General features: G+C 31.6%; 4 protein-coding genes across 5 annotated transcripts in view; 2 read left to right on the forward strand and 2 right to left on the reverse strand.

The window, feature by feature from the left end:
* Positions 1-5942, forward strand: part of LOC139485809 (uncharacterized) — a 12280-nt gene extending 6338 nt beyond the window's left edge. For both annotated transcript variants that reach the window (XM_071270455.1, XM_071270456.1), the window contains 4 exons: positions 1391-1441; positions 2277-2321; positions 2863-2907; positions 3789-5942. In XM_071270455.1, the coding sequence (XP_071126556.1) occupies positions 1391-1441; positions 2277-2321; positions 2863-2907; positions 3789-5689 (2042 nt within the window). In that variant the 3' untranslated portion in view covers positions 5690-5942. The remainder of the gene's footprint in view (positions 1-1390; positions 1442-2276; positions 2322-2862; positions 2908-3788) is intronic.
* Positions 5943-15659: 9717 nt separating this feature from the next.
* On the reverse strand, positions 15660-37950 carry LOC139484169 (uncharacterized). The gene is made up of 5 exons (XM_071267900.1): positions 37829-37950; positions 18260-18342; positions 17770-17875; positions 17071-17105; positions 15660-15703 (listed from the first exon to the last, which is right to left on the reverse strand). The coding sequence occupies exons 1-5, from the start codon at positions 37936-37938 to the stop codon at positions 15660-15662; spliced, it is 378 nt and encodes a 125-aa protein (XP_071124001.1). The 5' UTR covers positions 37939-37950.
* Positions 37951-40752: 2802 nt separating this feature from the next.
* Positions 40753-51815, reverse strand: LOC139487037 (uncharacterized). The gene is made up of 6 exons (XM_071272054.1): positions 51665-51815; positions 49733-49809; positions 46827-46932; positions 45800-45855; positions 43251-43292; positions 40753-42223 (listed from the first exon to the last, which is right to left on the reverse strand). The coding sequence occupies exons 1-6, from the start codon at positions 51754-51756 to the stop codon at positions 41967-41969; spliced, it is 630 nt and encodes a 209-aa protein (XP_071128155.1). The 5' UTR covers positions 51757-51815; the 3' UTR covers positions 40753-41966.
* Positions 51816-61305: 9490 nt separating this feature from the next.
* The window catches only part of LOC139485811 (uncharacterized), an 11220-nt gene continuing 436 nt past the window's right edge, over positions 61306-72089 (forward strand). The window contains exons 1-9 of the mRNA XM_071270458.1: positions 61306-61358; positions 62425-62605; positions 62892-63206; positions 64330-64396; positions 65834-65898; positions 66951-67013; positions 67964-68026; positions 69224-69352; positions 69933-72089. The exon at positions 69933-72089 is cut by the window's right edge and continues 436 nt beyond it. Coding sequence (XP_071126559.1) covers positions 61335-61358; positions 62425-62605; positions 62892-63206; positions 64330-64396; positions 65834-65898; positions 66951-67013; positions 67964-68026; positions 69224-69352; positions 69933-72089 — 3064 coding nt within the window. The 5' untranslated portion in view covers positions 61306-61334. The remainder of the gene's footprint in view (positions 61359-62424; positions 62606-62891; positions 63207-64329; positions 64397-65833; positions 65899-66950; positions 67014-67963; positions 68027-69223; positions 69353-69932) is intronic.

Below are 72089 nucleotides of genomic sequence, written 5' to 3' on the forward strand. Positions count from 1 at the left end.
CAAAACGCAAAAACCTTGGATTTTAAATGAGTTGTTTTCCCCACCTGTTTTGACATTTTTAAATACCATTCGATAAAAATGATTATGTTATTTGAATTCGTGAGGGTCTACACATTGTCTTTATCATAAAAAAAAAAGTCCTTATATTTATCAGTTTACAAAATTAAGGACAAAACATCAATATTTAGTTCTAAACTTCATCGTCAACTAAAGTACACGGCGTTATTCATTCATTTAACAGTGGCGGATCCAAGGGGGTCTGGGGGTTAGAACACCTTTTTTAAGGCCGATCAATGCATTTAAATGGGGACATATGGTTGAAACCCCCTTTTTCCTGGGTTGGGCCACCCCTCCCCAAATTTTAAAATGGCTGGAACCGCCCCTGTTAAATGATGCTATAGAATTACAATATTTTCTGAGGTCCAGAGCTTGAATTTCCTAACATGATTTTATAATTTTATTGAAAAGGATTGCTGCTTATAATAAAGTTATTGAATAAAAAATTCCATGTAATGGAGTAATAAAACTGTTGTTAGTTCGAAAAGTTTATGAATGTCATCACAAAAGAGGGACGAAAGATACCAAAGGGACAGTCAAACTCATAAATCTAAAACAAACTGACAACGCCATGGCTAAAAATGAAAAAGACAAACAGACAAACTATAGTACATATGACACAACATAGAAAACTAAAGAATAAACAACACGAACCACAAGCTGGCTGACAGATACGGACAATCTGTTTCTCAGAGGACGACTGTAATGATCCAAATAACATTACCATAATCCCTTTCGATCTTTTTCGAAAGTTGTTTACCATACTTTAGTTATCATAAGATTTGTTTTACATGATTACCACAATGGGTGTATCCTGTGGAGCAGGATATGCCTATCGTCCCTGACCACATTGCTAAGGTTTGTATTACTAGGTCGTTAGTTATCTTTTTTTTTTGTTATGTGTATTGTTTTTGACCATGTTGACCTTTGACGCTTATCGTATTTTGCCATGGCATTGGCTGTTTGTTTTCGAAATATTTCCTTCCAATTTGTTGTCCTTAACCAGTAACGTGGTTGACGTTTTTTTGTTTTTGTTTATTGTGTTTGTTGTTTAGCACGACTGTTGTTTTACAATTGTCGCTTTCCAAATTTACCATATAACTTTAAGCTTGTGCATAAATCGACTGTAACTAGTGACTATGCTCAGTGATACCAAATCAAAGTTAAATTTTATTCAGTTCAATGTATACTTTTGAACTGGGAACTTGGGTCTTCTAAGCTGATATGTTTATGCACTATTGTTCTTATGATTTTATAATTGTTTTCTTTTTGTCTTAAAGATGTTGTGGTAATTTGCTTTGTAATTATTACACATAATTTTGTCTATTTTTAGGTCGAATCTACGTTTTATTCGCCATTATATTTTGTTTGGCTTTTCTTATTGGTATGTATATCACTTGTATTTTGACCAAAAACATATACATTGAGATTCAAATATTTTCAAAAATGTTATAACAAAAACTCTTAGCTTAAAATAAGCATAAACAAGAATTATTATTTCAACTGCCAAATATGTTTTATGAAAGATATAAAGATATGCATCACGAGTGTTAAAAGTCCAAATATATTAAACACATAGAGGCAATAGTTTTAACTACATGAGTCATGTTGCTAATTCATGGTATACAGGTAGTGTGTGACAGAACTGAAACAAAATTGTGTATAACGAAATCGTAAAAAAAATGTAAAACTCTAGTGCATTTAATTGACAGTTCTTTTATTGTAGTGCCTTATCTCAAATATTTGTAAGATCTCCAACACGCCACAAAACCTGAAATCAAACTGCAAGTTCATTACATTGTGCTTGAACCTGTTCGACTGTTTTCAGTGTAACTGTTGTGAGTTCAATAGGTATTGAAAATAGAGATCTCATAAATGCATGTATTTGATGAAATAAACCTACAAAACTTCGAATAAATAAAGGCCCGATAACGATTAGAGACCCATTGTTACATGATAAAATGAACGGCATTGCACAACATTAATAGTGTGCCAAAACCGATAAAAAAAATATGTATAGAAGATTTTAAAGTTAAGATTAAGGATCACAGTTCCGCAATTATACTAAAAAAACTCATCATAGATACCAGGATTGAAATTTCGTATCTACGCCAGACGTCCAAAAACACCGTGAATCCGTCTTTTACACTCAGTCTTAATTTCTACAATTATATTTCATTTGTATTTTGCTTTTTAGACGAATTTGTTTATATTCGCAGGTATGCTCATCTTTGTGCTGGTTGCATATTGCCCTCAACACCAGAGTAAGTTACTTACCTGAAATTGAAATTATTTGCATGAACACACAATATTATAAAATGCTTGTTATGCGTGACCTCAAGTTGTTAATTTCTGTATTATTTGGTCCCTTGTGAGGAGTTATTTTATTTGCAAATATATCACATTTTCTTTTTATATCATAGGTTGACAATGTTCTAACGAGACTGAAGAAATAGTCTAAACATTACTGAATTTGCGGCAGTTGATAAGTCCTAAAATCAATTGAATGGCTGCAATTGAACGTTACATGTTAAAAGTAATCGTTCACTATTATTTAGAAGCTATTTAGAACATGTTGACCATTTCAAATAAAAGAAAAGATAAGTAATGACATTTAAAACATACTTGTTTTTCTCAGGAAATAAAACATACGTATATCAAAAGTTTGATATATTAAGAAACCATATCACCTTGGGTTTGTTAGTTTCTGTCTTCGTACACATTAAACTTTTCTTTAAATGTTGATATTTTTTCATCCGAAATTGAACGCATATTTTAATCTTGAAATTGATTGATATTTTACAGGCACTGATGACGAAGATTCATGGTTCAACAAAGAAATTATGAACAGTTAGTATATTAACAATTTTATCTGATTTGATTCAATTGTAGTTCATCTACAAAAGACACGCGAATTCACACAATAGAATTAAACGATTTATTTTTCAAATGTGGCGTCTCTTTGTACGTTAAGGCTTTGGCCAACTCGGCTGTGTATTTTTATGTTCTGGATTAAGTTGTTTTATGTGATGTATCCGTTTATTCTGTAGTATTTCACCACATTAGTTTTGTCATGTATATCTATCATATAGTCATTTTATAAAATTTACTGTTTGCAAAACTATAAATTATTCTAAATAATAAGGATGTTCTTAGAAAACACTAGCTGTATTGGGCACAACGTTTTGGAACTTTTGGTCCTCTGTGCTCTTCAATTTTAAACTTGTTTTTGCTTTGGAACTTTTTTCATCTGAGCGTCACTTGTAAGTCTTGTGTGTGTCCTATACCAAGTCAGCAAAATGGCCAATGTATTATTTAAGTTTGTTTCTGTCTGTGTTACAATTGTTTAATGCTGTTTTTCTGTTGTGTCGTTGTTCTCCTCTTATATTTGACGCGTTTCCCTCAGTTTTAGTTTGTTGCCTTGATTTTTTTGATTTTTTTTTTCTCAATCGATTTATGAGTATACTACTGTTGACAATTCTAAAAGGAATTTCTCTAATTAAAAGCTCCAACACATCAAACGAATGATAACAACCGTCATATAACTGACTTTGTAGAGACATTTTCTTATGTAGAAAATGGTGGATTGCTCTTATGTGTATGACAGTCGCATCAAATTCTATTATATTGGCAACGATGGGTGAACACAACGAACAGACGCAATAGGTAAAAATGTAAAAAAAAAAAGCAGGTGTATGTTGTTTTTTGTACCATTTTTTTTTTATTTCCAGATATCCTAAATAAGGAAAAACTAAATTGGAAAGAGAAAACGGAAAAGTTTGTCAATACAAGAGCCACAAAAGTAATTTTGGAGAGAATTCAGAACAACAACTGTGTATTAATAAGTGGGCCTCCAGGCGTTGGTAAAACTGCAAATGCATATTTTGTGGCCTTTATTTTAGAGAAAACCCATAAATGCATGGTAATTGAAGTAAATGCTTGTGATCTACATAAGTATGTCTTGTCAAGTATGAACCAAGTATTTATTATTGATGACGTTTTTGGGAGATATTGCTGTGACACAGATTTCAGGCTTATTTGTTCCTCTTTAAAAACAGTTTTAGATTACCATGCTAACACAAAAATAATAATGACCTGTAGATCGCAGATATATCATTCGGTGCAGAATCAACTAGCTTTGGAGAATATCTCCTTTGAACATTGTGATTTTCTCTTAGGTGACCTTCAGTTATCAGTCGACGAAAGAAAGGAGATTGGTGAATCTTACCTAAAGAGTGGAATAATAAGTGAACTTAAAGATGATATTTGCATGTTATACAGCTTTTTCCCATGTATTTGCATAATTTTAGCAGCTAGTAAAGGAAATGAAAACTTTTTCACATATCCTTCTAGCTATATAGCGTACGAAGTCAACAACATTAAACTGAAATCAAATGCGACCTACTTAGTGTTAGCCCTGCTCGTTGTTTTAGACAATGTTGTCGAAGAAAATGTACTAGATAAACATAACGTTACGACTGACGTCATGCTTAGAGATATAATTACTGAGTCAGGAATTTTGCAAAGTCCTTCTAAAGGCTTACTGTTATCTACTCTGAAATCGTTAGATGGTACATTCGTTAAGAAGTGTGATCACGGTTTTACATGTATGCATAAATACATGTTTAATATGATGGTTGGTTGTATTGGTCACCATTTTATAAGAAGTATACTAAAATACGGATCTATTGATTTTGTTAAGAAAAAAATACGATTACCTTGTTTATTAGAAAATGTTGAAAGTTTTATGATAAATATTACTCAAAATTTGTTCAATGAATATTTCACTCGATTAATACTCGACATAAGTCGTGGAAATATATCTACTGTATTTGCAAATAAGCAAATGTGCTCAGCTAAATTTCGAAAGGAAATGATTCCGCACTTTGAAAAACATTTAAAGGCAAAAAATATTGTTGATGTAAAAGACAAGTCGACTGTTATACATCAACTTTCAACATCTGGTTACACTGATTTAATAGCATATTTTGTGAAAAATGACATGCCAAGTATTGATAAACAAGATTCAGACGGAAAAACAGCTCTTCATTTGGCTGTATTGCATAGACATCAGCATATTGCTGAAATGCTTTTACAGCAAAAAGCGGACGTGCATCTCCGAGACAGTGACAGTCGTAGTGCAATTCATATAGCTTGTAACAATGGTGATCTACATATGGTAGAACTGTTAATAAAGCACAAAGCACACATAAACAAGAAAGAAAAACTTGGATTCACCCCACTACATCTTGCGTGCATACGAGGTCTTACTGAAGTTGTAGAACTACTTGTACAGGAGAAGGCCAAACTGAATAAAGTTGATGATATTGGTAGGACACCATTTTACGTGGCATGCGAAATGAATCGTTTGGATATAGTAAGAGTCCTCTTACAGCAACAGACAATGAACCATATCCATATTGAGGAAAGCAAAAATGGATTTACACCACTTCATATTGCATGTGAGAAAGAACATACAGATATAGTAGAAACATTGCTGAAATACGGTGCAAACGTAAATAGACCTTCAAAGAGTAATGACACACCAATGAAAATTGCAAAACGACATGGACATAAAGATATAATTAAACTGTTGCGGAAATATGAAGAGATAAACACGATACAAAAGTGAAAGAAGTGCACGTATTTGACTATTAAGTTATGCACTTTTATATCAAAGCAAAACGACGTTCGATTGCACTTGCTTTGCCTTAATATTAGATGTCTTTACATTTATATTTCTTAGGAAAAGTTTGCGAACAATTTTTAAATCACCGAAGGCGAAATATATTGTTTACTCTACATAGTAGGCATAAGATACAAAAGGGAAAACCACATATGAATGATGTAATCAATATATTTGTAAAAATAAATAATAAATTGTACACAACACTTCCTTATGATTTAATAAAACTTTAACAAACAAACAAAAACTTGACAAAAGGGAATAGCTATAAGAAGATGTGGTATGAATGCCATAGAGACAACTTTCCATCCAAGTCACAATTTATAAAAGTAAATCATTATAGGTCAAAGAACGGTGGTTAACACGGAACATTGGCTCACACCGAACATTCCGAACAGCAAGTTATAAAGGGCCCTATAAATTAGTAGTGTAAAACGATTCAAACAGGAGTCTAATCTCTATAAAAAGAAAGAAATATAAAGCACTTGTAAACCAGATCAACAAATAACAACCGCTAAACACCAGGTTCCTGACTAAGGAAATGTGCAAGCAAATGCAGCGGGTTTAAACTTTTTCTTTTCTTATAGAAATTAATATTGACCCTTTACCTGAAACTATAGTGTTACATCACAGCATAAAAAGACGCAATATAAAATATCAATTGAAATGTTTAATTCAATCAAAAGACATATTAACACAAACAAGTGAACATACACTGGACAAATATAGTTAATCTATGCCCTAATGTAAATACAAAATCAATAGAATAAGGGGTGGGATGTTAAACAATATCATTAAGACAGCAATGACCTTAAAAAAAAGCCGCTAAATAAAATAATGTATACAGGTAAATTAAAATAATTTTGTTGTAAGGTATACAATAGTTTTTTACAAAACAAATTAGTGTGTTGTTCATAGTACGTGAACAGAAGTGAAAAGTAATAGTCTTACCAAACATTTTCAAAATTATCTACTGTAAATGTATGAAATAACGAGAGACGAGATGTAACACTCAATTAGTAAGCAATAGATAACAAAAAAGCACTACAAAGTGTATGAACAGGTCACATTAAGGGAGTTCGCTTCTCAGTTTCAAAATAGTTAACATTTCAAAACACTAGTTTATATAGATAGGGGATTAATAAAGGAATCCAAAGATCAAAAAAAAATTATAAAGGTCACTGTGCTTGTTTTCGAGATAATAGCCATTAAAATTTTGGCGGAAAAATATTCTCTCTTCACTTTTCATATCTTTATCATTGACAAGTTGAAGTTCTCAAAAACTGTTAAAAAGTAATTAAATTTGTATAAGACTTTTACAGATGGCATATCATTAAACATGTAAAAGATTTACAAAAAGAAAAATGGAGGTCACTGGGCAAAATTTTTCAAGGCATTCAAACGGATAAAACCAGAGGATTCCGAAAATCTGACAAAAAATCTAAAACATGACAAGCCAGCTTCCTTAAAACGAACGTATGATTTTGGATTACGTGCAGTTACTAAAGGCTACTTAAAAGCTAATCGTCTTTACTTTATCAGTTGTGAAATACAAATTCTGTCAATAACGTTATGAATATTTAGCTTCAGTTTGAAATAAATATATCGGGGCCTATTATAGCTAACTACACGGAAGGGGCTTTGCTCATTGTTGAAGGCCGTATGGTGACCTATAGTTGTTAATTTCTGTGTCATTTTGGTCTCTTGTGGAGAGTTGTTTCATTGGCAATCATACCACATCTTCTTTTTTATATATTCATATAAAAGCAGACACATATCATAAAGGTTCGATCCCTTGAACCACATATATCTCCTGATTTCAGTTTTATTATGTAAGAATGGCTGTAAACAGCGAGTTCTTTTATTCGTAAAATATAAAATAAAGAACAAATTGTATTACATACAAAATGTACTATAATTGAACATAAAGATGAATTTCTGTCTTAGTGTCATAGTATTCCATGAAATTAAAAAAAAAAAGATCAGGTCATAAATAAAAAACCCATTCCTAAAATAATAATTTCTTAACACAGAAAAAGAAACACGAGTGGATGCTCCCTATGAAAGATGAAATGTCTTGAGTGGACAAATCTACACCCTTCTATCTCTTAGTAGAAGGAAAACAAGTGAATATTATTTAATTATCATTTTACTTTACTAGTCATCAAAGGACACATAATCATAATAGAAATTCATTAGTATGATAATAGATGTCTGTTATCGGGTGTTGCATTCCATTTAACCCTTTTTCTCAGGAGGGACGAAAGATAACAGATATAGATAGAGTCATACTCATACTGACAACGTCATGGCTAAAACGGTAAAAAGACAAACAAACAAATAATATTACAGACATAACATAGAAAACTGAAGACTAAACAACACGAACCCCACTAAATACTTGGGTGATATCAGGTGCATCGGAAGAGTAAGCAGATCCTGCTCTACATGTGGCACCCGTCGTGTTGCTTGTGTTATTACAAATCCGGTAAATAGTCTAATTCGGTAGGAATACAAGTGTATGTTTTACTCGCCGTTTATGTTAGTACTGTGAGGTCGTCATTTAAGAACGTAGTTATCTCTACAATTGAAGTCACACAATGCATTTATCAAACTAGTATGTGTGACGTCAGTAACAGACTAGTGCATGTAGTAGTTTACCTATACAACAAAGACATTTACATCATTTAAGTCACATTTTTTTGTATCTAATTTTGAAGTTCAATAGTTTAGAAAAGATTGTTAATTGTCTTTATTTATAGGGTTTGACATATTTTAACAACCTGATGTTTCAATTGATTCTAATGATAGATATTTGTGTGTTTCGATGTTGTCAGAACTTATTGCTTCATAATTATTTAAACACCCACAACCTCTATCACTGTTCTCGCTTTTTGAATCTATCCCATGATCGTGATCAGTTTCGTTTCGTACACTTTCAGTCTCTGGTTCGTTCTCTTCACTAGATGAACCACATGTATCATTATAGTGGATAGAAACACTAATAGTTTCGGTTTCCTGATTGATAATTTCTCCAACTTCCATACATGTATCTCTTCCGTGTACTTCATCAGAAATATCGTCATACAAGTGGGGCTCTTCCTGTACATCATATGTATGCGTAGCAACAGTTTGTTTCACGATGTCCGTGTTTACATTTGACGTCAAATAATTACTTGGAATATTATCATGTTTCTTCTTTTGATAATATTTATAAGTTAAAATAATGATAGTCAGGATAATGATTGGGATGACCAAGACTATAAATATCTTGTTATCCTTTAGAGGCTTTTTTTTTTTTTTTTTAACAACATAAATAAATATTTATTTCAAATATTGGCTTGTTACAATATCATTCAAGAGTCCAAGCTGCTCCCGATGTTCCCTGTTACAATCCACTAATCACTCAGGGTAGTGATTAGTTGCAAAATACATATTACATTTTTTACATCATATATATATATATATTAGATAATATCGATTAATCACGCAATATGTTTTCTAATAGTTGCTAAAACATTACTTTTAACCTTCAAACATACTCTTCTATTGAACTCATTGCGAAAAATTGAGTAAACATTGACATTTTTTGTCTTTTGATCAGATATGTAGTAGGCTTTATAAATTGAAAAGCCCACAATTGTTAAAAAATAGTTTAAGTCAAAATATTCTTCTTCAGAAGTTTTATATCCAAATACTAAGTGTCTTAGTTTTACTTTAAAAGTTATTTTACTGTTATTTAAAACTTCATTTATTTTATTCCAAAAAAGTTTTAAATACGGACACAGTATAAAGAAGTGATCATAATCTTCTTCTTGTGTACAAAAATTACAAGAACTATTGTTTACAATTTTCCACCTGCATAAAAGTTTCTTTGTAGGTAGAATATGTTGTAGTAATTTCCATCTAAAAATTCTAAGTTTATTTTCTTTTAAATATTTGAATAAAAATTTATATAGATAGTTTTGATATAACACATCATCTATATCAAATATACGCAGCCATTTTTTGGGTCCAATAGCTGGTTCAATTTTTTTATTTATCAGAGACTTATATACAAGTTTATTTGTTAATGCTTCTAATTTTATAGGTAAACCATCCAATATAAATTGGTTTCTTTTTATATTAACAATACTTTTTATAGAATTTTCCGATTTTAAAATTGCTGCCCAGTCTTTTGGTATAGATTTCTTAACTAAATTAATTTCAGCCATCCAGTTTGATTTATTTTTTAGTTTATTTAAAATTATGTCTTGAGAAATACCACCTTTTTCATCTATGATATCATTTACATAAATAAGATCGCTTTTAATCCAATATTTTAAAAATATAGCTTTATTTTCAAATTTAATAAATTTATTGTTCCATAATATTTGTTTTCTTATATCTGTAAATGTTTCTGGTTTTTTTGTTAGACCTCCACCAGTTAATTTCCAACATTTAATAATATCTTTATAAAATTCTGGGATGTTTTCAATGCTTTCGTCTGTCTTATCCCCACTGTTTGTTTGAAACACTAACCAGTTTGACCCAAAATTATAAAAATAGTGTTGAGGTATAATTGTCCAACTTCCTTCACAATCATTTACTAATCTTTTTACCCACATAGCTTTTAGAGCGGTGAAATAACTTCTGATATCTATCATATTCAAACCCCCCTTTTCATATGGACTAATAATTGAATTTCTTTTTACTTTATCTGGTTTATTATCCCAAATAAATTTAAAACAACTTTTTTCTATTTCTTTTAAAAATTTCTCTGGAACTCTGCAAGCAGATCCCACAAAAGTAAAAATGGGCACAATTAATGTTTTAATTATCAAAATTTTTCCAAAAATAGTAAGATTTCTTTTTTGCCAAGAATAAAATAATTTATTCATCTTTTCAATCTTATTTTCCCAATTTAGTTTATCACATTCCTCCGTACAATGCCCAAAGTAAATGCCAAGAGTCTTAACTGGTCCATTGCTCCAGTTGATTCCCTCAATTTTGTCTTTACAAGATTTAAGTTTTCCTACCCATAACCCCTCTGTTTTGTTTCTATTTAATTTCAGCCCTGAATAAGAACCAAAAATTTCAATTTCATTCATAGCTACTTGAACATCATATTTAGAACAACAAAATAAAGTAGTATCATCTGCCAGTTGCGAAATTTTTATAGTATGATTTTTGCAATCTAATTTGACTCTGATACCTTTAAAATCAGTATTGCTTCTTAATCTGGAAGCCATAATTTCCACAGATAAAACAAATAATAATGCAGATAAAGGACACCCTTGACGTATACCTCTTGTGTTTTTAAAGACCTCAGATATCCAACCATTATTCATTACACATGTTTGAATATCACTATATAAAGTCTTAACCCATCTTATAAAAGATTCATTAAATCCAAAATGTTTTAAAACTGAAAACATAAAATTCCATTCTAGAGAGTCAAATGCTTTAGAAAAATCAACAAAGACTATAGCCCCCTCAATTTTGTATAAATCAGTAAAATCTATAATATCTTGTATCTGTCTAAGATTAAAACCAATAAATCTATTTTTAACATATCCAGTCTGATCTTCTTTAATCAGTTTTGGTAAGATTTTTTTCAATCGTTGTGCTAGAGCGTACGATAGAAGTTTCATGTCAATATTTAAAAGAGAAATAGGACGGTAATTATCTAGTGACAATGGATCACCTTTTTTAAATAATAGCGTTAATACACTGGTACGCTGTGAATATGTAAGTGTTTGATCTTTGTATCCAATATTAAGAATGTTTACTACTATGAACTTTAAGTTATCCCAAAATTTTCTATAAAATTCCACGGTTAAACCGTCTAATCCAGGGGATTTATTAAGTTTCATTTTATAAATAGCATCTGAGCATTCTTCTACTGTAATATCCCCATCGCAAATTGATTTATCATTTTTATCCATTTCTTTATCGAGTTTTGTCTCAAATATATATTTGTCGCTTGATGTTTTATCAGGGTTTTGCGTCGAATATAACTTTTTATAGTATTCTCTAATATTACTAAGTATATCACTTTGATCCGTTAAAATTTCACCATTTTCCCCTTTTAATTTATTGATTGACTTTTTTACCTGTCTCTGTTTTTCTAAACCTAAAAAGTACGAGTTATTTTTTTCCCCAAATTCAACCCATTTCTCTCGTGATCTTATTTGAGCACCTTTAGCCTTTTGTTCATAAATTTTGGCAATATTATTTTCAAGTTCTTCAATATCTTTATCTAAAACGTTATTCTCAGATTTTTGTTCATCTCTTATTTTCAATTTTCTTTCTAATTTTTTTTCAAGAGTTCGTAAGTTTTCTCTTTTAAATTTTGCTTTAGATTTACAATAAGCTATAGTTGCCTCCCTTATCTTTATTTTAAATATATCCCATGCTAAACCAAGGTTTTTTAAATTACGATTACCCATAAAGCAGCTTTCCATTTCTTGATTAACTAATTGTATGTAGTCATTATCTTCTAATATAGAATTATTTATTTTCCAGTACCCCCTACCCTTTTCTGATGCACCTGTTCTAAACTTCATAAAAACACTTTGATGATCCGTAGAATCAATAACTGCAGGTTTAATTTTACAACATTCTACTAGTGGTATGAAATCTGAACCTATCAGAATCATATCAATCCTACTTGCCTGTGATTTATCTTTTCTTCGCCAAGTATATTGTTGTTTATTTTTATTTGAATATCTCCAAAGGTCTGTTAAATTATTTGTTTTTATTAAAGATTTTAAACTATTTACTGATTGGATATTTTTTACCTCTGAACGAGCATTTTTCCTGTCTATCGCTTTCATCGTATCATTGAAATCTCCCCCCATTATCGTAATTCCTATCCCTTGTTCTTTTAATGTATTATTTACTTTTTTGAAAAATATATTTCTATTACTTTTACAATTAGGTGCATATATACACATTAGTGTAAAAACGCTTTCATCAATTTCTACATTTAAAAGAATTAATCGTCCATCTACATCGTTATGTTTATTTATCAACTTATAATTCAGTGACTTTTTAATGAGAATAGCCACACCCCTACTAGAGGTCGTTCCGTGACTGCAAAATATATCAAAATTTGAATTATTTCTTATTTCTGTTTCTATGTTTTCATTAAAATGAGTTTCTTGTAGAAAACAGATAGAAGTATTTTGACATTTAATCCATTCAATTACTCTGTCTCTTTTAACTTTATTTTTAGTACCATTTACATTTAAACTACTTAAGTTTATTAGAAATTTAGATGCCATTTCAAAGTATATTTTCATATAATTTTATTACTTCCTCACAAAACTGTCCTTGCCTGCAAACAATACAATTAAAACACATGTTTATAACAATCATATAGAAATCAACAATGCATATCACTCTACTTCTATAAACATAAAAAGTACAATTCATCAAGCTACCTAAAATTACAGGTAGCAAATAAAACACGCTACCTGTGAATACGGTATTTAATTTACCGGTCTGCTTTGACCTTGTTTTGTAAAAATCAATAGACACTAAAATTGACACTGAAATAATCAACATCCACGTGTGATTTGTTACAGCCTTACAATGACTATTTGAATGGATATATCTGGTTGATATGCGTGTCTTATTCACATTATGTGTGTGCATACTTTTATTTGAAAAAGTGAAATGGAGAATGTAAACAAATTTAGGATAATAACGTATGTCAACTACATCGTTTGCTTTTAAAATTGTGTTGGCTATGCTTACTAAAAAAGTAAACTGTTCGCAAGATATTTTACTTGTATCTATTAGGAAGTTTAAAAGAATATTCAATAGTGCATATCGTGGATTTATTACATGTACCGCAACATTCAAATATACTTCAAAAATATATTTTATTGAACTACAAATACAGTATAATCTGTATGGATGAATACGCTGACATTGAGGTAAGTATTTATACATTCTAAACAGTGAAAAATTGAATATTAATATTGTATTCAGTGTTCTACTTAATGTCAACAATCGTTCATTTACTATTAATAGCACACAGCATGTGTATACTTGCGCTAAAAATAGCGCAGATAAAAACCCACTTACTAGTAGTATGATAATTATATAAATAAATATTCGCTGTTCGATTTTTTTCAGCGATTGAACAATAGTAAACACAATAGTTGTAAATAATATTAAAGCAATAATGCACATCGTGCATACATGCATTTCATGAGATACTTCATTGAAATCAAAAATAGTTGGTAATATATTTCTTTTTGACATATACATCTCACACTTTATATATCTTTTGTTATAGTTTAGCAAAGCCTTAAATAGAATAAAGGTTTTGAGTTTGCATTTATAAAAACATGCACATGAGTTGCATTCATGACCAATAGTCAACTTCACAATCAACAACATCAACACATTGAAGTTAACTCTTATAAAGAGCTGAAAACTTTTTTTAGTATTCATTTTGATTTTTTTTTTTGGTTTATATTATACATGTATATAGATAAAAGATCATTGTACTATAATATTTACATTAAAATATTTTACATTGTCTATATGACTACAATTATTAAGCTTTGGCCTTCTTGGGGCCATTATTACCAGTAGTTCTGTCATGTAAGTTCTCTGGGGGTGTAGGTGGGGTATGATGTTGAGACAGATTCCTGCGTTGACTTTGCGGTGTGTTCATAAATTTGTCTATATATGATTGTGCTTTGTCAGAATTGCTTGAACTTGTCTCATTCATACTAGCCTTTACCTTTCCTGGTTTTGCTGAATTTGTCTTATTTGCATTGTTTGAACTAGTGTCTGTTGTTTTTGTATTTCTACCTTTTGGTTTGTTTGCCACATTTGTTTTTGGGTTTAGTTTCTCAGTCTGTTCAGTTGACTGAGAATCATCTACTGTAACAGATTCATCTGTGGTCACTATTTGTTCTTCTTTGTTGCTTACTACTTGGAATGCATTAGGACAATCCATCATTTTGTGGCCTGGTAATTTGCATTTTCTACACACCCAATCATTTGGGCAGTCATACACAAAATGACCCACTTGCAAGCATTTATAGCATGGTTTTGTATTGCCATCACTGTAAGAGCCTCTGTTTTCAAATTCAGGTTGCCCACTATGCATTACTATGGCCATGTATTTGCCTATTTGTAAACTTCTAGCTATAGGTTTGTCTAACAACTTACTAATAATAATTCTGTCTCCAGTTTGACAGTTGGTGATTTTGCCTTTTACCCTTAACCGTTTTCTATTAAGACTCTGTATGTCACAACCTTGTAATGTAAGGGCTCTATGTATTTGACCATCATCAGCTGAAATCGGCACATTTTTCACTATAATTCTGATGGTATCTGGTTGTAAATTGCCTGGATTTCGGGGATTTTGAGAGTGCAGGGGAACTTGTCTGCCACGCAAGTTCATTCCTGTCACTAACAGAGACAGTTTGTCCTCCTCGTTATCCATGTAAATGCGCCACATATCACGGATTCTCTGAATACCTTTTATCCGTTCAGCTGGAATTTTTGTATCAATGGCGTTGTATATTTCTATGTTCGTAAGCCATAGGGGTCTCGGTGGTTTAACAGAACCAAATACATCGGTATCTGTCAGAAATATGGGTTTTATATAGTCACTTGGATCATGTGATTCATCTGTAGTATAATCAGCCCCAACTGTTTTGTTTTGGTTTGTGTTGGTGTTTGTATTTGACAGTACATCAGAATAGGACGCCATATTTGTTTTGTTTTGATTTGAAATGTCTACCTCGGGGTCTAACAACTCTTCTTGCATACCTTGCATGTCTTCCATAAGACGTTTAAAACGATCTTTTGACATCTTTTTAACTAATGCCTCAATTTCTGGTTCCATCATGTAGTTTAACTTTAAGAAAATTATATTTTTTCTGGAGCGGTATCTCACTTAGCCTTAGCCATAAAGGGACATCACTCTCATCTTTAGAGGCTTTACTACTATAAAAAAAAAAGACATATGTTTTAATGTTTTCGGAATAGAAAGATTTTTAATTAACATTAAGGTGGTACCTAACACTACAGGGAGATAACTCAGTAAAATCAGCAGACGTTTTAATGACGTAGTGTTCATAAGGGAATATTAAGCTTCTCAATGATCAAAATAAGTGTTTTTCAAACTGCTATATAACCAGTGTAATTTTTCTGATAAAACGGTTGGTTCATATTTTTTGAAATTTTTATATTTTTGTCAAAGGGTCATAGCAAATACTTTGTCAAAATTTTTAGAAAATTAAACGAGCCAAATTAATTTTAGTTAAAGTGTTAGGTACCATCTTAAATAACTGTTTTTAAGTTTTTTTAATTGTGTACATTTTTTTCCATATGGTTCCTGTTATAGGTTACTATGCGGTGTGGGTTTTGCTCCTTGTTTGGTGTTTTACGATTACCTATAGTTGTTAACTTTTACGTCATTTGGTATTTGGTGGAAAGTTTGCCTCTGTGGCAATCATACCATACTTTCTTTGTATATATGTCATAATATACCGAATAAACTAATGAATTGAGAAAAATAAATTTTAGTTTAGTTTTTAGTTCACTGACAATGTTGATATACATACCAATTCAATACGTAAAGTCCGCATCTTTTTGCTTTTGTTTCAATTATAGTAATAATAGACATAAAAGCAACAGACTGTGAGTTTTTTGTATGGTTGTCAACTGACTATATTTTTTTGGCGTAAAATGAACCTTATGGTACCAAGAATAGATCATCAAAACTGTAGGTCTGGTATGGGTGATAATTCGTCTCTTATAATAGAAATAATTGCATTGCGTATTCAATGCTCGTTTGACATTTTTTAAAAGTATTAATTATTCCTTTTAAATAAATAGTTATCAGGTACCAGGAGTATAATTTAGTACGCAAGACGCGCGTTTCTTCTACATAAGACTCATCAGTGACGCTCATATCAAAATATTCATAAAGCCAAACAAGTACAAAGTTGAAGTGCATTGCGGATCCAAAATCCCAAAATATTGTGCCAAATACGGCTAAGGTAATCTATATTAACTACAGCTCTTATATGTGTAACTTTATTTGTTGCTGCATGAAACAATTACAATATCAACATAATTCAATGCGGGAATATACTAGGATCTAGTTAATACTTTTATTTCCTTTTCTGTGTGTATATAATCTGTTATTAGGAAAACAATGCTTTTGCTGGAGCGCAAATGGAGTATTCTGATTTGAAAATACAATTCGTCTATAATACGAGAATATATAGATATGAATGAAAATACGAGATATCATAGATGCATGTATGACTTGTATGAAAAATTATCCCTTATGTAACATGACTTACCATCGGTAGTAATGCACCCAACTCTATGATCGCATCTATATACAAAACAAATATAATTTCAAAGAAAAATTGAAATGGGTTATTTCTACATGTCCTAATACATATTTCATTAATTTTTATAAAGAAGGCAATGTATTTATAAACTATTCATGCTTCTAACACTTTACCAAACACTACGTTGTGAAATAAACATATAAAAGATTCATCGTTAGCCTATAGATACATAGCTCACATATTATACTATACATTAAACGTAGACATAATACGCTAGCACTTGTGCCATTCAAACCATGCGATGAGGAGAAAATATATGTATACAAATATTAAAAAGAAAATGTGGTATGATTGCTAATGAGACAACTGTCCACAAGAGATCATAATGACACCGTACGGCCTTCAACAATGAACAAAGCCTATACAATGTATACCGCATAGTCATCTATTAGATGTCCGAAAACGCCACCTTTTGTCCCTTACTGTAGTCATTCTATAATCAATCTGTCAGATGTCATAGTAATAATGTTGAACATAAAAGCTTGATGAACTTTTTATTTCGTATTTTTCATGGTAAAGTTCAAACTCATTAGAAAGTCTCCTTTTAGCATCCTGTCGTTCGTAAATTTTCGAATTACGATTGTAAAAATCCTGAATAGCCCAACTAAAGGAGTACTTTTTTGGTTTACTAATTAAAAGATATACCTTTCCGACCTGCTACAACTACAGGTTTCTGCGCATTTTTTTCCGAATTTTCCATTGCGGCATTTTGCACACTTTATGCCTTTAGAGAAGTGACCGACTGGACATTCTGAAATCATACAGCTTTTCATCGTTAGAAATATATTATTAACTATCAATGTTAGATGTGCTTGCATATAAAAATACATCTAGCGTGAATTAATTGAAGCTGGTATTTTTTTTTCCTTTTCAACTATTTGCATGCTTTTAATACGTATTGAATTGCTTTAAAAACTGGAAAAGGGCGGAACCTGGCCTTGCGTCAGTTTTGCGCCGAGTACAAAAAAGTTTATATTTTTATGACATTGACCTAATGTGTTTTTTATACTGCAACTTAAATTAATACATTGATAGCTATTTAGAACCTCGCCCTTCCACATTTACTCAACCTCATACAAAAAAAGTTTATATTTTTCTGACATTGACCTAATATTGTATATTTATTGTAACTTACCTACACAGGTTCCATTCGACATAAAGAAGTGATGACAACAATTTCTTACTAATACATTTCTGTAAACGTTGCCATGTTTTATCCTGTAAAATAATTATGCTTTGACAAATACAAAAAACAACACATTGTTATTGAATATCGGTAAATAAAGAAATGTTTACGATGTGTTTTATGGTTGCGAACATTGTGACGGGACAATTCTTGACAGAGTGAGAACTCACCTTTAATATCATTATAGCATTTTACCCGAAATGGCAATCTTTTATCAAACATGTTAAAGTCAAAACACTTCTCTGTGGAATGAGTTTTGCTTTTGTTCTGATTATTATTACAAATGAATGTTTTTTCCTCCTATTATTTTTTTAATTGTGCCGTATTGTTGTTTCACAAGATGTCGTTTAGATTTTTGGTATATGGTATAGAACAGCTAATACGATTTTAAAATGACCATGTTTAATCGAAAACTTTTTCTTGTGAGAGTATCTCCGAACACTGATTTTCTTGTCTCCGCATTTCCTTCGCAACCATAAAAGATAACGACAAAATTATTTTTTTCAAATTACTCATTATATCTTCGGCATAATCATATGGACCGAAGCTATGCATATAGAGATGTGGTATGAGTGTGAATGAGGCAACTCTCAATCCAAGTCACGATGTATATAAAGTTAAAATTTATTTAATTTAAAGAATGGTCTTATACATGTTATACGCATACTACGATATGGACTTTGCTTATTGATGAAGGTCCTACGGTGAACTGAATTTGTTGATAATCTCATTTTTTATATACTAAAAGATATATTTCCAATCATATCACCATTTATATCTTTTCTAATAGAATCAACCCAATAACTTTTACTTTTTAGTAAAGGAAAATAGTAAAACCACAAAAATACTGAAATTCGAGGAAAATTCAAAACGGAAAGTCCCTAATCAATTGACAAATAAGAAGCTCAAACACATCAAACGACTGTCATATTCCTGACTTGTTCAGGTATTTTCTTATGCAAATTAAACTACTAAAACACAAGTACACTACAGCCCACGTGGACTTTGTCATTTCCACGCGCCCACGGTGGGCGTGTACATTGGGTGGACATTTCGGTCCACGCCCGCCCACGTGTCCACTTGTCCACGGTATGTCGTGTGCATTGGGTGGACATCTGTGGTCCACGCCCACCGACCGGTCCACGGTATAGCGTGGAATCCACGCCCACTGCTGTCCACGGGAGATCGGGTGGGCGGGGTCGATTCATGAACGTTATATATCGGTAAAGTGGTTGCCATATGTTTATTGATTTGTAAATGTATTGATATGCACTTTTAACACTTTGTACATGGAGTAATTTATCCTATAATAAAACATTGTGAAATTTTTGCATTGTTTTGTACGTGAATTAGGAAGCCTTAGCTTAATGTTTTGTTTAGAGTTCAGTTTGTATTGATTTGACACCAATGAATAAACTTAAATTGAAATTATGTGAATTTGCCATTTTAAAATTGTTGTCGTAAATACTGATTGCCGTGTAGATACAATAAACCAAGATGCCACCTGAATTATTTCAATAGAATAACATGTGCTCTTGAAAGAAAAAAAATTGTTTTCGACTTGTCGGCAAAAAAATAGATTGTATTTCGCCGAAGGTGAAAAAAAAAGTTTGTACGGAAAAAAAATCCATAGCCCCCCCCCCCCCCCCCCCCCCCTCGAAAATCAAATGGTTGCTGCCTTAGTAGGCAGTTATTGCCACGTGCTTACAAGTCATCAGCTGTTCACTATATTCGTTTAATCTTAAATATATGTCCCATTTGTCACTTACAACTGATTCAACCCGAACATATTTGAATAAAAAAAGTCATGGAAAAACCTTGTTAATAAACCGAAAAAAAATATTGCTTATTATATAAACATTATGCCGTGAAATTTCTTTTTTTCGACCTCATTTCGTTATTTCAAGAAGGACAAATAAAAATACTATGAACTTTAAATGAAAGAAAAGATCACTGACGGACGCTTATATATGTACCAGTGTTAAAATCAAATTCTTGTTAAAACATCGGTTGTTAATTATCTTCATTATCTTTACTCATGAAATTGACAGGTAATAAACCACACAAGATATTAGCGTTGTTTGTACGTATTCATTGAGCTGTGATTCGATCATCAGATATAGTAATAAAAGATTTTGTGATTTGAATTGCGATGTTAGAATTCGGTTAGATTGTCTATTGCATAAGTTAACCGCTCTTTAATTTAGTTGAAGCAACACTTAATATTGGTATCATTGATTGACTGAAGCTTTTTAACGTCCAGTAGCAAATATTTCATACAGGTACAAGTTTAATTTACAACTTTATATCAAAATAACCCTGACAGGTTAAAATGCAAACTTTATAGATTTGTACACAAGAAATATACAACATGTGTACAATACGTTGGGAAAAGTTCTAAACAAGTAGTTAATATCAATAATATATTAGTACATAGATAATTGACCAAAATGGACCTTACTTTCGCAACATCCTGGATTGCTTTATGCAGTCAGCCACACCACTAGACAAAATGTCTTCTTTGTGAACTACATTTTGTAAAACAGTTTTCAAATTAGATTCAGAGTCAAGTTTATTAAAATTATGATGCTTAGTTTCAACTTCATTTAACATATATTTCTAGTTTTACTGCTGGTTTGCTGATGAAGGTTTAAGTATTCCTCATCATCTAATTGGCGAGCTTTACCCGCTCTATTTTCTCTTTGATTTTTCTTAAATAAGCCTATTTTATTTTTCAAAGTTACATGTATGGTCATTTATACGAAATTTTATTAAAAGCCGAAGACTGTTATTTTTTGGGTTTGAATTGCGCAACTAGTTTTCTATTATTTTTTTTTGTTCCTGATAGACTGTTTTCCAATGCGTAATTTATTATACATATTCAAGACGAATACTCAACAATAATAGATACATGTAGTTAACCTTGGCACTTGTAATGTTTACAGAAAGTTAAATATACCTATTTAAATAAAGATGATTTAGATGATTTTGATTTTTTGGTTTTATTCTTTTGTGAGAAGACATGACACTAGCATGATTCGTTTAACTATAGTATGTACAGCATGCCTTGTGCTTTTCTTCATACATGTAATATAATGCATCTTGTCAGCATCATTTTGTTAATTTCGTGTATGTGACCAATCTCGAGGAGGTAAAAATGTATGCATATAAAGAAACTAATCTGCGCAAAGCAAGGCACAAATATTAAAAAGATAAGATGTGATTTATTTTTTTACTCAAAGTCACAGGATATTTTAAAATGCAGTTTGACACAATTATATTTTCATTGTTGAAGGCCGTATAATATGACTCTGTTAAACTGTTGTTTATTTAAAATAATGCCACATCTCCTTATTTCGGATCTGATGGATTGATGTCTGATTTGTCTCTTTTTTATATTTAAATTTCGTATACTTATTTATATACATATTAAATGTAGTTTCGTAACCATTTAAAGTCATGTCAAAAGAAATCTGCATAGCAAGATCGTGGTTTATTTGAACACGTGAATGACAGAGTATGCATAGGCTTAAAAACCAAACAGATTTATCGTGTAAAATCTTGGACGTCAGCATAGTTTGATTAGATTACAATAAGAATATTATGACACAGGCCGTTTCAGGTCTAGAGCTTAATTTCAGATATATAATTTATTTCAAGTCCGGTTTGTAAAAACACGAGAACCGACAAGCTTCAAAATCCTATACAATATGATACGTGTATTGGAATTCTTTACATTTTAGAAAAGAAGACCGTGTGTTTCTACCTTCTGTTTAATGTTCTATATCAATAGTTTCATCTTTATTAAAATTATCTATTGCTAATTACATGTACATGTATGTGCCTGTTCAAGTGAATTCTGTAATCCATTTCAACTAGAATCCCTCAATTCAGACAAAAAATTCTCAAAATAAATTTTAAATGTTTCAATTATATATGTACATTTGTAATCATAAAATCCGTAATCAAATGTATGGTTTGAATCTTATAGTTTATTCTTTAAGCAAAACAGATTTAAACTAACTAGTGTAACAGTTACACATGTGTAATCATGTCTGACCTTGAATGAACGTTCGTATATACATGTAATACATTTGATACGCTCAACTTGTCAGTTAGCGCTTTTACGACATTCCTTGTCTTTCTAGCGGGTTGAAATTTCTATGCATACATGTATACAAATAGAAAGATTTATATTAAATTTGTCTTTGAATATGCCATACGAAAATAAAGGAGATGTGGTTTATTCGTCAATGAGACAGCAACCAAACGACACAATGAATTAAACAAAAGTATTCATACAGTGCAAATCGCAATAATTCTACATGTATTTCAAAAAGAAACTCTTAACCTTGTAAATGATGATTTAGAAAATACTTTTTGGAGAAAAATGGCTAACCTCTTTAATAAATGAAAGGAAAATAGTACAGAAATATAGATATCTTTTTCTTTTTGTGTATTTAGGTTTGTGAATTAAAAAAAAAAATCCGTTCCTTTCTCCAAGGTCCTTATCATACAAAAAGGCGATTCCCTGTAAAGGGAATTTCTATTTCAATTCATTTGTCTTTAAACAGACACTACATGTACTTCGATTAAATTCCAAATCTGATTGGTCAAACCTAATCTGTGGGCGGTCTTCCCGTTATCAGGTATATTATCATTGGTTTACATAGAAAGTCGAACGCCAATAGTAAACTAATGAACATGCAGAATACTAGTAACGATTTTTTAGATATATTTTCCTATATCAATGACCAGAGCTCTGATCAATGACTTAACTTAATCTATAACTCCGAATTTCTATTACAAAAACGACAATAGTTTCTTCTTTTTTCACGCAAATATACACGGTCCACTGCTTGCACTCAAATTCTCGTATTTGATTTGTTATATAATTTAAACAGGAACTTTCATAGATGTTTTAGTGAGCGTTTGTATGCATTCGATGGATAATTTATTGTTTTATCTTAAACACTTTGTTTTTATTAAAATATATTCAATATTTTTGAGAAGTTATTTAAGGTTTTATCAAATGAACATTTTATCTAAGTGTTAATTGTTAATATTTTTTTCATGTCCGTAGATATGGGTATTTTAACATTTTAACACCCTGAAGTACCCCAGTACACCCTGAGGCGAATTTATCCCCGGTTTTAGTCTGAATCAAGCGAGTTTTAGGGAAATACGCGTACAAAGTGTAACGTGAAAACAACGTTATAGTAGTCTCAGGTTAGATCGAAAGTGTACTCTCTGTACTTTGAATATTACTGAAGATGAAGTCCATTTTGTTTTACAATGTGAATGGTGCAGAGACTTAAGGAGGCATTTTATGAAACCTTATTATTATAGACGTCCATTGTCGTTCAAAGTAGTGCAACTCCTCAGCACTAAAAATAAAACATTTGCGTAATTTGTGTAAACTCTTGATTAATGCACTTAATCATAGGACCAAAATGTTATTGATCAATACTTGATATTTATTCGCTTCTCTGATGTAGTATGCCATGTTGTCATATTAAAAATGTATTTGTATTTATTGCACTGATAAGCTTAATGTCTGTGCTTAGAGTAATAAAGAGTTGGATAGAATTATCAGGACGCGCCGTTACATGGGATTATTTATCCACGACCGACGATTTTATTCTTTACCAATTAGCGTGTTGATTAGTCGTTTGATCTTTAATAATTATTAAAGAGTCGTGTCACGGTGATTAGCGATGGTGATAGATTTAATAGTTTATTAAAGTCAAATAAACACATACATGTACAAGTTTACTCGGTAAACAAATACAGACGGTTTCATTTGAAAAATATTAAACATATAAGGTTGCCAAAAAAAATTAAAAAAATACTTAAAGTTTTGTTTCAATTATGTTATATATTTACAACCAATTGAAAAATCTCCACAAAGTCGTAAAATTTTCCATTCAATTTATTTCTTTTGAAAACGGTAAATGAAATTACAGATCAAATTTGAAACAAAATGTGGCTTTCTTATGGATCAAAACCCCCTTTTGATAGCGTTGTCCACTTTTGTCTACTGCTAAACATTCTTATACTGAAGCAAGGTTCCGTTTGTAACGTAATTCATCGTTGAAAGTGTAGAAAAATCCGTCCGTTCGGAACAAATCTTAACTTGAGTACACAAGCCATTTTGCATACGGGCCCAGTTAGAAAGCCTTGAGGGAATATAAATAAAGTCTGAATAATGACTATACATGTATTTCCATTTTAATCTCAGTTTCTATATTTCATCATAATTGAGTATTTTTTTAATAGACAACTTTAATTTGTTGGTTGCTTAACGTGTTGTGGCAAAAATCTCATGCGCAATCAGGACGGCAAGTCGTATTAGAAAAAAAGAAAAAGATTATGAAGTACTACGTTAGAAACGGTAAACGTCTAAACACCACCTAGGCCGCCTTGGTGCACTAAGCTCCTGAAACTGCACTAAGCCCATGTTGGAACAGTCATATAAGCACCAAGGTCATTCAGTATGATAAAGTTTTGAATAAAGAGCATATATTTAAATTTTGGTGTAAATATATTCAGACTTATTAACATTATACCTTTGTAATTTGGCTTGTGAGAATAAAGATATATATAGAAATGTAACTATATACCAGAGTTGAAATGACAAAGATTTAAGCAATGACAGGTCGCAGGACAGCCTTAAACGACGAGAAAATCCATATCGTCTAGTCATCTTTATGTATATTCATTGTTTTTTTTGTTCCAAAAGTTTAAAAAATGAGAGAAAATATTGTCATAACATGTAATGTAAATTTGACTGATAACAGTTTTTAAACAATTATATGTGTTTCAAATATGTTGTCAGCTGTTTACAAAGAACCTGCAAAATAACAAATTCCCTGTACTTTACCGAACTAAATATATTTAATCAGAGTCGGCAAAATAGCCACTGCCTTAATCATGATGATATGGAATTAAAAAATCTCTTATTTCCGAGCTTTTTTATACAAATAAGATGATGTGGTATGAAAACCAATGGGACAAATCTCCATCGAAGTCACAAGTCACAATTATAAAAGTAAACCATTTAATATCGGTCAAAGTACGGTTTTCAACACGGAGCCTTGGCTCACACCAAACACGGTACGAAACACAGTGGCGAACTGTTATAAATCAATGGAATCGTTTAAGGTATATGAACACTGATCGACTAAATAAAAGAATTCATAACTGGGCGGAACATAGTTTTAGGCGTTATAAAGCATGAAAAAATTCAAATTATAGACTTTATCAGCAGTTTGAATCGTGTAATATTAGTGACTGGTATAATGACACGAACATTCACAAAACTACGGTGTTAGCGAAAATAGAAGATAAACTTTTAACCGATTTTAGAAATAAGTGGACGGAAGATCTACATAGAGTTTCTGCAAGACGCATGGATGGTGGTAGTAACAAATTAAGGACATATAGAACATTTAAAACCGAAATTAGTTGTGAACTTTATTTAAAAACACTATTATCTCCTGCTCAACGTAGAGCATATTCGCAATTCAGATGTGGGGTTGCACCCATACGAATCGAAACCGGGCGCTTCGAACGTTTACCAATGCATGAACGGACTTGCTTTATGTGTGAAACTAAAACTGAAACTGAGGAACATGTACTAATTGAATGTCCACTTTATGACGATTTAAGGAATGAACTTTATGAATACATAAACAGTGTAGATGAGAACTTTAACATGCTGACGAACCGTGAGAAACTGTCTTTTGTGTTGGGATGCCAAAACGTTAATATTATTTACAAATGTGCCAAAACCTGCAAATCTATTTTAGACAGAAGGAGACGTTTTTTATATCGATAAATTGTTTTAGACTGTTAAATTTTTGTAATTTGTTTTAGAAATTTTAATAAGTGCATGTACATAGTTTTATAAAGTCCTTTTATTGTTTGATGAAATTTTACTTTTTGTCTCTCATAATTCTTTTAAGAATGGCATTAATATATATTTATGTTTTATGATATATGTAAATATTGTATTGTGTATATTAATGGTGAGACGTTAATAAACTATCTATCTATCTATCTACGTTTAAAAACTGCTAATTAAGGACGCCTTAGTCGGTGCATTACCTTAGTGCACCAAGGACAGTCATATATAATGCCACTAAGGACTAGAAGGAGTGATGTTATATGTCTTTTTTTTTTATAATTTTTCCATATTAAGATACAGATTGATATTAAATGCATAAATTTCATAATCAAATTTTATAGAAAAATAATCATAAATAAAAGAAATATTCAACATTATTTAGGCACGTGCCAGTGTTTCTTTGATATTCCGAAAATCAGTGAACCGATTGACACGTTCCAAATAACAAAACAACTGATTAAACAATCATAATATTTTTATTTTAAATGATTAACAATTGTGTCAAAAAAATGCTTAATATTTATAAGTAGATGTGTTGTTCTTATTTAAAATGATTAAAAGAACAAATAATGTTGCTTTTGTTTTATTTCATTCCCGACAAAGTTATTTGCAATAGGTGCATGAATTTGGTCAGTTTAGAGACAAGACAAGACAAGACAAGACAATATTTTATTTGAGTCTCACCTCTTCTAAAACATTTACATAATATTACAGTTTACATATTACAATATAAAACAAGAGCCACTCTAAAAAGAGTTATGAGAGACTATATAAAAAAAAAAATGGTATATACATTTACATATATATATATATATATACATACATAAAACATAAAACAAATTAAAAGTATACAAATGTTAAGATTAACATAAAACAGTTTAAAAGTAAACAACTGTTAAGAATATAATAAACATTTTCTTTTCAGTAAAATATCATAGCAGATTTTGGCAGTGTAAAAATAAACATTTTCATCACTAAATAAAAATACAAATTTATCATCATCTGACATACTATTAAAATCATGACAAAAAGAATTAGCATGACTAAACAACACAGCACGAAAATCTGCATATAGTGGACATTTCAAAATTACATGTTTCTCATCTTCTATGGTTTCATTACAACTAAAACATATTCGTTCATTAATAGGTAAGTTCTGATACCGGCCCGTTTCAATTTTTAGGGGCGCAACACCACAACGAAATTTTGCAAAAGCACTTCTATATTTCCCTGCAATAGTTTTACAAATGTAATTTTCTACCTTAAATTCTGTTTTAAATAATTTATAAGTACGAAGTTTGGCATATTCATTCGAAACCAACTTATTATGCCATTCAGTTTTATATAAATCAATAGCTAAGCATTCTATATCCTTAATTACATTTTTAGTTAACAATATATCACAGTTACAATATGGTTCAAGATTATACTCTTTAAACTTAGTCATCACTCTGAAGCACCAGTTTTTAATTGGCTTATTTCCATACTTATATGACCATATAAATACTCTTTTGTTCAATCTATTATTGTCCATTTTACAAAATCTGGACCATAATCTAAAAACAGCTGTCCATTGCTTTACATTGCATGGAATCCAGCCCATATCACCATAGAGAGATAAGTTTGGTGTATACTTTCCTACACCCATAAAAAATCTCATCGCTCTGTTTTTAACAGCATTTATGCACGAGAATTCTCTTGTTCCCCATATTGAAGCACCATAATCGATGACTGACCATACAAGTGTGTCAAAAAGCTTTGTATAAGTAGAGTAACAAAAACCACCATTTGATTTACATTTTGCGATCAATAACCCAAGAGCTCTACTTGCCGACTTGGCAATAGCTTTTGCCATTAAATCATAATTTAAAAATTCTGTAAGATGTAAACCAAGGTAAGTATATTGTATTACAGTTTCAATATTATCATTACCCAGCATAAATGTATAAATAGACCTTGGAAAAGAAGGTGGTCTAAAATGAATAATCTTAGATTTACTCAAATTAACACTAATATCATTTGTATGACACCACATATGTAAAACATTTAAGAGCATCTGTAAGTCTGATTCATTTTCAGCAAGTAAAACAATATCATCAGCATAGAGCAAAATACATATTTTCTCTTCCTCTATCGGAATACCAACATTTAAACTTTTAACCTCATTTACTAAATTATTAGAGTGTGGTCAGCTTGTTAAAATGTTTATGTAAGAGATATCAAGACAAAAGGTCTGTTTACAAAGACTTCATACGGTACTCATGTGTTCGTAATTGTTCAACATTTGGTTTTTTTTCTAAGAGTAAAGTTTAAAAAATCATTTATCGAGTTTTTGTTTCATTTTTAACTATATAAAAGAGACAAATGTTTTTGAAAATGTTCCACAGTTTTAAGCATTATTTACGCAAATTTTCCGTTATGTGTTAATTCAGAGCTAAATATATAATTTTGACAGAAGAGAATGCGTCGTACGAATGCCTTACAAATATGCCTTTACCATAGATATAGGAAGATGTGGTGTGAGTGCTAATTGCACATAATGTGAAAATATTAGTTTTTGTAATACAATAAAATCTGAATATTTATATCCAAATCTATCACGTGAAAAAATGAAAATAGCCGACAGAAATAATTTCATATACAATTTCTTTATATCTATTTTTCTTAAAGAAGAACAAGTATGTTATAAGGAAATCCGATTTTTTTTTTTACCAAATTGTCTCTTTAAGATATTGTTTGAAATGATTTATGAAATAATGACTATGTGCTTTACTCATTGTTGAAGACCGTACGGGGTCTTATGGTTATTAATTTCTGTGTCATTGTGTCTCTAGGGAAGAGTTGTCCAATCGAAACCGTCCAATCATACCACATCGTCTTGTCTATGTTGCATGTAGTAAAAAATTATTATCATAGCGAACTCGTTTTTGTCCAGAAATATATTGCTCGAACGTGTTTTTCATATGATAATAAATTTTAAATGAACCATAGCAAAGGCAAAAGATATAAACTCCGTCCAAATACGTCCGTTTACATGTAAGTTCAGTTTGGTTACATGTACATGTAGTAAATATTTTTTTAGCAAATGAGTTCGTTTGTGCCCTAAAATAAATTGCTCAAACGTTTTCTTCATATTTAAAAAAAATTAAAAATGGTCGCATAAGATAATCTCTGTCAAACCAGTTCATATATGAACTCAGTGTGGTTGCATGTAGTAAAGATTTATTATCTAATTGATTTCTTTTTGTCCAATAATACATTGCTTAAAGTCTTCATATATGAAAATGAATTTTGAAAAGTGCACCACAAGAAACAAAATAAAGTGTTTCAGCTCCATACCTTTCTATTGTTCGAACACTTTATTTTGTTATCAAATTTTTTATATATTTTAGTCTTTTATTAATTTGAACATCAAATTAAAAACCCCGCATTAGATATATTGCTCTGGTGACAAATTTATAATTCATATGAAATAATTACAAAATACACTTGAGAAAATACTTCATCATTCTGAAGAAAAAAAACATGAATAAAATTTCAACAACAATTCATTTATTAGTTTCCAACTTTATCAATCTTGTCGATTAAACACTATAGATATAGCAGGATTCCCGTGTAATCAGTTGACACGTGTCAAACGGTTCATTGATTTTCGGCATATCAAAGAAAAACAGGCACGTGTCTAAATAATGTTGAATATCTCGTTTATCTAAGATTATTTTTTTATGCATTAGATATCAATATCTACCATAATATGAAAAGAAATTACATTTAATAGCACCCCATCTAGTCCTTAGTGACATGTTATAAGTCCTTAGTCCACTAAGGACTAAGGACTCCTTAGCAGTGTTTAGACGCACCCTACCATACAGCCCACTTAAATTAAATTTTAAAATTTTCACTTAAATTTCTTTAATATTTCGAATTTCTTATGTGTCAGAATAAAAAAATTCATTTCAAATTTTTTTTATTAAAAGATTTTAAAATGTTTTAATTTTCTTTATCTCTTTTTAACCCCAAAATCTGCCATTTTCTCTTATAAAAAAAAACCTATTTTTAATGGCATTTAAGGTATAGCAAGGAGGTTATATTACGATATCATATCATAAACACCTCTATACTGCATTGCTACCAAAATTTCACCTGAACTATATGACCCAGTCACTGAAAACAATCACGTGACATATGCGATTTATCCAATAGCCCGAACTGCTAGCGGTAACAGCCCGGTACATCAGAGGGCCATGTCAAGTGGGTGATAAACATGTCGGCTTCTTTGTAATTTTATCATTTTTCTCTGATCGAACTGATATCCTGGGGATGCTAATTTTGTATCATGCAGAGTGTTCACTCTCCTTCTAATATAACCTCCTTAGGTATAGGTAACATATAAAATGTTGGCATTTGAGGAAGACACCGTTATTATATAATAACCTTTCTTTATTTCTTCATTTCTTCATGGATCAGTGGTTTTATTACCTGTTAATTACTTGCACGTGCTGTCGGACAAAACCTTTGATGACAGAAAAAATCATATTACGACAAAACAACAAAATGTACTAACAAAAAATTCAGATATATTATCTTGAGGAAAAAATACATCCGATGGTATGATTGTTTTATTCATAACACCATCCCACCATGGGCTTAGTGCAGTTTCAGGAGCTTAGTGCACCATGATGGCCTAGGTGGTGTTTAGACGCTCCCGGTTAGAAATTTCTCATTATTTGGTAAAAGGATATTTATTACCTATCAAAATTGGTACGAATCATATTTCTCATTATTTGGTAAAAGGATATTTTTATTAGCTATTAAAATTGGTACGAATCATATTTCTTCTGACAAAATTATATCTGTTCCTTTAAAATAACCAATAAATTTCAGATTAGATTATAAGAACATTGGAACTGAAGTCTGGAATAATTCGTATGTATAAGGGCTTTTGAACTTATAAATTTTGAATAATTTTTTATATAAATATATATATATATATATATAGACTAATATAATAGCAGGATTGTTTCTTCTTATGGTTTCTTGTATACTAGTATTTGTCAACTATGAGGAATTATATTAAAAGAAATGACTCAGTACATATTAGATTCAAATTCTATTCTGTTTGGTTTTCTCAAATGCATATATGATATTTTACCGAGATTATATATAATGTGTATATATGCATCTTGTGTAACCTTTTGATTAAAACTATATTCATGCCGTAAATCTAGTTTTTTTTATTAACTGTTAAGGAGGTATCTCAGCATTAAAAAGACGGGAAAAAAAAACAAAAAAACTTTGGAGCAGGTGTTCATGTATATAAAAGAAATACTGATAGCGATTAGGACAATAAAGTTCTCTTTGCATGATCCTCAAAAATGAATATCTGCCTTTTGAGTGGATACCATAAAGTCTTAAGTGATGGGTTGAAGCAAATTCAATACCTCATAGATAGTTGAACTGTCCTGACATCACAAATTAGCATCAATAAAACATTTGAAAAAATACAATAAAATATTTATCAAACAAAGAAAGAACACATTTTATATTAACGACATGTTAAACAATATGAATACAATAATAAGATCGAATCTCTGATCGATTCTAATAAATTTTAAAATCCGTGAAATTGATTTAAAATCGTTTGATAAAATATTATTGCACAATTTTAAATCGTAAAACGAACTTTGACATCAATCGTTCATGTTAAATTTAAAATTGTTATAACCAAGAATTGACATCATTCTACAATAGATTGCTGACTAGACGAGCTCAAATTGGCCGGAAATGATTAAGGCTCTTACGGGGAACGTAACATGTATGTCGATTCATTGTATTAGGGAAAGTATATCTTCGAGCTTCTTATCAAAAGTTTGCAATTGAATAAAAATGAAACATATATCAAGTGCCGTGTGCTAGAAACCTCATGTTGAAAGAATTATGCAAAATTGTCTTCGAGCTTAAATAAAAATATATTTTTTTTCTCCAGTGCCGTTTACTATTCATATCCATTTTTGTCTTTAAACAGACGTTGAAATCAACAATTCACCAATCTTGAAATAATCAATGTACTGACAAAACATCGGATGACTACAAATTCTTTTGGGTGGTGACAAGCACTTGTATCAGAAAAAAAATCGCATCTCTATACCCCAAAGTGAGGTTAAGGTACACTTCACAGACACATGTTTTCCGGAGACAAGTTACTGTGTGGATGATGAATAAATGACCGGGAATTCAACCTCACCGTAACAACTATTATATTGTTAATCAGTATACTCTTGTTTGTTGTTATATATTATATTAAAGTCATATGAAACCTCTAATTAAAATAAAAAAGGATGCATATGTTTTGTTATAACTATAAGTATAGTTTTCATGCTAAGACTTATGTACTGCCATATACTTTTTTCTGAGGAAAATTCTTTAACTTGTCCACATTTAGAAGAAGATTCCTTTTTAAATTGCTTGATTTCAGGGGCCAGTTGTTCAAAAGGATGCAATTCGCCGACATATTTTCCGTATGCAAGTAATCTTAGCGTGACCTTTCTCGTTAAAATCAATCGATCACAATACGCATCGATATGTCATTTAAATAAACTATAATCTGATTGTACATGTTATACACGTGCTCATTAACCATGTTTCTTTACTGATTGCTTACAATAAGGTGACAATCTGTAAACTACGGCTTCATAATACGACAAATATATGTATAACAGTTATATGTAATTTTTATTTATTTGTATGTCATTCTATTCTACTAGTATTCTAATGATAGTGCAGTGGAAGTGCATAGTGGTCATTCTTTTGAAATAATTAGTTTTTCTAATAGATTGGATTTGAGTAAGTATAAAAAAGAAAATGTGGTATGATTGCCAATGAGACAACTATCCACAAAAGACCAAAATGACACAGACATTAAAGGGAAACTTCGCAAAAAAATCAAAAATTGATATTATGTTCATTCTGTATAAAAATGCTCAAATTCATAGATATTAAAGTTTTATTCCGCTAGATAAGCGATCACCATCGATTTGAAATTTAGAGTATCAATTCTCTTCTTTCAGCCATTTTGTCTTCTTTCCCGATTTTTAACACCGATATGTCTATAAACCACAAAGAAACAAAACTACAGTAACCGATGTAGTCGTAATTGCGTGTCGATATCTTGTCAATCGTATGGTTGTTTTATCCGACTAACTAACTTGATACGGAACATATTCTTATTTTTTTTAAATTACCGTGGTCTGTTGTTTTTAAACTGTTAATATTGGAATTAGGTATAAAGTCAAAGTTGAAATCATAAATAAATGTTACGTGAAAATTGTTTTCGAAAATCTTATTTGTTCATAATTCTTTAAAGTAATAATTTTTATCCAAATAAATTCTGATCTTCCCTCATCTGATCATCAGCATGACTAAAGGTATTACTTCCAAAGGTATTGTGAGGGGTGTGAGGTGACACGTCCAGGTATTCAAGCGATTTCCTGTCGGTCTTGCAAGTTCATGCATCGTTTCACTTCTGCAGGTATTGATCAGTGTACACGGCCGATAACTTATAACTTTCCATTTTAAATTATCAGATGTATAATATACAACTGTCATACTTGTCATTACTAAACTCATACGCTTGTTTATAAATAACTTATCTGGTGTAAAGAATATTATTCATAAAAATAAAAATAATACCAAAAAAATAAGATTTGATGAAATTAAAATCTCATAAATATTTTTTCCAAGGGTGAATTTTGGAAAATGTAAAATATACTCATTGTCAATAGTGAAGGACAGATTGGAACATACCAGAAAAAAATTATTTAAAAAATGTACGCACTTGTCGACGATTCGTGTATACGACTGGGTAGAAAGTTACGCCGGAACTATAGCGCAATTTAAAATATATACATGTATACATTGAACATAAGAAAAAAATTTATTTCGAATAAATTGGGGTAAAAGTTTTGTAAATAGACTAGTCCACGTATGCCAACAGTATGTAATCATCGAATGTCGATAGACTATTGTATACCAGAAGAAGAAGAAGAAGAAGAAGAAGAAGAAGAAGAGAACCAATTTGATTTAAATACAGGTCGATGTATAACTTGCTTTGGTTCATCGAAGTTGTGGACATAGTAAAATCACAGATTTATATTTCAATAAGCAATGATAAGATTGTTCTCGAACAAAGGAAAGAACTCGTCATCACATTTGTTGTATATGCCACTGGACGAACACTAATTATAACCAAAGGATGGGAATATTTTGCTGGGAAACTATTGAGTATCAAAGTTTCGAATTAATTTCGGGTTTTATTTTCTTTCTTGGTATTCAATAACAGAAAAAAGAATAAATTACTTGTCCGCTAAAAAGGGGTATTCTTGTCAGATAAAAGACTTTTGGTTATATTTAAAAAAAAAAAAATATGACATTAAATTGGTTCTGTCTTTTTTTTTAAATCGTTAAAAAGTTGTGTGTGTAAGGTGTACGCCACAAGAACCCTGTAATACTAGTACGAGAGTATAGCATGTAAACATTCCTTCTCAATAATATGGTTGTATTGGAAATCTTTTCATACAGATTGACAACTCATAGTCCGATATGCATGTAATATTTGCCACATGACGCTCATAGTTCTTTCTACCATCATCATCTTATTCTTTGATATTGCTGTAAATTAACATCGATGGTTCACACCCAAACAAAATGGGAGTAATGTACCTTCAGAGCTTCTCCGTGTTATACACTTGTGAAACTTAATATATAGACGAAATTTCTGTATTAAAATGAATCTACATCTCACAATCAGGATTTTCAAATAACGATTTTGAGTAATTTCCTTACAAATCAATATAAACGTATGGCAAGATATAACCATGAAGGAATTTATAAAAAAGAAGATGTGGTATGATTGCCAATGAGACAACTATCCACAAAAGACCAAAATGACACAAACATTAACAATTATAGGTCACCGTACGGCCTTCAACAATGAACAAAGCCCATACCGCATATAGTCGGCTATAAAAGGCCCCGATAAGACAATGTAAAACAATTCAAGCGAGAAAACTAACGGCCTTGTTTATGTAAAAAAAAGAATTGTTTTTGTCAGACGCAAGAACTCATCACTATCATAAACGTCTACGTATATATGCATGTAGTTTCAGAACATGCGGTCGATGTCGATAGTCCGTTTTCTAACTATTCAGAGTTAGACATGTCACTTGTTCCTTTTTGGAAGCCTACATATTTCCCCGTCCAACGATGGGAACTCTTTCTGGTTGTGTTGACTATAAATGCTTGTATGGTAATTCTGTCGTTTATCTATACAAGTGGTTGCATTTCCTCTCCTTTCCTAACAAACAAACTAACGAAACGCTACTAGTCTGCTTTCTCTGGAGCTCATCCTCAATGGCGCTTATACGTCAGGAAACTTACATGTATACTAATAATGATTGTTTTAAGAACAACGATGTAGGGACGAACTATTCTAAATTCGTCAATATCAGTTATGCATGTCTAAAATATAAGTTTTATTACAACTACTGTATTACTTATTTGGATTAAAGACGGCTATCATGTTCAACAATGCACATTAAGATTTGAATACAAGTTAAGAAATTCCGGTAAAGTCAATGATATCAAACAGATGTGCAATGGTATATCAAATTGGGTAATATTGCATTCAGTTTTATTAAAGATTAAAACTACTATTTTTTACTTCATATTTGAATCTTTACGCCAATTGCCGCTAAGAAAGTAATCAAAATTGTTTCCTGTTATTTTTTTACACTTTCTGAATTACGAATCTGAATTTTATTTTCAATTAATTTACACAATTTAATTATTGTATCTTTATTCTCATCGTGTATTAAATCTTAGTGGATTACCACATCATACTCTTTCTAATCCTTTCTGTTTATCCTTTCCAAATAACAACATTCATACCTGTGTACGCTTGAACTCACACCTGCGGCTAAATAGCTACAAGGTAAACGAATTGACCTCAAGCCGAGAAATATACAGTGACCTTTACAAAATAATATACACACGCTGCTCACACATAAGTTGCATTGAAATGATAATCAAAACAATATCAGTAAAAATGTTCAATAAATATTTTATGAAAAAAATCTCAACAATAATTAATGAAATTTTTTCGAAAACATTTACTAGAGATAATTTTATAGGAGTTTAATTCAATCAATACAAAACGGTATATGCATATTCATTTTTGTTCATTCTTATATTGTGGTTAATAACTACGACCATTTGTCAGCTGTGCGCTTTTAATTACGTATATTGTCGATAAGCTATAAGAGTTAAACAGATTTTATTTTTTCCCAGAATTCAACAAATCGGGCTAATACGTCACGACCCACTCGAGAATTCAACCAAAAAAGTTACAAATACTTGATTTTCTCCGTTATTAGAAGGAATATAAATTTAAAACTTTGCAAATGTGTTTTTTATGTTAAGATGAACATAATTAGATGATAAGTAAAAAATCGCGGAATTTCCCTTTAACAACTATAGGTCACCGTACGGCCTTCAACAATGAGCAAAGCCCATACCGCATAGTCAGCTATAATAGGCCCCGATAAGACAATGTAAAACAATTCAAACGAGAAAACTAACGGCCTTGAGTAAGCATTCAAATTTCCTCGCAATTTTTGGAAAACCTTCTTGAGATATTCTTTTGCAACGTTAACACAAATTATTGGTATCCTTGATATAATATTGATTATATATTTGTAACGACACAATATTTTCACATCATTTATCTACATGACTGTTCCTTCAAAAATATTTTCATAAATATGCATAAGCGATAAGGAATGTTATTTTGCACTTGATAATTACGTCCGGTTATCAACCAAAAACGCAAGTAACGTGGGTACAAATGTCTGCGACAGTTTAATTTTCAATTTTAAAGTCCGATATCGGCAAGATAAAATCAGAAAACCCATGAGCTACTATGCGAGAATCTTTTTCTCTAATGATTAAAAAATAAATAAATGTTGTTAAGCGAAATCTACTTCGGTAACCTTCCACATTCCACAAACTTGTCAATTTTATTATCACCTGTTGGCAAAGTTGATTCATTCGGTGAACTGGTAAAGGTTATGACCCTTAAACGTCTCTTACAAAGATAAAAAGTGCATGAAATATTGCAAACTACTTTACAAAAAGATTTTATTGGAATAAACCCCTTAAAAAGCATCAAACGTATCCGAAAATCACGAGTTATATCTAGAATTGTGCATACTTCTTCCCACCGTTTACCGGCGTGGGCATTGTATGTCCACGGCTGTCCTCGGTATAGGGTGGACACCACGCCCACGGCTGTCCTCGGTATAGGGTGGGCAATACGCCCACGGAAGTCCACGGCATAGGGTGGGCACCACGCCCACGGTGGACAACGGACGTGGACAGAGAGTGGACGGCATTGGTTTGTCCACCGTGGGCGAGTGGAAATGACAAAGTCCACCTGGACTAAAAAATAAAAAATAAATACAAACCGTGTTTCATATGTTTGCGAGAGAATGGTGTGAGCTTCTACATTGGTATAAATAGTTCATTCACCTTTAAACAAAGATTGAGTAACATACCTTTTGTACTCTGTACATACACCGAAATCAGTAGCTTTGACACATACATTAAAAAAACTAAATAAACAAATAATTTTAAGTAAATTCCATTTCATGTTTTTGCAATGCATGATAGTTTTGAACGTTCACACGGTTCATCGGATATGTCTCAGGAAACACTTTTAAAGTTTACAAACTAATCAATTTCTGATCAATGTGCATAAATATGTTGATTCATAAACAAAACAATATTTTATACTTAATATTTATGGAAAGCCCAATTTGTCATTACTCACGTTTTGCAATTTGTAAATTGTACATATAAAAAAGTTATATGTATTTAACTGTTTAATTTTGAAGTTCCAAATTTGCAATTATTAAAATGTAAAAGTGAAACTCGACGATAAGACGTAAGGAACTACAGCTTGATCTAAAGCAACTGTGGATACCCCCCCCCCCCCCCCCCCCCACACACACACACAAATAAAAGACTCAAAGTAGAACAGAAATGAGAGAACCGGCAGTGACTGACAGCTTATTTGAAGCCAATAAAAAGTTAAATACAAATCATGTATCTATTTATATTTTTTTTTGCATCGATTTGATGAGTTAGGCCTCTTTCAACTGATTGTTATAGCTTGTTGTTACATCAATTTTCCAGGACAGGTGAGGGTTGAGCACACACACACATGTGTAACATCGCCACATTCTGTATGTGCCTTCCTCTAAGTCAGGAGTCTGCTATCATATAAGTTTTCCGGAAATTAATTGTTATAAATTAGACCGTTATTCTGCTAAATTGAATTGTTTCATATTATATTTTTTATGTCGCCCTACCTTTCGTTTGGTTACTGACGATACGGTATGTGTTTTCCTATTGTTGAAATACGTACAGTTGCCTATTATAATTGCTGTATCTAAACTTTCAGCATCGGAATCAAACACATTTATTCTAAAACGAGTTGTTGGCATGACACGGGTTATGTTCTTCTTACATTTTTCATGATGGTATAATACTAAACCCCATTATATATATTATGTATTATTGTCATTTTATTTATTTTCCTTTGTTTCATATTCTAAAATCGGACTCGGACTTCTCTTAAGCTGAGTTTTACTGTGCGTATTGTTGTACGTTTGTTTTTCTACATTGCATGGCTAGAGGTATAGGGGGAGGGTTGAGATCTCAAAAAACATGTTTAATCCCGCCGCAATTTTGCGCCGGTCCCAAGTCAGGAGCCTCTAGACTTTGTTATTCTGGTATGATTTTTGATTTTAGTTTCTTGTGTATAATTCGGAGTTTAGTATGACATCCATTATCACTGATCTATTATGCATATTTGTTAAGGGGCCAGCTGAGGGACGCCTCCGGGTGCGGGAGTTTTTCGCTACATTGAAGACCCAGTGGTGGCCTTCGGCTGTTGTCTGCTCTATGGTTGGGTTGTTGTCGCTTTGACACATTCCCCAATTCCATTCTCAATTTTATTTATCGTAGATTTGTCTCATTGGCAATCATACCACATCTCTTTATTTGTATTCTATTATTGTTAAATACATTATATACATATGCACATTCACGTTTCTAAAATCTTTCAATGCCTGCATTAGCATTCCACGAGATCATTGTTTTCATTGGGTGTAAGATATGTACATGTACTGATTGTTACTATTATAATAATAGTACTAGGGAAATAATGTTTTCGGTTTTAAACAAGCTGTCAGTAACTACAAGAACTACAATGTACATGTATCATTTTATTCTGTACTTTGTGATGTTTTTATATTTTGTTGTAGTAGGGATGGATAAATACATTGACACGTCCAGCGAGTGTTTTTGTTACTTTTTTTTTGTTTTCTATTGATCTAATATGTTAATCCTTTTCATGTAATTTTTATGGTTTGTTCCTATGCTGTGCAATATGGATAGGGTAGCGTTGGGCGCCAGTAAACATGTTTAACCATGTCTCATTCTGTATTGTTTTCTGTTGATCTAATAGGTTAATCCTTTTCATGTGATTTTTATGGTTTGTTCATATGCTGTGCAATACGGATAGGGTAGCGTTGGGCGCCAGTAAACATGTTTAACCATGTCTCATTCTGTATTGTTTTCTGTTTATCTAATAGGTTAATCCTTTTCATGTGATTTTTATGGTTTGTTCCAATGCTATGCAATTTGGATAGGGTAGCGTTGGGCGCCAGTAAACATGTTTAACCATGTCTCATTCTGTATTCGTCTGTACCAAATCAAGAGCCTGAATCCATTGCATGGTTGTTGTTTGTTGCTGTATATCATATGTATTCTACGTTAAATTGTTTTGTACATTAATGAGGCCTTTAGTATTCTCGTTCTAATTGTTTTATCTTTGTCATTTCGAAACCTTTGATAGATGACTACGATGCAGGGGTTTTGCTCAGTGTTGAATATCGTTTGATGACCACTAGTTGTTAATGGCTATGTCATTTAGTCACTGGTTGATAGTCTGAAAATGAGACGAATGAAGCTGCTTATGTGGTGACTGCAAATAATTATTTTAAGTTTGTATTTTTAATTGAAAGAACAGTTCATCTTCAATATGCATTTAATATGTAAAGATAAGTATTTTAGCTTTTTTTTATTTTTAAAAGTGAACCCTTGCGAAAACAAAAACGTGCACATTCTGCAGATTTTTCAGATATTTAAGTAGAAATTACACTTCATTTCAATCACTTTCTAAACGCAATACTTGACCACACTTAGTTATTCTTTCACGATAATTTTATCGACATAACGAATGGCATCCGTGAACAACATTTTTTTAATTTGTATCTGAAAGACCGTGCAAAACTATGTTAACAAATTAACATATTGACAATGACAATGATGAAGTCTTATATAAACTAAGTATGGAGTTAAATAAGCGTTTTATGTTTATGACGTCTTTACACTAAATCCATTGCATGTGTGATGTGTAATGGTTGATAATTTAGTCTTAGATACAGGGTTTTTATCATCAATTGTAATTGGCTTTGAACTACATGTAGCTGTCAGTAACTACGAGTACTCTCCGATCTGTACTTGGTGTCTATGTTATGTTGGAATGTACAAGTACCCGGTCACGTCCCCTCTGTGTTTTTTGTTTGTTTGTATATTTGTATCCATCTGATGAGTTGAGCCTTATCAATTATTTTTTATAGTTCGTTCTTATGATGTACTGTTACTCCCGCTAGCATATTTAACCCTTTCACATTCTGTATGCATGTGCCGGTCTCAAGTCAGGAGCCTGTAATTCAGTGGTTGTTGTTTGTTGATGTGTAACATATTTATATGTTTTTGTGATATATATATATCAATTTCGGCCGTTAGTTTTCTTTTTTGAATAATTTTTTATTTGTCATTTTGGGTCCATTTATTGCTGACTATGGGTATAGGCATTGTTTATTGTTTAAGGCCGTACGGTGATCTATAGTTGTTAATTTCTATGTCATTTTGTCGCTTGTGGAGCGGAGTCGTTTTATTGGCAATCATATCAAATCTTCTTTTATATATTAACTCATCAGATCAATACAAAGAAAACATCAAACAAAACACAGATATTGGACGTGACAGGGTATTTATCTATTTCTCATATCGAACAACAATAAACAAAAAAAGCACTTAAATACAAATCTGAGAAGACTCATAGTTAGTGACAGCTAGTTTAAAGCCAATTACATGAGTTGTCTCATTGGTAATCATACCACATCTTCTATATACATGTATGTATCCTTGAATCGTAACTAGATTAATCTTAACATTTATTAATGACCTTTTTCTTCCTTTCCCCTTTTGATCGATGCTTATATTGTACAGATTTAAGGACTGCTTTGTAGTCAGGAGATCTATAACTTTAACCAATGGGATGGATTTTGCAGGGTGCCACATCGAAACAAGCAAATAAGAAAACCATCTTGCTTGCAATGAAATCATAGGACTGGTGTAAACATTTCGAGAATTATAGTGTGTTATGTTTATTTAAGATTAGTATCTGTATCGGATTATGCTTGAAAAGTATTCAATCAATAAGTAAAATACTTAAAATATTTAAAAGTAAATCAAAAATGGATTCCTCAAATCTACACACAGACACAGGATAAACGAGGCGTCTTCTAATTGCCAAAATGTAACTTGCAACGTTTTTTACTACTCCCCGTCGAAATTAATCATGTATTTCTCATTTATATCAGCATACATGCTTTCTCTATTGTCTTTCACATTTTTATTTTTACATTTTAATGTTTGTCCTTTTCTCTTCTTCATTGCATTTTCCATAGCAGTGGTGGTCTTTTTCCGTCTACAAATTGCTCCCCTGTTCTTGACGAGTATTGCACAGATGACAATTACAACGCTTCCCGCGGCAACACAAACCATGAAGATAATAACATTACTGTTACCATTTCCTAGAAATCATAAACATATAATATGTTTGTTTATCTATTATAATGTTCGATGTTTTGTTTTAAAAAAGAAGAAAAAACTCTATTTAAGGTATTATATATACGCAATAATCACATGGTTCATGTATATCTGAATACTATTCATTGATACAATTGATGATCCGCAGTAGTTTTACATATTTCGAGCGCTGAAGTCTACCTATGCACCACTTAGGACAAGTTACTTTGATAAATCCCAGACATGTGGTTTTGTCTTGTTTTTAGCAAAATTTAATAAGAACCATTGCTACCTGCTACTTATCGTATAAGATTATTGTTTACAGAGTAGATTTACTTACTAATACACGATATGTGCGAAGTGCTCCTTTGAAGGAGGGATTTTTTAATCTCGAAAGGAAGGAAGCTACCTTCATGCAATCAACAAAACAGCAGACATAAAAGAGGGACGAAAGATACCAGAGGGACAGTCAATCTCATAAATCAAACATAAACTGACAACGCCATGGCTTAAAATGAAAAGGACAAACAGACAAACAAAAGTTAACATGACACAACATAGAAAACTAAAGAATAAGTAACACGAACCCCACCAAAAACTAGGGGTGATCTCAGGTGCTTCGGAACGGAAAGCAGATCCTGCTCCACATGTGGCATCCGTCGTGTTGCTTATGTGATAACAAATCTGGTAAATAGTCTAATTCGGTACTAGGTCACATTCATGAAAGGTAAGGGGATTGTATTTATGACGTAAGGAACATATCCGATATCAACTGTGAAACGGTTATTCCATAACAGTCAACCAACTCGTGATGGCGTCCGTATAATTTACGAAGGGATGATAAATGTATTTGAAGAGAGACTATGGAGGGAAAATTAGTAACAAGGACACAGTTGGGCAGAAGTAGTTCTCATATGATATAGAAACTCTTTGCTTTTTGCGTGTAAACATGGTTCACAGACATGAAGTGTCTTGTTATGGAGTGTTTGATTTAACATGTTGAATCAATTACACGTCAAATGATTATCGTACCTGCAGTTTGACCGCCAGCCGTTGGAACCACCACTGTCCTGTCTAATTAGAAAACAAATACATGTAGTATCCATTTTCAATATTTTATAACATGTATTGGACACATTACTTTTACTACCTAGAAACTACATAATTATATACAGAACTTATAAAGTTTCTGTCTCTTTGGTTCAAAAGAGAATGTATAAATGATAAGGTTACATGTATATATCATATTATTGATATATTTTTCTAATACCAGTAATCCTATTGAAAGAAAAGGTTACTAATAACTAAACGCTAACGTACAGTCTAAAGGATTACTAATTTATAAAACAATGTTTTGTTGTTAAATGCCTCACGAATTATTTTGAGGCATTACACATGTGTACTAAATGTACTATTTATGATGTCCAAGTTTTTATGAAGTTATTCAATCGGTCAAAATATAAAGTGTATTGCTTTTTTGTCAACAGGTTGTGTACGTTGAGCTTTTAGTAACTGCAAACTTGTTTTACAAGGCATGATATAATGGTTTATTATATGTATTTTTCTGTTCCTTTGGTTTTATTTTCTCTCTTTTTTCTCTATCTTTTATAATAAATTCAAACTCAAATATCTTTATTCCTAATCAAAGGGCCCATAAACAGCATATACATCAGCACAAGTCACAAAGTTCATACAATATCCACACAAATTAACAACGCCTGCAATATACTATTTATACTCAGTGATATATAGCTAGTAATTATATATGATTTAGAACAAATAGGAAAACTTGATTATAAAAAATATGAACATGAAAGGAGAGAGCCAATACAAAGAGGAATAACTGTATTTATTTATCTTAACTTTTTTCTCTTTTCAGGCTTAAATATGTATTTAAAACTAAATCTGCATTTGTTTTTATCCAGAAAAAGATATTTTCTTATTATGTTTTTTTCAGATTTGGAGACTTGAAATTATTTTTTTTGAGAATTCAAATCGTTGTGAGTTTTTAGAGGGCACTATAAAGCAATGAAGCTCGTTTTCTGTTAAATTAAAGGAACTACCTTTCACAACTGGACAACATTTTATGTTTTCCTGAAGTAATATGTATAGTTTTCTTTCATGTCTCCAAGTTTCTATTCTCAAACTGTGATTCTGTCGTTATTTTTTTTTATATCATAGTTACTTTAAATTCGTAATTGAAAGCAAATTTTATTTTAAAATATGTGCTTAGTTTTCAAAGATCTTTTGGATAGTTATTTTGTATGGGTAGTCATGTCTTAAGAAAGTTCTTCTGAAGATTTCTTTTCAAATACAATTTAATTTATGAAAAGCTTTTTTGCAGATAAAAACTAGGCTAATGCCCAGTTTTTCACTGTAAAACAGTTTATAATAATACCATGAGTTATTTGACTGGTTACTGATATATTTATATTCATGAAAGGCTCTTCTCAACAGATTAAACGGAAAGTGCTCAAGCCTATACCAGTGCAACAATATTTATTTTAACAAATCTAAATATAATGGATATATCTCCAAAGTTCTGAAAGGACTGCTATGTTTGTACAGAGTAAAGTAACAACTAGCACGTGTTTACAAAATTTAAAGTTAAGCTTTTCCATTTCCCAATCTTTTAAAATATCAAATAAAGATTTTTGTTTGTCTATTTTGAGTAATGTTAAGAACTCCCCAGCTTTAACAAACATACAATACACTGGGTTGAATAATTGATCAAAAATATGTAATAGAGTTTTAACAGATGGATCAGAAGATTTCATATATAGATTCCACCACTACAACAAGTGTGTTACGATATGTCTCAGCTTGAGACATGTGAAATTTAATATCTAAAGTGCGAGGTTAGTCGATCTTTTTAATAATTAGATATAAACTGTTGAAGGACTCGTGTAGAGAATGTGTCACGATATCTGCACGTGAAAGCCCTATAGCAACAACTCGTTTAAGGCGGCATATGTAGCATAATCTGCGGGTTGCAAGAAAATCATTTTGTTCACTCTCTGTAATAACCTGTTTTCTAGTAGCATTTATCCCGGTCGGCTGCTTTTATAGAACCCCACAATTGTATGCATTAATTTTGTCAAGTTTTAAAGATTCATGAAATATTTGCAAATTTAACTAGACGTTAGAAAACACCTATTACACAAAGATGTAATCAAGTTATAACATCCGAGATACACATATTTTTCAAAAGAGTTGTCACAGATAACACGTAACATATTTTAGAAACTTATGAATTCTTCCTTTCTCAACAGCATGGACAATACGTGCTAATTGGTTGATTATTTTTTGCGTAACCTCAAGTGACAAATTTGTAAAGGGAAATATACGAGATACCTCGTGTAAATAAAAAGGGGCTCGTATCTCTAAAATACGTTGTTTTGTACACGCGCGCGACAAAACTGAAAAATACGGGTAAACCACAAAAATATAGAGCGAGTCTATAATGTATTAGTGATAACCTTTACTTTGTTCTGTTTTATAAACTTTTAAAACATTTGAAATCCATGTGAATGGAGTTATAGTTATCTACAATTGTTGTATCATTATACGTAAGGACTTACATGTAGAACTACTGTCAAAAGCGTCTAAAGGAATGCATCCCTTCACATTATCACACCTGGGTAAGGAAAATTATGAATTTAAATGAAACAAATTTTCCAATCACGTACAAAATGTATCTGCAATATTTAGACATAGACAATATAGGTCAGTTTTATCTGTGGTTTATACCTGTGTTGTGTTTTTTTTTTTTTTTTTGACATTTCAAATTATTGGTACATGTATGTGTTTCTGGAACATCTCAAGCAAGTACATATATAGCGTAGAGCCCTAAATCGTCTTCCTGCTTTGAAAGTATAATAATTGTTTAATTGATTAATTGGTGTGTAAAGGCCACTATCAGCACTATTGTGTTATTTCGTGGCGACCAGATTTTATTTTGTTGGGGGAAGCCGCAGAGAATCAGCGACCATTGATAGAAAAGGAAAAAAATATTATCTATGGAGGTGGAGTCAATAAAATTTGGAATCGAGCGTACCCGCAATGTGCAGTTATCGAACTCACAACATCAGTGAATTGACGACTTGGATAACTCGACCACCAGTGTGTTTCGAGCGTACTAATATTGATATCAGTAACATTGTGTCCTGCTACAGTTGGACCGTTACTGCTGATGGTGCAGTACAAGTTTTAGTCGTTACAATGTAACAACAGGTCCGATAGCCAATGCACCAGGCTTAATAGATAATGATTCATTTATCCCCTGCAACCGACCATTTTAAAATACAAATGAAGGCATATCGAAATAATGAATTGACAAAGTTTATAATATTTCGTATCCGTACATTTAAGAATTACTCCTTTTATCATGCTTGTTTTTTTTCTTCTTTCTAAAATGCTTAAACAGTCATTGAATGTGTCTCTCTCATTTCCTGATTGACAAAGATCAGAAACAATAATAGTTTGCTAACCGGATTTTTCCAATTGATATATTTCAAGTCTAACCTATATACAATTGTATTTTGATATATTTCCTGATCTACTTTACGTTAATGTAATATACAATATATTCAATAATTATACTGAAACCTTTCCATGCTGTTACATGTACATTTCTCTGCGCATTTTTTACCATATCTTTCGTCCACGCATTTTGTACAATTATCTCCTTTCGAAAAGTGACCAATCGGACATTCTGAAATAAGTGCATTTACAATTATTTCATTTAATGGTACAGGAATTTCTAATATCAAACAAAAAATGACAAGTCTTTTTCAGTGATATGTTTAGCAAGTGATGTTCATTTCGTTTCCTTTAGTAAAGAACATCAACTTTCTTTTTTTTTCTTCAACAGTTTGCTTCGTCACATTCAGAAAATAGAGCATAAACTGTCCTCTTACAAATGTATATACTAGTCAAGAAACGATACACGGCACTGTTTTTTTTTCCCATATTCTGTACATGCATAATAAAATTGGATACACTGAATTAAGGCAAATAATACCCAATTAAGGTAATATTTACAGTGTTTCCTTTAAAAAAATCATTGATTTAAGGCAACTACGCGAATTTTTTTTTGGAAGATTTGTTATTTCAAAAAACGTATTTTCACCAAACAAAATCAAAAATCGGCATTAGAACTTAAAGCTTCAAACATAAACATGGTCTGGTTAAAAAAATTAATGGCTTTGCAAATATCTGAATTCTTATTTTCGAAATTAAGTGCCGACTTTTGACATCATTTCCAGCAAAATAAAGTTGACTCATTAATATGCTTAATAACACGGTATTTTTTCTATTTTCAATTTGGTCAGATTCTTTTATTCATGTGCATTTGCTTTGCAATTGAATGTTTTTCATTGGATATTTTAATACAAATTTCATTTTTATGATATTTTATGATAAATTGGAGTTCAATCTTGTGTATCGTTACTTTTGTTGACTTGTTTTAGCAATTTGCTTTAAAACAATATCCTTAAACTGAAAAAAAACCGGTAACGTGAAGTAATGAGTTGACAAACAAACTAACTGTAACAGAACACAAAACACAGCAAACATAGCAAACATAGTCTGAGCAACACAACCATAGCTTAAACTAGGGGCTGATCTCAAACAATACTGATGGTGTATAAGCAGAGCATGTGGCATCCGTTGTGTTGTTCATGTTAGTGCCCACTCTACATAAACTTTAGAAATCAGCTCTTTAAAAACATTCAACACTTAGCTGATATATCCATAAAACATATTTTATTTGAAACAGACGAAATTACTGTTGAACAAAACACAATCCTTTTCAGAAATGTACATAGTTATATACGCCATACAAAAAGATTCTTTGATTAATATTGCTGTATCTTAAAATGTAATCGCATCCAACTGTTATACTGTTTAAACATAATATAAAATTGTATATATTTTTCATATTGTACTGAAATATAAAATTGGTGTCATCTTGAAATTTTGTATATTGTACTTACAAATGTATATGGAGATGATTATCTTAAGTTTTTATAACTTGTATCCAATCCTATTGTATGTTTAGACAATACAAAATGTTTAAACTAAACCCATGCAGTGATAAATCTTATTTCTTAGGAAACACTTGGGGAAAAGTGGACATAACAGTTATGACAATTGTGAAACGGATAATCCATAACGGTCAACCAACGTCTGACTGTATAGCTTCAGACTAAGAAAGCGGTACTAATCGTTATTTGATTTTTTGGTCTATACCAGTAAACCTTTTAATTTATCTAACAGAAAAGGGAGGGTTGTAATAAATGGGTAACATTTTCCGTGGCTGTAGTAAATGCACGAGTACCACAGGGTTCAAATAGTGTCGCCTAGGTTTTCCATATTTACACGAAAACGTTGTAACGAATCAACATGTAGCTGTAAAATTGAATTGATCGCGAACGATACAGGTAATACTACAGGTGTAGATAATCCAATAAATTCGTCAAAATCTTTAAACGGCATTATGAGCAATAAATTCGGATAATATTTTGTCAAATTTTAATGCGTCACGGACAGAAGCCCTTATGTTCTCTAGAACAATTATTATCAACGGTGGCAGAAGCAGCCACCTTTAAATAAGGTGGTATCATATAAAACATGTTTCGGTGTATACACGATTTGAATCAACCTTCTAGAGTGATGGTACATATACAATGTACCATGATGATTGCCCCAAAACACATATGCCATAGACTTTTGAATGGTCGTTTACTGATTTTAACTGCTTCAACAAAAATTTGCAATTATTTAAGAAATCAAATAAAGCTCCCGAAGGACTAAAAAAAATAATAACAGTAATATTGAGCAACATCTACCGTCAACAGTTATATATAATACCAAAAGTATAAAATGAATCTAGTACATATTTGTTGAAAGGAGTAGCTCCGGTAAGGGCCGATTTTGGCCTAAAATTTTAGATTCATATGACGAAAGATTTTTGACACTTTTTAAACACTTAAGTGTCTGTTTCATTTGATTCAATTAGTTTATTTCAAAGATTTTAGCTGATATAGTCAGTATTAACGGTCCAATTGAAGCTCAAATATGGAAAGTCTATCAAATATGCCCCCCCCCCCCCAAAAAAAAATAAAAGTGGCCGCATCCGTGTTCATCCTAAACCTTTATATATGTATGTTATGTATTATCATCAAATACCACTTACATTTCAATATTAAGAATGAACACAAATGCGGCCACTTTCATTTAAGACGGACGGAAACCGTCTAAAATTTCGCTAAAATGCTAAATTTGTAAAGATTTCAGTAATTTAGAATGACTTAATGATGCTAGTGACAGATATATTTGCATTATAATGTAAAAAAAAACAGCCCATATATACATGTATATGTAGCAGAAGCATTTTACTTCCCCAAAAATAGCTAAAAGTTTACATTTTAACAATTTGGTTAAACTGCCATATGTTAGGGCGAAAAAGGGGTCTTACTAAACCTACTCCTTTGTTAAACATTTGACCTTACCAACACATGTTTCGTTTATTTTGTAGAAACTGTTGCAACATCGCCTTACTAAAACAGTCTTGTTAAACTGTTCTACTCTGAATTAAAATAGATTTTGATTAGTTTATAAATATGTTATTTAGCCTAAATAATAAAGCAATAGATTTGGACACACTTATATTCTGCCCTTCACTTGCGTATAAAGTACAGATGCATGGCGACATCGACAAAACATACACGTATACAAGAAAACCTTAACATGACTTATACAAATTGATGAAAATGCTGTTTAATACATTATGACATAGGGAGGAATAAAATGATGAAAATTCTGTTTTATATGAGTATGGTATACGTGACTGCATCATTGTACTTATATCATATTTACAATTTTAATCAAACAATTCGAGGTAGACTGAACACAATATGAACAAGAAATTCGGAACGCAACACGTTTGGACGACACTTAACAAACATATTTATTCCTTTGCTGGAAAGAAGGAATTTCTTTATGATTTTGCAATATGCGGTCGTAAATTTTTATAGAAACTTAATTTCATAAAAAAAATGTACACGCAAAACACATCTGAGCTCATATTCCTGCTATCTGAGAAACGGGGTCATATTATCAGTAAACAAGTATTTCAACACAAATATTCCTCATAAATAAATCGAGGTCAAAACCGAAAGCACAAACACATCAATGAAATGAAAAAAACAACTGTCATATTCCTGACTTGGTAAAAGACTAAAAGCATTTCCTCATGTAGAAAGTGGTGAGTTAATTAAAACCTTGTTTTTTTTTATCTTTCCTAATTCCCATTTGAATGTCAGCTTTATATTCTTGTCCAATAAATTGACAACAAAATGTAAGAAACATAAACAGTCACAACAGGCAAACATATCAAAAATATTGGATTCAAAGTATAGAGCAAACATGGTGCCTAAATCCAATTAACAAAAAAAAGAAGAAAAATAACGGCATAAAGACACTCTATAGACAAAGAATTTGAGCAAAAATTAAAGACAAGAATACCAAAATTACCATAGCACAATAACTTTATATCATCTATGACATCTTGCATAGTCTAATGAGAACTCATTCTATCGGCCTTGAACAATGAGAAAATTCAAATGAAACCTTATTGCTGAAACTTTTAATGAAAATTTTAATACTTTAGATAACAACTTCTCATTTAATTATAAAAAGGCATAGAAATTTTATATATTGTAAATAGTATTTTATTTAATATTGTTTTAATTTGTTTAGTGTATTATATCATGCATTTTAATAGTCTCTTATAATTCTGTATAGAATGGCTCTCATATTTTTTTTAGTGTTTTTCTACAATGTATAAAGAATAAGTGTACTTGTTGAGAGATGAGACTTTAATAAAACTACAGAAATTTTAATACATATTAATCATAATGTTTTATAAGCAGTCTTTCTGTAAAATTAATGTAAATGTGAATTGGATCAAAAGTGTTTCTCGTTTATTGTTTTTATATGTATTAGACCACTGGTTTTCCCGTTTGAATGGTCCACACTAGTCGTTTTGAAACCCTTTATAGCTTGTTGTTCGGTGTGAGCCGAGGCTCTGTGTTGAAGACTGTACTTTGGCCTACTGTAATGCTTTACTTTTACAAATTGTGACTTGGATGGAGAGTTGTCGCATTGCTACTCATACCACATCTTCTTATATCTATATGTCTTAAATAATGTTGCTTAAAGCTTGTCAATAGATTGCATTTAATTAAAAAATTAAAAATAAGGACAAAAGACCTCGTGCGTTGAAAAAATCAAATTTGACTTTCGTAGGGTAATTATCGAAAAATTGTCTCATTGTACTAAATTTCAAATTTCATTTGTACTTTATTACGAACCATGCAATATCATATCAGTTAGAAGACACGTCATTCTTTAACTGTCATGTACACAAAAGTATAACATACCTCAGTGGTTTTTCACAAACTCCTGGAGGTAGACGTCTAACATGTACAGTAGTGATAAAAAGAAACATGCTTTGAAGTATTATCCATTCCATACTTTAACATGTTATGCTGAAAATGATACATAGATAAACAATCCATAACTCAAGGAAATGAAAAATAGAATACTTGTGAATCATTGGACCAATATAAGGAAAAAGCTTAATGTAATAAAAGTTTAGGTTTCAAGTGTACTTATATTTACGTCGTATACTTCCGGTCATTAAATCTGTATCACGGAAATACCGTCAATGTGTGAGCCAATTCCGTGAAAAGTGCCCCATTAAACCACTAATAAAATATATTGTATGTTTTACAAAGCAGAAAAAAAAACAGTGGCTGTTTTGTCGGCACTGATTAAAAATATCTGAATTCAAGCCAGCACCATAGTATATTTCTATTTAAATAGAAATGACTATCTTAACGGCACCAGCAGTATAGTGAATTTTGGTGGTTCCTTGTTAAAACTATGAAAATGTGCACTGTCAACGTAAAAGAATAAAATAATTACTGAAATACCAGAAGAAAACATCTTACAATATTTAAGACATATGCTATATTTCCGATTTGGCAATTTTTCTTTTTTATAAAATATTTTAAAGTGAAAATATGCAGTTAATATTAATTCCGTTAATGTTATTTATTTTTTAAATATTCAGTATTCCATGTGCATTTGTATACAAGAGATTTGTGAAATCGAAGCATAATTTATTTGTAGTAAAGCATAATTCTGTTATATGTTTATATTCAATAATCAACGAAGTTTAGAGAAATCTTTGTTGTTGCTTTGGTTTTAAATTATCTTGCAACAGAACATGAAGAAAATATTTGTTGTTTCATGTATATTGAAATCGTACCGATGCAGGATTGATCTCCAGAACAGAAATATTTGCGTATTACGTTATAGCAAGAAACATTTTATATATTACAGCTCGACAATATTGTCTATGTATGATGAACTTTTATATTGTGAAATATATTGTATGCATTTATTTGAAATTGTAAAAAGTTGCCATGAGATCTCAATTGTAATAAGATATAGTTATTTTGGAATTCTTCGTTTTTACCAGGACAGCTTAAGTCCAGACGACATAGGCCTAAAGTCAAGTACGACACATATATAACCCTGTAAAAATATTAATTTTATCAGTCAAAGTGTAAATAACTATCTATAGCCATTCATAACAAGTGAAAAACAAAATAAATATTGAGCATCTATTTGTTGCAATGAAAATTAATTATACCCAAGTATATAGTTGAACTTATTTCTAAAATCTGACATCCTAATGGTAAATGTCTGCATCGGAATAAGATCTCAGATTTTTTACATAAAATTGAGAATGAAAATGGGGAATGTGCCAAAGAGACAACATCCCGACAATAGAGCAGACAACAGCCTAAGACTACCAATGGTTCAATGCAGCGAATAGCTCCCGCACCTGGAGGAGTGCCTCAGCTGTATGTTATAAACAATCTCACTGCATCACACATTTTGATAAAACATTATGCAATATAACAAAGTCAATCACATCGCTTTAAAACAGAAACAGTTTAAATCAAACTTGCTTTTGAAATAAACGTCACTCGAATCGAATTGCATATGTGTTTACAAATAAGTTGGCTTCCACTTACCTAATGCTAGCAAACTTTTTAAGTATATACATTGTATGTGACATATTTTCTATTTTCCAGCTCTGACAACAATTTAACTATATTGCTATAGTGCCGGTAAAATAGCCTATTTTTATAGAAATACGCTATTTTGCCCGCTCTTAATCAGATCTTAATCAGAAAATATTTCAGTTACCCCTTACATCACAATATTTTAGATGGCTGTAATCTACATTTTGCGGTTGAATTATGAGAAAAAAAAACACTCAGTATTCCAGTTTAAAATTTAGTCTTACGTAAAAAAGACATGAAATATCGAACTCAAGAATAACACATTATTATAAAAAAAAAATTGACAAAAATAAAATTGACCAGAAACATCCTCCGCCATCTTAGGATACATCAGTCATTTCAAAAAAATGTACATTTTTCGGTTATTGTCTATTGTCTAATTAATTTGTAAGTTTGACATAATTTTTCAATTTAACATAAAAGTTTACACATTGTGCAAGATAGTACATGTAAATATTAGTGTGCAAAAAGTTTCATATTTTTTTTTATATTCGTTGAAGTATGAAAATTCGCCTATTTCCATGCGTTCATTTTTCATAAATAACATTTTTATTCAAATAATCTGTACATTAAACTGCATTTAAAGGTAAACAGCATGGTTTTTTTTCATTTAGTAACATCATAATTGAAAATAAATAACTTTCCATATTTCAAATCATGAAAACTGTTATTCCACAGTCTCTGGAATGTCTGTTCATGAATATTTGTCCTTCCTGTTACTATTTACATGTTTACGGAATAAAACTAAAAACTAGTTTCTCCCTTCAATAACTGCGGTTTTTTATGATGACGTCGTCGGCGTGGATACAGGACGTAACGACATATTGAAATTTTTCATGGGGAAAGATTTTGGTCATCAGAATCAAAAGATCGGTAGGTATTGATGTATGCGTACCTTTTCACAATGTCTTTAATGTTACCAGTAAATAGATAATTTTTAATTGTATAAGACTAATGAAACGTGTGTTACCGTAACTTAGGCATGGGCCGGAAGTATAAAAACACTACATCAATTATAAGGGAGCGACTATTTTAAAATCAAGCCAGGTCATGTACTATTTTTTCCACCCTGTTACAAAAACAATGGTAACAGGAGGGACAAAATGGTAACAGGAAAGACATACTTTGTAAGAAAACTCAATATGCCTCTTACTTTATCGCAAATAAATTGTTACACATATATATTACCGTACGGTATATTAATTCTTAAAATGAACATTTGTATTAAGGTATTTCTAGAACAAGTCAAGTGCTGGATTAACTGGTAACAGGATGGACAAAATTATTAATTGTGCATTTATTCTTTAGAATTCAGCTGCCGATATTACTGTACAGCTATTATTTAAGCTTGTCATATAAAATATGCATTGTTTCTTTTCTATACTCTTTGAATTCTTTACCCTTTGCGATTTGAACTTAACAGTTTTCTTTAAATAGTAAATGAGCCTCATTTAGTTTATTTTTTTCCCTTGATCTGATGTTTTGTTCTGCTTGGGTTGTAAAACTATCATCATTTTGCCAACGTTTGTACTGGTTTCTTGGAGACATGATACTTTCTCGTTACAGGCAATAGAGATACAGACCTTGGGAGACGACAGCAACACTTATGACACAAATGAATGTTTTTTATTCCCAAAAAAAGGGGGGTGCACAACATATAAATGTCAGTATATTATACCTCCGGTTGTGGTTTGAAGTCCCCTGCCCTATTCATAAATAAGAATGTGAAAATCCCTTCTCCGTCACATATATATATTTCACAGCTACCACTATCTTACTCAAATGAGATGATTAGAACACAAGTTTAAGTCTACAGCTGGTGCATATCATGTACGTATGGATCGACCCGTTAATTGGTATAAGAATTTCTACCCATTGATTTATTGTATTCTTAAAGTTGCAGGTCATTGATATATTTGCAATTATTTGCCATTCCAACTATATTAATACATACCCACACCAGGGGCAAATCTGTGTGTATTATTCATTTTTATAATGATATACCCCCCCCCCCCCCCCCCCCCCTTCATTCTTTTGGACGTCTCCGTGCTTTTATTTGCCAAAATCATTGAGAGACAAAAGCTGCTACAACTTCCAGAATATTGACTATCATTCCGAATCCAAACAAAATCAGACGCTCTTCGTAACCTTGTGGAGTTGATCCAAAAATCCAAGAATGACAAGCCTTCAGTGTTAAATTGAGTCAGAAACTAGATACAAGTTTATCAGAATCATAGACAATAAAAAAAAATTATTTGAATTTTCGTTTAGTTGTATTGTTGTGTTCTTTTACATGTCTTTATAGTTTTAAACATATGAAATAAGTTTTCCTTTTTACACCTACATCTTCAACCTGCTCTAAGACGGTACTATCATGGATGGTTGTTCTGGTGATTGGTTAGCCTCCAGTGGACACTTAAAGGCATATTCAGGAAGAGTATATGATATATATAAATAACAACCAACATGCTGAACTTGATATTAAAAGCGGTAGTTCACAGTAAGGCATGTCATCTTATGTACTGATTTTTACGACTTGCGGCACCTAAATTTTACTTCATACAACACAAGAGCAATACCAATTTTTCATTTGTTTTTTGTTTTGTTTTGTTTGTTTGACCCGGACAGGGATGATACACGTATAAATGGTTGGTGTATAATGTTTAAATACTTATATCTCTCGTTTGTATCCCTAGGAAATTCAAAATCGACTTTTTTGTGATTGATTTTTGTGACATAAATTATGTTTTGTCTCTACTGTTACCACTTTGTCCTCCCTGTTACTGCCTTTGTTCGTTCCTGTTACCCCAAAAAATGTGTAAAATAATTTTTACAATCAACATAACTGATCTATAATGGACTAAGTTTCCAGACTGTATCATTGAAAAGGGACATAATAGTAAATTTTCAATGCCACTGTCTCCACAATATTGTTTTGAGAGCGTTTGAAAAATAAGAAAAGTGATGGTTTTCCTTAACGTACCGACTATCTGCAGATTTTTTAGGAAATCTACATAAATGATAAATGTCAATGTGATTTCAAATGAACACTGCTATGCAAGTGTGAACCTCACATTTCATTGGATATTTTCTTTTCTATTATAACTTTTGCTATCAGTTAAAAAAAGTAACAGGATGGACAAAATTGAACACTAGCTGGCACACAATTTTAAAATAAAATTTTCTCAGGTGGTTGGTAAGGTTGCATATTTTGAAAAAATATTAACAAAGCAATATGCTATTGGGTTTTTAAATTAATTTGCATTTATTTTAACTTTTTTTTTTTAAAAGTTCAGATTCCGAAATTGTACTTTATTTTGAAATGACTGACATACGTAACTGCAGTTACGGATATCATATTTACCCCAGTACATGTAAGTAAAATGTAAACAAATAATTGCGCTCTTGTAACCTATTATTATAGTATACATCTGTACTACTTTTGATTGGTTATGGATGGTAATAACAAGTTTGTTATGACTGAGATTTCAACTATTGCTCGAGGCGAAAAAGAGGTTAATATAAAGCATCAAAGGGACAACAAAAACTCATAATCGGCCATTACGTGTGTTATTACAAGTATACCGAACGAAACAACTTTTTAAAAGTCGATCTGCAGCCATACACCCTTCGGAAAAATAAAAATAGCCACAAGATGAATTATCGATGTTGTTTTTGTCCACGTTATATTTGTCTAAATTTTCATTATTGCTATCGATATTAAGACCATGCAGGAATCCGTGTGTCAAAATCGACGCTCATATGATAAACACGAGAACATTACTCTGATTCAATCTCATAAAAAGACGCCGTGACGAAAGACCCATGCATAATTCTCATTTGTGTCAGTTCTCAAAATATGTGTCTCATATATATTGTCTTTTTCTTTTTTAATTGATATCCTAACGACTCGCCCTCTTTAATGATATAAATGAGATATTCTTCATTTGAGATAATCTCACGGTCAATAACCGATGACCGATAAGATTATTCACTGATTTTTTATTAATAAAAACAATCATGTAGTGCTAATGATTTCGTTTTCGTTTTCATACTTATAATGATTTTTCGGAAATCTCAACGTCATGAATTTGCACTTGACCCTGCCGTATCATATGTTTCTATTTTTAAGAAATATTTTAAGTGTTTTATTTTTAAATCATACTTTCAAAAAGTGTCTAAGTAAATAGTTTAGGTTCACACATTCCTCTTTATATAAATATACATTTGTAGGTCACGACTGATTTAAATTCAATTTAGTTGCGTCTGTTTGTGTGCAGTAAACATACATTGCAGTGCTATAATGAGGCTATAATTTGAGTATAAATAAAAACATGAGACGGATTATATAATACGATGCACTACATGTCATATCAATTCATTATCTCAAATAGATAACGAAAGTAAAAAAAAGGTGTTGTACGTAAATTATTTTACTAATACATAGAGAACCCACATTTAGAGCCTCAATAATGTGACACATATATAGGTAAACAAACGACCATTTTAGTCAGGCAGTTCGATTTTATTATTTATATACTGATAACTAAAGGTAAGTTTTTGGTATCTATATAGTTTTTTGTGACCTAAGCATAGGGTTACAAATTTCTATATTTGTATGAAAAAAATGAAAAATCATATTTAATTATCAATTTATTAGGTAATTGGTGCAGTGTGTGTACACATATACATGCATATTTATGCATGGGATATACTGTATAATAAGCAAGAGGGCGTTTAAGAACGATTGGAAGAAGGTGTTCTAATATTAATCTACAATGAGTTAAGGGTTAATTTAAATAATATGGAAAGACAGTCTTTTCGAAATTTGACATTAGGGTTGCATAAATCGTGATAAAGTCTATACATATCCAATTACAAACATAACGGACTTATTTTACGACCTAGACGAACAAGAATGCATTATTTTTATATACGTATACACACGCATGTAGAATTTTCTACATTTAGGTTCATATGTAAGCAAAGAGGTTGCGTCATTATATGATTGCGACTGTTTTTTAAATAGGAATAAGTTAAACAGAAAGCGAAAGTATAAATAAATTCCCAGATCGCAATTTCATGATCTTACATGTTCTTTTGATCAAAATAAAAAAAAAATAATATGATTTCTCAAAACTTTTGTGTGGTGTTAACACAAACTATTTGAGTATGCAACAGCTATTTGCCACTGTACGTAATTAAGAAATCAATAGCAAAATACATGTATGTCTCCCAACTGAATGTACGTTGCCGACATGCATTTAATGTACTACTCTCTTTTCATATTAGAATAATATGAAACTGTGTTATACCATTTGATTATGTATAGTGTATGCATCTTAGTTTATGTGCAATCTGTTGAATTATTGATGTCATTGATAGTACGAAAATACAACTAAATTTTCGTTATCATTTTAGTTAAATAACAAATATGACTGATAACTTCACACAGACCAAGAAAGCTAACTGCAGGACTATTTTTTTTTCTAACTGCGTAAAATAATAAAGTTCTTTTCTTTTTACCAAGGATTCATGAATTGGTAACAAAATGAAGGATTTGAAAATTATTTGAAAAATGGTCAATTGGAAATTTGACTTCACAAGCTAAAAAATCTGAGACAGTAGAGACGAAAAATGAAAGTATGATAAGGCCGTATTCATTTGATATTAGATCTGTCTGTCTGTCTGTCTGTCCAGGGAGGTAGGCACACAGGCAAATAAGTTTTTCACACTTTTTCCTTCAGGCTTGAGGGAAAAAGCTACGCCGTATTTGGCACAACATTTTTCAACTTTTGATCTTCAGTGCTGTACAACTTTTTACTTTTATTCACTTTCGATCTTTTATATCTGGGCGTCACTGGTGAGTCTTGTATTGACGAGACGCGTGTTTGACGTATTGAATTCTAAACCTGATTCTTTTTGTTATCTATTAATCATGTGTTTCTTTGTCTAATATGTTCTCCTATTTATTTGTATTGTAGTCCTGTAATATTATGTTGTACTTTCAATGTTATATTTAACTTGGTCATTAAAGTGCGAGGTTTGGCATGCCACAAAACCAGGTTCAACCCACCATTTGTATTCCCCTTTAAAAATGTCCTATACCAAGTCAGGAAGATGGCTTTTGTTATATTATTGTTCGTTTCTGTGTGTGTTGCATTTTAATGTTGTGTCGTTTGGTTTTTTTTACATTTTTATTATTTTTGAGATATTAAGATAAGACGTGGCACGGTACTTGTTTATCCCAAATTCATGTATTTGGTTTAGATGTTATATGTGTTATTCTCGTGGGATTTTGTCTGATGCTTGGTCCGTTTCTGTGTGTGTTGCGTTTCGGTGTTGTGTCGTTGTTCTCCTCTTATATTTAATGCGTTTCCCTCGGTTTTAGTTTGTGAACCCGATTTTGTTTTTTGTCCATGGATTTATGAGTTTTGAACAGCGGTATACTACTGTTGCCTTTATTGAGGATATTGGTTTGATATTTGGTATATTGATCTATCATAACAAGTGACAGATCAAGTTCGAATTTTGTTCTGGTCTGATTATTTTATACAGACCACTCAAATAATCAGTTTTCCGCATTTATTTTATTTGGTCATGCTTAAAGCTTTTTGATTTGAAAATTGGTTCGGTCTTCAACGATGTGAAAAAAAAGTTCTGTATAATCTGCTTTAAGATCATTATGGCTCGACATGAAAAATGTATGACCTGGAACAGACAGAACAAGAATGTGGCCAGTTAAACATGTTTGCTAGCGACAAATACTCCCTTTAACATGGGACAGTGGTGTTACAATACAACATAAGAACAAACTATACTATTGCAAGATCAGAGAGTCAAAGATTGTATGTACTCCAAACAATCTTTGGAGTTTTTTTTAGTAAATGTTAAAATAGGGATTACATATGTCCTTGGCTTATATCATATTCTTTTATTTTCAGCTTTCATAATGATTTAACAAAACTTCAACATGTATCTATTCAGCCTTTGCTTGGTAAGTTGTTACTCTTAGGGTAGGTTCTGGTCTGATTATTTTATACAGACCACTCAAATAATCAGTTTTCCGCATTTATTTTATTTGGTCATGCTTAAAGCTTTTTGATTTGAAAATTGGTTCGGTCTTCAACGATGTGAAAAAAAAGTTCTGTATAATCTGCTTTAAGATCATTATGGCTCGACATGAAAAATGTATGACCTGGAACAGACAGAACAAGAATGTGGCCAGTTAAACATGTTTGCTAGCGACAAATACTCCCTTTAACATGGGACAGTGGTGTTACAATACAACATAAGAACAAACTATACTATTGCAAGATCAGAGAGTCAAAGATTGTATGTACTCCAAACAATCTTTGGAGTTTTTTTTAGTAAATGTTAAAATAGGGATTACATATGTCCTTGGCTTATATCATATTCTTTTATTTTCAGCTTTCATAATGATTTAACAAAACTTCAACATGTATCTATTCAGCCTTTGCTTGGTAAGTTGTTACTCTTAGGGTAGGTTCTGGTCTGATTATTTTATACAGACCACTCAAATAATCAGTTTTCCGCATTTATTTTATTTGGTCATGCTTAAAGCTTTTTGATTTGAAAATTGGTTCGGTCTTCAACGATGTGAAAAAAAAGTTCTGTATAATCTGCTTTAAGATCATTATGGCTCGACATGAAAAATGTATGACCTGGAACAGACAGAACAAGAATGTGGCCAGTTAAACATGTTTGCTAGCGACAAATACTCCCTTTAACATGGGACAGTGGTGTTACAATACAACATAAGAACAAACTATACTATTGCAAGATCAGAGAGTCAAAGATTGTATGTACTCCAAACAATCTTTGGAGTTTTTTTCAGTAAATGTTAAAATAGGGATTACATAATTATGTCCTTGGCTTATATCATATTCTTTTATTTTCAGCTTTCATAATGATTTAACAAAACTTCAACATGTATCTATTCAGCCTTTGCTTGGTAAGTTGTTACTCTTAGGGTTGATAAGGACAATTGTGGTTTATTGAAACTATAGTAAGGATCAACTCAATCTGAAGTCCGCCATAGAATTATGCTTTACTGTTCATTGTTGATAAGTTCTTATATGAACTGCGAAAAATATATTTGTCAGCTCAAACTCTCCGAAACTTTTCGAAGAATGAACTATTCAAATTGTAGTTCGGAAGGTTTTTCACCATTATATTTGTTTTTTTGATGAAAATATTCCTGTCTTATATCATATAGCGGTCTCAAGCTAGCGACAAATAAGCCAGCCACAATTAAGTTATTTTCCAAAGTTTTTATGTAAGATTAGATATGATACGAAATAGCTAACATGTATAAAGTCCATGAGGTACGAAATGGTAGATGCATTTGGCCCGTAGGGTACGAAATGAATATTATCATGGGTACTAAATGGTAAATGTTGGGTACGAAATGACAAATTTGGGTACAACATGGAAGAGGTACGAACTGGTCAAGGTACGAAATGGCTTGCTTCCAGATAAAGAAATACATAAAATAGCTACTCAGGTTTGTCTTTGTGCAAATTTATTGAATCTGTTGTTGCAACTAGGAATGATTGTTAGTATATTTCAATTGACGTTTGACGGAATTGTTGTGTGTGGTTTTAATAAATACATGATCACTCGGTCGTGTTTTTAATATTTTGTTTTGTCTACCTCAGGAATATATTACCTTAGCTGTATTTGGCAAAACTTTTAGGATATGTTGTCCTCCATGCTCTTTAGATTCGTACATTGTTTGGCCTTTGTAACATTTGATTCGTGCGTCAATGATGAGTCTTTAGTAGACGAAACGCGTTTGGTGCAAATAAACAAAATCAATCCTGGTATATATGATGAGTTGATTTACTAATTGTTTGTTAAGTTGAAACATCTACCTGTTCATTGCTTATTTTTTTAGGCTTGTTCTTTAACCATGTCTTACATACTAAACATGAATCAAAGAACATGAGATGCTGAAGGCTCTGTACGCCATTCGTGCATCCGACATAACACTATACAACATGTTTTTTTTTCTCCAGATAATTGTATTGTGGAAGCCATCCGAGTCCGATTTCAGATTTCATTGTCCTGTTCAGTCACACTGGAAACATATAGCAGCATACCGTTGTGGCTCGGTGGACAGTTACTTCTGTTTGTTTAATCGGAACGAACATTATTTTACTGAATTTTGTAGAAAACAGTCAGATTTCGAAGCACCAGGTAAGCTTTCTCGTTTGCACATTATATATAGAAATGTATGTTACATTACTGTACAAGTATGAACTATTAACTTTTTCGTAAAAAAAACCTTCTATATCAAATTATCAATGCAATCTTTTCTTTAGTCGTACCGACATTTTTGATGTTTCCAAAATTCTTTAAAATACACCATGCTTGATAATAATGAACTCTCATATACAAGTATCGTCCAATAATATTGGCAATGGTAACTTTTATGATTAGTTTTACTTGCCTTTTACCAGTTACTAGTATTTGTATTTGATAGGACAAAAGCTTATAGTTGCTGGATCATCTAATGGAACATTGCAAGGCGCTGATTGTAACAGTGAGTTCTACCAGCCTTTCAAATTCCTGCCTTCTGGAAACAGTCGATGTGTTTATGAGAAATCTTACTGCAGTGGGGAGGGACAAGTCGTTTATAGTAATGGTACATTGGAAAATGACAGATCCTGCCGCTGTGATTATACGAGAGGATATGATTTCGTTAATAAACCAAGACACCGATGTTATTGTGTACCTTCTGAGGAAGATTGTTCCTGTCATCTTAAGTTATGTCAATCTAACTACATTTTATCACCAGGTATGCAAGAACAGGAACTTTACTGTAAACTTTTCAGAGTACATTTTCCTCAAAACATGTTGACAGCTTTTGCATATAATGCTGACATATGCGTTAAATTACGTTTCTAAAATTAAAAAATATAAACATTACTAAAATCTAAAAGTGCTTGCAATGATAAGAAGAAAAGTTAGTGTTAATTTCTTTTTCTTTGATAGATTTGAAATGAAATTTGATATTGCTTAAAACAGATTAATTTGTATATACGCACAGAATTCCTGTCTGCTTTTTAAATATATATCGCAGAGTCAACTACGTGTAGTCAATACAGTTGGGAGGTGTCAATGTTGGGAAAAACATGTTAAATTTTGGAAACTACGTCTCACTTAAATCCAAAAAAGTTCAAATAAAAAAGGCGTCATCAATTCTTCAAACAAATTTAAGCATACTTATGTATATATAAATCATATACATTTTGAACTTTAAGTGCCAGTGTTGTTTGGGAATCTAGGTAGGTTAATTTTTGTGTCTTTGCTACAATAACAAGTAAAATACTGTTGTGTATTCAACTTATTTATTTCAGTAAGGTATTATTGAGACAATGATTATTTCCTAAGAGTTGAACCAATGATACGTTTGCTACTGCAATTCTGCAATTACTATGAGTAATATGATAATAATATTTGGTATATGAGATCCTTGTGAATGTTACATATCCGTTAGACATTGTTCATATAGTCTTGAACTCAGCTTGTTGACAAGTGATCAAGCGTCATGTTCCATGTCAAACAGTAGAATTGCATAATGCCGGAAGCGAAGATTTTATTGCTTTTGTAACTTGTTTGATGATCTAAGAAATTTCGCATACGAGGTATTTACTATGCTTAGTGGCAAAGAGACACCGGACATATCTGTCTTACATTGCCTTTAAGCAGGGTACATCTGACCTTCGCATCATTAACAGCAATCATAGTGACAGTTATAGTGGAACCGTTTTCTTTAAGAATTTGCACATTGAATTCATCACAAATGATTTAAGCATGTGACCCATTTCGGCGTGTTCAGTTTTGTTTTACACGTTCTTCGTAAATTAAAGTGTATCAAACATGTCAAATATTAACTAATTTTGTCATAACATTTTTAGATTATGAGTGTCTTAATGAGAATGAGTGGAAACCGAGCTTTTACTGTGATTCAATATCAACGGTCGTGTAAGTATATCTTGTAGCATATCCAAAGATAATAATAACAGGTGACTAGGTACAATATGCATATAAAACACTGAAAGTGGCTAGGCCGATTACTAAACTTTGGTATGAGTATGCATACACCTTAATCATAGCATCGCAAGCACTTATAATGTTTGTTTCCAAATGACAAGTAAATGTATTTTTATATGCCATGTTTGTATACACATGATACAATTGACCCATATGGTAGCTCATATTAATATTACTTTTAGGATTACTGATTAAAACTGTTTTGATAGATTTTTCTTTAAAATTCATAGAGCTAAAATGGATCTCCAATACCGAGTACGTACAGTTAGAATCACATAATGACAAATATGTTGTTGTTCCCGCAGATAAAGCCCCAAACAATATCGTTTTTGAGTGTACATATTATTACATAAACTGCTTGATAAATAAATTAGGTATTGGCAATTCACTTGGAAACTCAACATATACCTTCACGACACTTAGCAAAGAGGAAATCCTGGATAATCATAGGTCTGTTCTATGTTCGTTTGGAATTTCAATCAAAGATGAAGAACTGGATCTTCCATCACTGTATTGGATAACTAAACTACATAAGGGTCCTTACAAACAACGGTATATTGCTTGGTCTTCCAAGTGCTCCACGAAACCTCTTTCTAAATTATACACATCTATTTTATCAGCAATCAAAGCCGGGCTCCAAAGTTATTGTGAAACTGTCTTCTCTTGAGAATGCGTGAATCAGATGCGGATACTAAAAAAATCCAAAAATCTTTTAGAGTACATACTTTCTAAGATTCTCTCAGCTTGTAATAGTATTAAACACTTGACTTTTCTACCCTTTACACAACATGCACAATTATTCCCTCTTCCAAACTAAATGACAAATTAAAAAAAATCGGTATAACTTTGTTTCATTAAAAGGAATGGCGAACGTAGACACACGTATCTTGTCTTTGGGAGGGCTGGTTGAAACAAAACTTTCCGACAAACAGATGGTTCAACTTCCCAATTGTGAACTTTCCATTTCTATGTAGCAACATTCCAGCAGCGCCTGCATACGGAGTAACGACATTGCATGTAGTTTTATCATGTTTATAGAAGACACAATTGTTTACTTTCCATTGTTTAGAAAAACTATGAATGAAAAACTTACCTAGCTCACACCACATGTTATTTTACTATGATAAACACAATATGTATATTAATGTAGCATATTATATAAACATTTTTTGTGTGTAAAATTAGTCCGTTCATGACACTTTTGATCATTTAGTTTTCTATATCCAATTATGAAGACTTTGCATTTTAATTGTAACTGTAAATATAAATTATTATATAATTTTCATTAGGGTATCTCTTATTGTGTCATATAATCCTTTAACCTTTTAAATGATGTACACATTATTAACTTGTATGCTGTTTTGTCAGGTTGCCCAAAGATGCGGAAACACGACAATCGTTTGACAAATCATCGTTGGAGTCTTATGCACTAGGTATGTAAATCGTATATTATAATGTTCTTTGGTTATTGGTTCAACGGTAAGACTCTAACTGATACAGGTACTAGAAAACACTGATTTTAAAAATAAATGCATCAATTGAAAATTTCTTCATGTTTTATGTTTATCTATGTAGTTACACAATCAGGAGTTAATCTTCTTTTCGAGGACTAATTTTGTTTTTAACATGAAAATCAAAGGAAATTATTCGTTCGTACACCTGTTCAATAACAACTGCTGGTCTGTTGATGATTGAAGATGTTCGTTGTTGTTCTGTGGTTTGCATGCTGCTTCAACTATCGTAATATTTGTTTGTGCGTTTCTCTGTGATGAGTGTCTGTGATGTATTTCTGCCACGCAGTGTTGTCATTTTAACGATATTTTGTAACATTGAGAGGTTTGGTTATCAATGAAACCTGGTTTTACCCACCTTTTTTTCTGAAAATATCCTGTGTAAAGCCAGGAATATGACAGATGTTATCAAATAGTGCGTTTCTATGTATGTTGACATCTGTTTTGTTGCACTTCAGTGTTCCTGTTGTTCCTATGTTTTCCTCTTATAGTTGATGTGTTTCCCTTGGTTTAAGTGTGTAACTCGGATGTATGTACTCCGAATCTTTTTGTGACTGTTGAAGAGTTACCCTTATAAAGTACTTCCAATTTATAAATAACCCAATAATTGTCAATTGATTAGTCATCTAGTAATTTGAATAAACATCATTTATTATAAATGGAAAATAATTTATGCTTTCTTAAAATTGGTCTTTTTTCTCAGATAAAGCCGCCTTCACACTGTCATGTGATCAAATGTGCTCGTCAACCATGTGCAGCATCATGTTCTAAAATCCAATCATAACTGAGCAGTGTTAGCTTTATTCAAACAACTATAAACAAGACGAAATTATAATGTTTAGAAATTAAAAAAACACAAGAAGTACTTTCGCCTATTAATAAGAATAATTCAACAATCAACATTTCTGTATATACGTTGTGAGATGTTAAAAAAACAATTGGGATTTATTGCAACCATAATTATTTCTTTTTAGTTGACAGAAAGGCTGCACGTGTTGCAGTGTTGGTATTTTTTATGCTTATGTTACCCGTACCAAGTAAGTATAATTCAGTTATTTCGGATAAAGTCATCATAGATACCAGAATTTAAATTTTATATTTTCGCCAGACGCGCGTTTTGTCTCCACAGGACTCATCAGTGATGGTCGAATAAAACATTATTAAAAAGTCCACATAAAGTACGAAGTTATAAAGTATTGAGAACCACAATTCCTAATAGTTTTGCCAAATACAGCTAAGGTGATTTTTTGTTTCTGTTTTCGAATTTAATTTTGCCTCAACCAAGTGTTATGAAACTTATACACACTAATAATATAATAATTACCACACAATACAAATCACGTGTAAATGTTGGTTATATCCCTTTTACTGTTCTAGAGTTATATCCCTTTACAAATGGAACAATAACTGAAATTGTTATGGACCTTTTACACAATACTTTTTACTACCAAATTTAGATCAAATAACAATTTGGGTAACGTCAATTGTACCTTATTTAGTGATATCTTTTTATAACTTGATATAATTTGCAAACGGGGGCATCATTTGTGTCGATGAACACATTCCCAATTTATTTATACAAGCTTCAATATGTTTGCTGTAATCGAAACGCGCATCTAGCGAACAAACTTCATCTCCCAAGATATATATAGTAAACTAATCAGTCACTGATATATGTAATGTATTAATGGGGTTTTATAACGTATTGATTGAGAAAAAAACATACAGTTTGTATTTAATTTATTCATAGCTTCTTTCCCTCGTCTAACTTATGTGTTCATGTGGACAGTTGTTGACGTTTTTTGTTTTTGTGAATGATAGTTTAAATATGAATCTTACGCTTTATTTTTTTTTTGTAATTTATTCCTCTAGTTACCCACTGTATGTTTGACCTTTTTAATTTATGAATAATTTTGATATTGTCGTAGTAAAAAATAGTATTATTGATTCGTTTTGTTCATAATAAAAAGCACTTCTTTTTTTGCAGTTATATTTGCGGTATTGCCTATCATAAAAGAATGTTTCTGCAGAATGAAACGCAAACACACAGGTGTGTATTTTTGTCAAAATAGCACAACAATCCAAATAATAGCAATGCAGCATACTTCATGTACGTTTTGAGATAATAATTGGAAGCTTTGTGCTTTGCTATCATACAAGATGCTAAAACCATGAAAATATATCGCAGTTTTGGGGTATTATACCAAGAAAGAGTATCATTGCTTAGTACTTAGAGAAATAATTGGTACTTGAATTCAGTAAATTGTATATACCTATGAAACAATAAGTCATTGATGCGAAAAATTTCCGTTAATGGTCTGTTCATTTAGGGATAAAAAAAATATAAAGAAACAGTAATCATTTACGATCACCAGATAAAAATTCGAGTAGATTTGGGACAAATTATTTTATAACTATTGATTTCAATGATCCGCAACTGCGTTACTGTTTTTGTTTTCTAATTCTTACTATTGGAGCGCCATTGACAAGTATTATTTTGGACAACAAACGTTTTTTGGCTTGCTAGATTATCCCCCTTGTATCTTTATGAATTTCACAATTCGTAAATGATTAAATTCTAGTTGTAATACTTGTCTTCTAGATCTAACTTGCTGTAAGGTGTTTTTTATGCATATGAGCTCTTATACATAGTAGTTATGTGACCGTGACGTCAACAGCGTTTTTTCGTGATTTACTCTTCTCAAATGGTGTAAAGAACTCAATTAAAGGAATGACTGTATAACTCTATTCGAAATACCCTGAAAAATGTGCTGACAACTCTCAAATAGTAGTAACATGCTTTATGGAGGCAATTGTTGGTCGACTCTTTGTTGGAAGTATATCTCTCTATTAATGTGTTTACCTTTTTTGTGAATGCCTGCCTTTTATCTTTGAAAAAATAATAAGACACTAATGTAGATCGAAACATTGAAAAGAGAAAATATCAGCAGAACAAGATCTACAAATATGTCAACTTGAATGAAATTGCTAGTTAACTCTTGATAGAGTAATTGTCTTGTCGTGTTAAATAATATACCAACACATGGATATTTTTGAAGATGCAGGTTAGCGACACAGGACACTTATTTAAACAGTAGAATAACCTCTACATTAAGTTGGAAATAAATACAATAAAAAGGGTTTTGTCGTTTGGAACTTAGCGACATATTAGATATCGATGGGCATATCAATAAGTTCCAATTATTAAAATTAAAATAAACCCTTTTATGTTTATTTTATTTTGTAGAGGTTGACGAAAAGATTGCTTCTCTGGTGACTATTCAAGAATCGAATTTTGACTCTGAAAAACAGAAATTAAAGTGGAAAATATCCAAACTAGAAGATGACATAGGAAAAGTGCCAAACCATGAACTAGGTAAAACATGTTTGCACATGCTTGTTAAGAAATATTATAAAGAAAATAGAGATTCATTTATTGATATAAACAGTATATGAAAAGGATAATGTATATATGTTTCCGACAGCGTATAAGTGTGATTTGATGCATTAAATTCCAAAGCTGGATTTTGCAAAACGTTTAGGAATTTGGTCCTCAATGCTCCTCAACTTCGTACTTTATCTGGCCTTTTTAACTTTTTTTGGATTTGGGCGTCACTGATGAGTCTTTTGTAGACGAAACACGCGTCTGGCGTATATACAAAAATTTAGTCCTGGGTATATATGATGAGTTTATTTGCATAAGTTTTACCATATGAAGCTACAGAAACCAATGACTTTATCATATTGCATACGCTGCAAATACTAAAATCTACAGTTTCACTTTACATACTAACAACATACTTACATACAAATAAGTATCAGTGATTTTAACCAAATGAAAATCTTTGTTTTTCCAATAAAGCTTTTTGTGTATGTTGTTATGCAAAAGATACAAGATTTACATATGTTTATGTTACTCCCTTAAAGACGTTTTGTTTTAAACTTTTACTTCACAGAACTGCAAAAGGAAACACTGAAACATTGGTCCAATGAACTTGCTAAATTTGTAGTAACAAAAGGCGCGCAATACGCATATCAGAGAATCCACACAGAAAAACTAGTTGTCACTAAAGGACCAACAGGGATGGGTAAATCAGCATGTGCTTATCATGTAGCATTACGATTAAAGCACGAATATGGTTATACAATTGTGCCGGCACGGTATCCATCATATATAACTCAATATTATAAACCAGATACAAACCAGGTGTTCATCATTGATGATTTCATCGGAAAATATGCATTAGATGAGACTGAAGCAGTTGCATGGGAAAAAGAAGGTCCATTAATTCAAAGGATTTTAAGTACCAACGATCAAGCCAAAGTAATACTTACTTGTAGAAAGTCCATTTGGCATCCTGACCTATTTGACCGCTTTGGGTTACCAGGTTTCGTATGCGATTTACATACAGATGAGTTAAGATTAACTATATCGGAAAAACGGACTATATGTGAGGCATATCTCGAAAAAAGTGACCTAAAAGCCATTACTGACGAAATACTAATTATGTATTCTTTTCTGCCCTCGTTATGTTCGATCTTTTCATCAAAAGAGGTTGGTACAGTAGAAAACTTTTTTACGTTACCCATTCAATTCATCGAAGAAGAAATAGATAAATACAAAATAAAATCACCAGTTCGTTATATCTCTTTAGCTGTGCTCGCTATCAAACAAAAAATTACTAAACATGTATCTCATGTTAACATTGAAAACGAAGAATTGATAAACAGCTTGTTCCTGGAATCTGGATCTCAAATACTTCCATCAAAAAGACTTATTGTCAGTCAACTCGAGGCTTTGACGGATACTTTCGTAAAGGTAGATAACGACTGTTTCGAATTTATTCATGAAACTATGCAAGCTATAGTTCTTTATTGCATTGCAAAAACATGTATAAACTCAGTACTAAAGTTCAGTAAAAGCGATGTGATTAAGAAGCAAATAGGATTGGCATGTGTTAAGTATGAACAGATTATTCCTGTTATTCAAATTACACCAGAACATGAAGAGGCCTATTTTTCCCGCCTTGCAAGGGACCTTTGCGAAGGCCAGTTTATGAATGTTTTTCAAAATACTCAAAGCGCCTTTCCAATGTTCAGACATAAATTTTTAGAGTATTTGGAAAGCAATGGAAATGGGAAAATTTGGAAAACGAATGCAGACGGTTTGACTGTTCTCCATGTTGTATCGTCGTTAGGTTATGATGAATTTGTTTCTTATTTTATGAAGTTAGACACAGGTATGATTAATAAGACAGATTCAAAGGGAAACACACCTTTGCATTTAGCATCCATGAAAGGTCATCTAGATATTGTAAAATTGCTTGTTGAAATCGGTCGGAACGTTCACATTTTAAACAATGCCCAATTGTCACCGTTTTTCTATGCATGTGAAAATAATTCTATTTCCGTCGTTAATTACTTGGTCAGTTTTAAGGAAGACTTTGTTCAGATAAACGAAAAGTATGTGACGAAGGAACACAAAAGTGTCCTGCACATAGCCTGTCTAAATGGTTCTAACGAACTAATAAAAATACTGGTGGAACATCGCGCTTCTGTAAACATACAAGATAAATGTGGATTAACACCGTTACATTTGACATGCTTAAAAGGACAGTATGACACAACGTCGTTCTTATTAAAGACCGGAGCTAATATTAATGCATTGGACAAACTAGATAGGACTCCTGTTTATTATGGATGTACTGGAAATTATAAAGACATTGTTCAACTTCTTATTCAAAATAAGGCAAATATAAACAAAAGCTCATCAAACGGTTCTACCCCTTTGCATGCTGCATGTGAGAACAATAGTATTGACATCATGACTATTTTATTAAAAAAAGGTTCAAAAGTAGACGCACAAGAGCAATGTGGAGATACAAGTCTTCATTTAGCATGTAGAAACGGAAATGCACATATCGTAAAACTGCTAATTAACAACAAAGCTTCGGTAAATGCAAAAACAAAGGATAAGATGAGACCCTTGCATGAAGCTTGTAAAAACGGACATCGCAATGTTATAGAAATTCTTTTAGAGGCCAATGTCAAATACGACAAACAAAACGAACAGGGATGGACGGGGCTTTTCTTCAGTTGTGCAAACGGAAACA

This window comes from Mytilus edulis, chromosome 8 (assembly GCF_963676685.1).
Source record: "Mytilus edulis chromosome 8, xbMytEdul2.2, whole genome shotgun sequence".
Taxonomy (NCBI): Eukaryota; Metazoa; Mollusca; class Bivalvia; order Mytilida; family Mytilidae; genus Mytilus; species Mytilus edulis.

Bases quoted from the DNA above. Each gene is read 5' to 3' on its own strand.
- LOC139484169 (XM_071267900.1), bottom strand. From the start codon at position 37,938: ATGCATTGCAAAAACATGAAATGGAATTTACTTAAAATTATTTGTTTA. The intron at 17,876-18,259 runs GTAAGTTACAAT...GTATGATTTCAG, and splicing joins GTCGAATGGAACCTGTGTAG to AATGTCCAGTCGGTCACTTC. The intron at 17,106-17,769 runs GTATATCTTTTA...TTTTGTATATAG, and splicing joins AGTTGTAGCAGGTCGGAAAG to ATGCGATCATAGAGTTGGGT.
- LOC139487037 (XM_071272054.1), bottom strand. From the start codon at position 51,756: ATGGAATGGATAATACTTCAAAGCATGTTTCTTTTTATCACTACTGTA. The intron at 45,856-46,826 runs GTTTCAGTATAA...TTCCTTACCCAG, and splicing joins ACATGTAACAGCATGGAAAG to GTGTGATAATGTGAAGGGAT. The intron at 43,293-45,799 runs GTAAGTCCTTAC...TTTTCTAATTAG, and splicing joins TTTTGACAGTAGTTCTACAT to ACAGGACAGTGGTGGTTCCA.